We start from the raw sequence: 60,948 nt of genomic DNA, 5'->3' as shown, positions 1-60,948 counted from the left end.
CTCACAGTGCCAGAGACCTGGGTTCGATTCCAGCCTTGGGCAACTGACTGTGTGGAGTTTGCACATTCTCCCTGTGTCTGCATGGATTTCCTCCAGGTTCTCCGGTTTCCTCCCCAAAGATTCCAAAGATGTGCACTTTACATGAATTGGTCATGCTAAATTGCTAATAGTGTTCAGGGATGTGTCGGTTAAGTACGTTAGTTAGCGATAAATGTAGAATAATGGGGCATGGGCTTGGATGGGATACTGTTCAGAGAGTTGGTGTGGAAGGGTCTACATAGAACATAGAACAATACAGCACAGAACAGGCCCTTCGGCCCACGATGTTGTGCCGAACATTTGTCCTAGCTTAAGCACCCATCCATGTACCTATCCAATTGCCGCTTAAAGGTCACCAAAGATTCTGACTCTACCACTCCCACAGGCAGTGCATTCCATGCCCCCACCACTCTCTGGGTAAAGAACCCACCCCTGATATCTCCCCTATACCTTCCACCCTTCACCTTAAATTTATGTCCCCTTGTAACACTCTGTTGTACCCGGGGAAAAAGTTTCTGATTGTCTACTCTATCTATTCCTCTGATCATCTTATAAACCTCTATCAAGTCACCCCTCATCCTTCGCCGTTCCAATGAGAAAAGGCCTAGCACTCTCAACCTATCCGCGTACGACCTGTTCTCCATTCCAGGCAACATCCTGGTAAATCTTCTCTGCACCCTCTCCAAAGCTTCCACATCTTTCCTAAAGTGAGGCAACCAGAACTGCACACAGTACTCCAAATGTGGCCTAACCAAAGTCCTGTACAGTTGCAACATCACTTCACGACTCTTGAATTCAATCCCTCTGCTAATGAACACTAATACACCATAGGCCTTCTTACAAGCTCTATCCACCTGAGTGGCAACTTTCAAAGACCTATGAACATAGACCCCAAGATCCCTCTGTTCCTCCACCTCACTAAGAACCCTACTGTTAACCCTGTATTCCGCATTCTTATTTGTCTTTCCAAAATGGACAACCTCACACTTGGCAGGGTTGAACTCCATCTGCCACTCCTCAGCCCAGCTCTGCATCATATCCAAGTCCCTTTGCAGCTGACAAGAGCCCTCCTCACTATCCACAACTCCACCAATCTTCGTATCATCTGCAAATTTACTGACCCACCCTTCGACTCCCTCATCCAAGTCATTAATAAAAATTACGAACAGCAGAGGACCCAGAACTGATCCCTGCAGAACTCCACTTGTAACTGGGCTCCAGGCTGAATATTTACCATCTACCACCACTCTCTGACTTCGACCGGTAAGCCAGTTTTCTATCCAATTGGCCAAATTTCCCACTATCCCATGCCTCCTGACTTTCCGCATAAGCCTACCATGGGGAACCTTATCAAATGCCTTACTAAAGTCCATGTATACTACATCCACTGCTCTACCCTCATCCACATGCTTGGTCACCTCCTCAAAGAATTCAATCAGACTTGTAAGGCAAGACCTACCCTTCACAAATCCGTGCTGGCTGTCCCTAATCAAGCAGTGCCTTTCCAGATACTCATAAATCCTATCCCTCAGTACCCTTTCCATTACTTTACCTACCACCGAAGTAAGACTAACTGGCCTGTAATTCCCGGGGTTATCTCTATTCCCTTTTTTGAACAGGGGCACAACATTCGCCACTCTCCAGTCCCCTGGTACCACCCCCGTTGACAGTGAAGATGAAAAGATCATTGCCAACGGTACTGCAAATTCCTCTCTTGCTTCCCACGTAATCCTAGGATATATCCCATCAGGCCCGGGGGACTTGTCTATCCTCAAGTTGTTCAAAATGTCCAACACATCTTCCTTCCTAACATGTATCTCCTCTAGCTTACCAGTCCGTTTCACACTCTCCTCTTCAACAATACGGTTCCTCTCCTTCGTAAATACTGAAGAAAAGTACTCATTCAAGACCTCTCCTATCTCTTCCGACTCAATACACAGTCTCCCACTACTGTCCTTGATTGGACCTACCCTCGTTCTCGTCATTCTCATGTTTCTCACATACGCATAAAATGCCTTTGGGTTATCCTTGATCCTATCCGGCAGAGATTTTTCATGCCCTCTCTTGGCTCTCCTAATTCCTTTCTTCAGGTCCCTTCTGGCTATCCTGTATCCCTCCACTGCTCTGTCTGAACCCTATTTCCTCAATCTTATGTACGCCTCCTTCTTCCTCTTTACAAGACATTCAACCTCCCTCGTCAACCAAGGTTCCCTCACACGACCATTTCTTTCCTGCCTGACCGGTACATACATATCAAGGACACGTCATATCTGTTCCTTGAAAAAGTTCCACATTTCCACGACATCCTTCCCCGACAGCCTATGCTCCCAACTTATGCTCCTCAGATCCTGTCTTACAGCATCATAATTACCCTTCCCCCAATTGTAAAACCTACCCTGTTGCACGCACCTATCTCTCTCCATAACCAAGGTGAAAGTCACAGAATTGTGGTCACCATCACCAAAATGTTCACCCACTAACAAGCCCATCACTTGTCCCGGTTCATTACCGAGTACCAAATCCAAAATGGCCTCCCCTCTGGTCGGACAATCTACATACTGTGTTAGAAAAGCTTCCTGGACACACTGCACAAACACCGCCCCATCCAATCTACTTGATCTAAAGAGCTTCCAATCAATATTTGGGAAGTTTCCACACTGTTGGGATTCTATATAAATAAAATTATTGATGGGGCATAACCTTACTGATAAAAAGGACAATCATTAATTTACATTGGGAACTAACAGATTTGACTAGGCAACTAGAGATTAGTATTATTATTCCTCTTGTTGAGATATGGAATGGTACAGAAGTTCAACTGCCTTTCTGTGGATCTTGGTTCTTATTGGTTCCTTAAACCTTGACTTACAACGTACTGAAGCTGGCCTCTTGACTCATGATATGCAATGATATTTTAACTTAGTCAACTCAATTCTAATATATATGTAAAACTCCTTTGCACCCTTAAGACTTCAACTATGATTTTGCAATATACCTTAACGCTTGTAAATGCAGCTAATTCATGAAAGATTTTTTCTCTCAATCAATTGCTGAAGTACTTTCTAACAGCAGCTTCCTAACATAGATGTTTTACTTTCATTTTCTCTTAACATCTATTAATCTAATACCTATACTTAAATTTCTTATAGCAAGTCCTTAAACTAGTCCTGAATTTCTTACAGCAATTCCTTTAGGTTTCCTGCGGCAAATCATAGAATTCTTACAGTGGAAAAAGGAACCATTTGGCCTTTTCTACAGCAAACCTATGAAGAGCAACTTAAACAGATCCCACTCCCACCCTATCCCTATAACCTCACATTTACCATGTTTGATATATCTGTACGTCCCTGGACACAATGGGCCAATTAGCATGGCCAACCCACCTAACCTGCACATCATTGGATTGTGGGAGGAAATATGAACACCCAGAAGAAACCACACAGACACAGGGAGAACGTACAAATTCAACACAGACAGTCACCCAAGGTTAGAATCAAACCAGAGTCACTGGTGCTGTGACGCAGCAGTGCTAACTACTTACTTCTTTAACCTTTGCCAATAACATTTAAATTGGTAATATTCCTGGCCAGTATTAACCTAATTTTCTCTCTTGACATAAACTCCCTACAGCAAGTGTCCTCTTCTGAAGTGCTTCTCTCTGGCTATGCAAAGAGCCCTTAGGATTCTCTTAGTTTTATACCCTTTTCACTGAGAGCTTTCAATGTGCAAGCTGTTTTTGGACAGAAAGGAAAATATCTCCTTTTGGGGGAGTCTTCTATCCCATCTGAGGCACTATTCCTAGATCTAACCCCCTACCATTCTCTAAAACCTGGCCCTTCAGTCCCTTTGACCCCTTCACTGGTATTTCCTAGAAATGGTTATCTGAGACTGGGCTACATCACTTCTTCTTGGGACTGCCTTTAATGCAGCAATGGTAACAGTTTGATTCTGGCACTACTGGGATGACAAAACTGCCAGCTAATCAGAGTAGTTAATTACAGAGGACGGGGTGCAGCAAACGTTTTATTAATTGGCACCTGTAGGACCAAGGGTGTGTTGATTGATCAAATATTTTGGTTAATTAAAAGGTCTACATAATAAATGTAAAGCCACACACTAAGTAAATAGAAGCATAATGCAGGAGGTATACACATCACTATTTTACTTTATTTACAGCATAACGCACTTAAATAATGAAGCAACTTTGCCTTAAATAAAACTTACCAGCAGAGAATCTTCTCACTCACACCCTCAACTGACTATTTGGACATTGCAGAGATCATGATAATACAATAAACTTCCATTATTTTATGTGTACGATATTTACTGGTTTATCAAGTGTTCATAAGGTGCTTATAAAAACAAAGTTTGCTGTAGTTGTGGAGTTCCTTCATCCTGTTTGTTTTTATAGATGACCACCACCATTCATAACTGAATGCAATAGAACCTCACAGCTTTGATTTGATCCATTTGTTGTGAGATTGCTTGGCTCCCCTTGGTCTTTTACCGCTTCTGCTGTTTAGTGTAAAAGTTATTCTATGGTGTTGTTTCACCACATTAGCGCTTCATTTTTAGGCATGTCTGGTGCTCTCCTGTACTTTTCATTGCAACAAGTTTCATCACGGCTTAATGTTGATGGTAGAGTAAGGGACATGCCAACCCATGAGATTATAGATTGTAGTTAATTACAATTCTGCTGCTGTTCATGGCCAGCGGAGTCTCATGAGTGCACAGTTTTTCATCACCAGATCTATTTTGAATCTATCCCAGTTAGTTTGGTAGTAGTATCCCAAAATGCACTGAACCATATTATGGGTATGAAGTCAGGATTTTATCTTCACAAAGGCTGTGTGGCACTAATTTCTACGAATGTTGTCATGGATAGGTCCATCTGCAACAGATAAATTAATGAAGACAAAGGTAGGTTTTGTCCACTTTCCGATTTCCTCACCACCTACCTCAGGCCCAGTCAGGCCTGGAGCCAGCCACTTTGGTCACTAGTGGTGCTACCAAGCCTGGTGATAGACATTGATGCCTCCCACAGTGTACATTCTGTGCCTTTGCTATCCTCACTATTAGTTCCAAGTGATGTTCTATGTGGGGGAATACGGAGTTATCAGCTGAGAGAGGACATCATTGGTTATCAGCAGGAGCTTTTCTTACCCATTTTTGTCATGATGCCATGACACCTGGTCGTGTCAAGAGTTAATACTGAGCATTCTCAGGGCATCTCCCTCCTGACTTTCTCCCACAGTACCACTATCTCTATGTGGCGAAAACAAGAACTGCAGATGCTGGAGATTAGAGTCAAGATTAGAGTAGTGCTGGAAAAGCACAGCAGGTCAGGCAGCATCCAAGGAACAGGAAAATTACTTTTCCAGCACGAGTCTAATCTTGAACGCCACTATGTGTTGATTCTGCTGGTGTGATGGGACTATCACACGGAATGATAATTGTGGTGTTTGAGACATTGGTGAGCATGACTGTCAGTCTGTTGCTAGAGTAGTCTGTGGAACAGTTCTCCCAACTTTGGTACAAGTCCTCAGATATTAGTATAAAAGACTTTGCAGAGTCATTAGAATCTGTTGTTGTTTATGTTGATAACATAAGGTTTTACTTTTTGACTTTTCTAACACAGTCTGAAATAACTGAATAGCTTTTTAGGCTATTTCAAAGGGTATTTAAGAGTCCATCACATTGCAATGGATTTGGAGTCACTTGTAGGCCAGACCAGGTAAGAACAGCCTTCCTGAAGGATATTAGTGAACCAGATTATTTTGTTAGGCCAATCAATGATAGTTTCATGATCATTATTACTGAGGCTAGCTTTCAACTTCAGAATTTAGTGTTAAGACTCATTGCAATGGAGTGCAGGAGATTAAGCTCCACTGTTTCCCGAGTCGCCAAAAATATGAAAACTTGATTAAATTGCCCAATTCTACCTAACTGTCCAGTTGAGATTGAAATGATATGCACACTACGTTTTCATTACTAGTAAAATAACTTTATTGTGATCAAATTGTTTTTAACCAATGATGAGAAAGAAATATGAATTGTTAACCTGTTATTCTTAACTTGAAATCTGTTTTAAAATCTTCCCAAACATACAAACACAAAAAGACAGACAAGACACAATATCAGGAGTGGGCAAGGGAAGAAACAAAGTCAAATGAAGCATAGCTCTGGTACCTGTCCAAATTACAAATGTTGATTTGTTGTTATCATTTTGGTTTCTTTTGACTCGCTCTGACTCTGATGAGGATAGATAGTTGTGAGCACACCAATTCTCAACTGGTAATTCAATGGTTAACTTTTACAGTGAAGATAATTATTTTCCTTTTCCCTGTAACAAAGAAAGAGTAGTTTACAGGAAAATGGTGAGTGAGAACAGCTACTAGAATACTTTCTCTTACTTGTTCACACAGGAGGGGGAAAGAGAGTTTGAGATGTTTTCTCTTTGCAGGCTCAATGTTTCCGCTCAGATTGTCCACATACAAGGCTGTAACCACTTGCCCAGGAGCCAATCATGTAGTTGTTAGCATGCAGAGGTCTCCTGAGCCCACAACAACTAATGCATTGAAAAACCAATCATTACTATACATCATGGGAAGTCTACTTTCCTGGCAAAATCTCATGTATAATTTGTTCTCAATGATTACAGAATGCAATGAACTTACTGCCCTAGTATGAAAAGCTTTTTTTCAACTCTCTGTTGCAGTAGAGAATTGGGAGATATTAGACAAGCTACCTGCTTCAACCGGGAAGGAGAGACCAAATGTGAAAAAAATTAGGATCACAAATACTTAAAGCTCTGTCCTTGCCCCAATTCTGAGATTGCAGGTCTGTTTCCAAAGGATGGGAAGGTTATGTAAGCATGTTATTTGTAAAGCACGGATAATCCATATACTGCTCCTAGCTTTGACGGAGATAAATTCTTTTAAGAAGCTTCCTCTCCCTCCCCTTTCTCCTCCCTTTACGAGCACACAATTTCCTGTGTCTCTTACTTGCTACCTCAGTTCAATATCATTCTCATATTGCAACCATGGTGCCAATGGCTAGGCACTGGTGTGTCCAGAGCCCTTGCAGTTACAACTGTGTTTTCAACACGCAAAGGATCAGTCCCTGCAGACTTTGGAAACTGCAACCAATGACTCAAAACATCAGCAATTCCATGTTGAAACAGTGTCTGTAGAAAGTAATTAACAATGAACTAATCAAGTAGTTGATGATTCTTTAAATAGCACCATTAGGGATTGTCCCTGCTACTGACAGCATGCTCAATGCGTAAGGTTAAGTGGGGGCGGTAACTGGAGTAGCAAGGTAAGAAGGCACAGCCATGGGATCAGTGTTACTTTCAGACATGAACTGTCGACTCTGCATACTTCAAGCCATTGGTCCTTAAACCTGTACCAACATCCTTTTCACTGCATTGATAGCATTCAACATAAGCTGCATTGGAAAAGTGCACCATGGCATAGATACCACTTCAGTTATAAAACATCATTCAAGGTGCCAAACTCAAAGTTTTCAAGGCCAATTTTGACACCATTATCTTTATCTCATTACTGTTGGTGAAATATTGTTCAACACATATTGGCTAATGTATTCCATACTTTAGGACAGTGACTAGTACTTATTTGACTGTAAAGCACTCACGCATTCTGAGGACATAAAAGGGACCATCTAAATGTAATTTCTTTCTTTTTTTCATGTCCATAAGCACTAATAATTTTTTTAAATGTCTTGGCCAATCGAGTTTGATGCAAAAGAATGTTCCTTTAATGTGCCCTTTGTAGCTAGTGGTCCTTGCTAATGCGGACAGTGATGACAAAGGGAGGTGCAGATTACACATGAATTACAGCTGGATTACATAAACTCAACCCACCAATAGCACTTAATCCCTGAAGGATTTGTAACTGTACCTATCAAATTGTATGTTGCAGCAACCTACAGAGATAGTTGTTAAATCTAGATGCTTCCTGTGCAATAATGGCTTTGCATTATTTTAGATTTATTTTTCGATGGTAAAACTGAATTATTACAGTGGATATACTGAGGATTGTTATACAACAAAACATCTCATTGGAATGCTGAAATTTCCTTGCAGACAGAACAAAAATCACTGTCTGGGAACATGATGATGAACAAAGGGATTTACTGAAAATCCATTCCTCATACTGTCATTGATAATACCCTCTAATCAGATTTGTATATGTGTCTTAGATGTAAAAGCCCTATAAGCTAACACCATGACTCTAAAATCTGAAATACTGAGGCAAGACTTTGTTTCCAAAGCTGTTAGAAGGTGAGAAGAAGCTCCCCTCTTCAGTAAAACACAAATAACTGCTATCATCCATTGCTGCTGCTACTACCCGATACTTTCACATGTCGTGCCTTTAGTTACCCTTCTATTTTCTCTACACACCTTTCCTCTTGTATGTTGCCAAACTACCTTTTTGACAAAGGACTCTAATGTGTTATTGTTTTGCTGTGTCAAATTTGATTTGGTAAAGTTCCTTTGAAATAACTTGGGACATCATATTACATTAAAGATACTCTGTTTAATATATTAAACCTTCCATCAACTGTCCTTTTACTGATTGTTCCTTGACTGACTGTTCTTTGACTGGTTGGTTCTTAACTTAATATAATTTACTTCTTCCACTTTTTGAAGAAGACTGATGTCAAGAGTCAGAATACTTGATTGTGAAGTATGTAGACATTACTTACAACTTTGACATCACCAATATTAGAGACTTTCTTGTAGCACATCTTTAATCTTAAGTGCTATGCTTCCTAGGTCATGTAATTACACTGTTGTTAGCTACAGACAGTGTTTTCTTAACCATAGCTCACGAGCCGATAATATAGTGACTCTTGCCGCAGTGTCAAACTTCAAATTTGTGAGATGACCATTGACAGAAATATCAGCTTGCCAAAATGTAAGGTGTAGATCATCTTCTTCCCTTTAAAGCACTTTATGTTTTTCTTCAGTTTTATTAGTTCTGAGATTGAAACAATGATTAAAGGCCTTTGGTGCTACTTCAACAGTACTGTTGTTTATTTCACCCCTTGGTTAGCAAAAGCTATAATAAAAGCTACACTTCCAACTGTGTGTAGAAATATATTTATTTGTTCAGTCTCATAGCATTTTTATGGTTAAAATGGATGATTCATGCCTTCACAGGGCTTTTATGAAGATGCTCCAACCTTTTCTGCAGCTTGAATTAAATCTCCCAAACTTGCTTTCTCCATTAGACCAGGTCTGCTAAGGATTTTAATCTGCCCAACATTATCACTTTAATTAGTGGTTTTGTGATGTCCCCAATCCCGTGCCCTTGGATTACTATTTTATTTTGTGGCTCTTTACTTACATTTCTCTAGCCGTGCTTCATGATGTCCTTTTGTTATGGCAGTGAATCTTAATCTCAACTGCAAATAATTTTTTAACTTGTTGCTTTTCCAAACAGGTTTACTCTGTCTTTTAAGCTTTATTTGCAAGTTCACTCAGTTCTTAATTCCAATTTGGGACATCTCCCACAGAGCACCGCCTCCGATGCTGCCTGTATCTGCCTTGGACTTACTAATTCTCCTTCTCCAGAGTTTCTATCTCTCCAGTTGCAATGCATCTCTCACTCAGTCTGAAATGTTTTCTTTAAACAGGTCACTGAAGAATTCTTCCTTGTTGAGGATTGTCACAGACGTTTCTTTTGCAGGTTTTCTTCTTCTTGAGCAGATAACCTAAAGCTGCACCTGAAGATCTCATACCATTGCTCGCTATGCATTACACTATACTCACTCTCTCTCTTTCTCTCTCTCTCTCTCATACACACACGCACGCACACATTCTTACATACTGACACACTCACGCAAACCCTCTCTCATACATATGCTCTCTCTGATACACACACCTCCATCACACTCACACACACTTTACCAAGCATACACACACGCAAACACACACTCTGTCACATGCACTCACATTAACACACACTCATATGTGCACACTCAGTCTATCTCTCATGCGCGGCCACACATAGAAGTCTATGGGGTGAATTTGCACTTGCAGATACATTCTAGTTTGCTCAAAAAGCACTCAATCTGCTGGCAAACAATGCAAGCAGTCAATTCACATAATATTTTATAAATTTGTACTTTGGAAATAAAACCAGTCTGACTCAAGACTGGGATATAGACAGACTCTAACCCCACACCTTTAATGCATTGTTTGAGCTGAGATGTCACCTTTTTTTATAAAACCTTAAGTTATCTCGATAATGTGATTTTAAAGAAGTTCTGAGATTTACATATTAATGAACTAAAACCTAGAACCCATTATAAAAGATTAAAGACTTAACAACAATCTAGGTTTGTTCAATATGTTAATTCAGTTGTATGACACTGTAATCTTTTGCTATAAATCCTATGTCTTATGATCCTGCTTCACAGCTACCTGATGAAGGAGCAGCGCTCCGAAAGCTAGTCCTTCCAAATAAACCTGTTGGACTATAACCTGGTGTTGTGTGATTTTTAACTTTAGCATTGTATGAACAGACAAATTAAATTCACACTTTTGGCTACCATGTTGTATGGGCATGCCAGCTCACTGCACTAAATGAGCTTCTGCTCGTGATAAAGATTGCTGTCACCATCCCCTTTAAGTGCAGGAAATTACAGAGCCTTTTTGGTCTAATGTGTTCGAGGAAAAGCACTATAATAAAAGCAGAAAGTGCTGGAGAAGCTCAGCAGATCTGGCAGCATTGGTGGAAACACACTCAGAATCTAAAATGTCTTCTTTGGAAACTTTAAACAGAAATCCCATTGGAGAGAAGAGCACAACTTCTTCAAGGTGGGCATACTTGGATAAGAAGTGGCAGCGAATGAATTGCTCAAATAAAAGCCGAGAACTGTTTTCCTGAGCTCCAATGAAAAATCTATCAACTTAAAACATCTCTGTCCACAGATGCTGTCAGACATGCTCAATTTCTCTAGTATTTTCTGTTTTCATTTTAGATTTCCAGTATCTACAGCATTTGACTTTTATTGGAGATAAACCAATTTTCAGTCTAACTAGAAAATTCTCTTGTAGTTAACAAGATATAATTTATTATATATTAACAACTAGTTGCTAGTTGATATGTAAATGTTGTTGCAGAGACTTTGAAGGTGACCAGATATTGGGTCTTACTTCTTCAAGAAGTATAGTTGCTCTGCCCACAAGCCTACATGACATCTGTGAAAGGCAAGCCACCAAACTGACTTCTTCTATTTCTTAACAGAAAACCCTCTTGTTAAGTTCAGGGTGAAACCTATTTGTTCTTTTGAATGACTGATTGAAAGAGCATCTCGAGACTATTTCCTAAGCAAACTATATCTAAAAGATGCTGAAAATGTGTTGCTGGAAAAGCGCAGCAGGTCAGGCAGCATCCATCCTGTTCCCTGGATGCTGCCTGACCTGTTGCGCTCTTCCAGCAACACATTTTCAGCTCTGATCTCTAGCATCTGCAGACCTCATTTCTCCTCCTATATTTAAAAGATGTCAGATATAACTCCAATGACTTGACAAGATTATCAGAGTAGCAGACTTTGGAATGTCCTACATCTTTTACCTTCAAGATTAATGTAATGACCAAAGTGTTTCTTTCATCTTACTATATGTATGTGTGTGTGTGTGTGTGTGTGAGAGAGAGAGGGAACAAGTTTAGTTTTGATAATGAATGAATAATTGTGTATATTCAGAAAGCTGGTTCTTAAATTTTGTTGTTTAAAACCTAATGTAGATAACAGATTTAATTGGTCATCTTGATAATTGGAAAAAGTATTTTTATTTTATGTTGTGCCTCATGGAGTAGTGGGACTTGAACCACAATGCACTCCTCCAGGCTCAGTCATAACAATTCAACATAGTGATTAGTGCTTATGGCATTCTTCAGTATTCAACATTTCAAAGCCATACGCCACCTGCCCTTTAGAATTACACAGTACTTATTTGAAAATGATCAGGGAAGTTTTCACAGTATCATGATCAATGCATATTCCTCAACCAATAATATTGAAACAGACTAACTGGTTGCCGTTTCTGGCACCTTGATGTGTGCATATTAACTTCTGGGTTTTCATCATCACACCAGCAACTGCATTTCTAAAGTACTTCATTGACTGGAACTTGCTTTGATGTATCCTGAGGTTACGAAAAGTGATATGCCAGAAGTATTTCTTTGTATTAAAGGAATGCATGCATGCAATTATTCTCTGTTGACGAGATTAAGAGATAAATTAAGAGATGAATGGAAATAAATGAAAGAAGAAATGTATGTAGTACAGAACTAGCCATTAATGAAAGTGGCAAGTATAAAATAGCTGATACAGCCATTGTTTCTTGAAACAGGAATAGGCTAAGCTCCACCACAGTGAACTTGTTTTCCAGGTCAGGTAATCTGTTTTTGATTCATAAAGTAGTGATAATAAATTCTGTTGAATTAAACTGCCAGTGTCTGAAATTAATGACCACACTAACAAGACCTATATAGTCGGTGATAGTTTAATTATAACATCAGAAATGCTGAAAAGTTTCCTCTTCCTGATTCCCAAGCTTTGTGAAGTCAGAAGAGACAAAACCCTCCCACTCTAGAAGTGGGAATCATTTTAACTTCTGGTGATAGTCTGATTTGGGCAGACTATTACATATCCTGTCAAACTCCCCTTTACATAATGATCCATTATTGGCTGTAAAACACTGTATCAAAATCAAATTCTGACCCTTTGTCTTCAGATTATTACCATAGCAGTCTGAGCATCATGAGGAGAATTACTCACCAATAGTGTCTTAAAGATAGTCTGTTCCTTTTTGAATGTTATAGATTGGTATTGTCAGGGAGTGTGACCACATTTTCTGAGAGTTCATTCGGTTTGGTCCACAGCCCTCTCATCTCTGGATCAGAAGATTGTAAGAATAACCTTACCATGTTGTAGACTGAAAATGCAGTTGTTGCACTGAAGGAATATGATATCACAAAGGATGTTGCCTTTAGGTTAAATGTTAAAACAACATTCCCCCATCTGCTTGCTCTGAAAAAGGATCCTGTACTATCATTCCAAATGTGTTCCATGTCCTGGCTAACGAGAGAAATCGTATCTCGCTCATTTTCTTACACTCACCTTGCATTGGTGGAATGCAGGTGTGTACACTCAGTCCCAACGTCTTCATGGGCAGAAGGGATTCTTTTCCATTCACTGTTATTGAGTGAAAATCCTGGAGTGTTGGAAGGGAAATGGGCTTAATTAGAAAAGATTATCTTTGAAATCCTGGTACCCATCTGTTTAGTTTTCCTGCCCCTTCATAGAATTCTGGAACTTGAATTCTTGACTGCTAGCAAGTTAATCACATGCATTAAGTATAAATGAATGAAATGTTCTCATGATTTCTTCATATTATGTGAGCAGGTCAGCTGGTCCAGTAATTGGCAATCCCTAATTGTCTTTGAGAAAACCTTCTGGAACCAGGCTGTCCATGGGAAAAAGTTACACCCACAAAGGAGTTCCAAGATTTGAGTAGGACTCAAACCTGGAGTTTCTGGCTCAGAGGGACAGATGCTATGAGTGCAATTGAGAGTCTTGCTACACATTCTATTCCTGGCTGGATTTCCCAATGCACAGAACAATATTGATGCAACTCATAGCCCTACAGGCACAATGCTGATAATGTTCACTTTAGAACGAAAAGCTTGCAGTCCATCAATGTGCAACTCGGCTGAGATTATGAATGTTGTTGCTTACTATTCTAAAACATTTACTTAAAAGCCTGAATAGATAGTGACCAAGACCATTCATTTGAATAATGGCTAATGATCAGTTAGATTAAACTAGGGGGGAGAGATGAATTACTCACAGATTAGATGGATTAGGAATTCTGGTGACATATATTCATGACTTACACATTATTACAAGGCAATAACAAATAATAATAATAAAAAATGGCCCCTTCCTCCCAACCACATTCTGCTCAGAAATTGGAGGAGGGAAGTCCTATTGTGCACAATCCTCTTTGTGCACAATAGGACAATTAAAAGATTATTTAAAGAAGGTTTATAATGTGGCGTTGTAACCTTGGGCAGGATTTGCTGTTCGTATATTGTCTCCTTATCACAACCACTAATCCGCTCAGATAGTGACACACATGACTACAAATTTGTACAATTGCTGACCTGCACTATTCAGTATTTCGGTTGCCCCATTTTAAGACAAAGGCTCTCTCTCCCTCTCTGACTAACACACCTGAAGAAAGAAAGGAATTGTCAAGAGATTCTTCTATCAAAGCACTGGTCCTTCTTTCAATTTCTGGCAGAGGTTGGATGTTTAAAGTATTCTATTATCTGTTCTGTGTTAAGTCAGGCTGATTGGTAAACTGGAAGATGAATATTTCTATATTGCACAGGATTGAGTGATCTTTCTGAGTCTGTATCAGCTGCTTATCTCATAGCAAGAAAGCAGAATAATTATTTTTAAAATGATGAAATAAGATCTAATCTTTTAAATTTGAATGATTATCAACTATTGCGTCCATACTATCTTATTCCAGTGATTTTTGTGTGAAAAGTGCAGAAAATGCAATTTTACCATAATTTATATTCCAAAGTTAATCAAATCAGAAAAGAGATCTAACCAACATTTTCAAAATTATTAAAGGAATTAACAAACTTGATTTAGGAAAATTGTTCCCAGGAGCAAGGGGTTGAGATTCTAGAAAAAGTGAAGTTCAGATTATGCAGAAGATTCAAAGAAACATCATCACCCAAAAGGGTAATTGAATTATGAAATAAGTTTCCAGGGAAGAATATCAAAATAATTAGGTGGGATCAAAAGAGATATATTTGCATTCCTTTAGAGAGAGAAGACTGTATAAGTAGGTAAGAAGGTGAACTGGTGAGGACTTCATAAACTGCAGAGAATGTAGGATTGATGGACCTGGTGCAGTAGTAGGCTGAGGGTTGCAAAAATAATGGCATGGTGGCTCAGTGGTTAGCACTGCTGCCTCACAGCACCAGGGACCTGGGTTCAATTCCAGCCTTGGGTGACTGTCTCTGCAGAGTTTGTACATTCTCCCTGTGTCTATGTGGATTTCCTCCCACTGTCCAAGGATGAGCAGGCTAGTTGGTTTAGCCATGGTAAATGTGGGCTAAAGGGTAGGAAGGTGAGTCTGAGTGAAATGTTCTTCGGAGACTTCATGTAGACTCGACGGGCTGAATGACCTGTTTCTACACTGTAGGGGTTCAAATGCATTCTAGCAGTAAGGTTGGTTAATTAGATGACCTATTTAAAAAATTGGTTTGCTAGATGCAATAAACTTACTCTTAAAATATCCCGTGCTGTACAATGCTGTGCCATTTTTAGAATGCTTTGATTTGTAGTGTTGAATGTTATGCTACCTTCTCGAACTTTGTACCATGTTCTAGAGTGTTGTGATTCTGTGAATGAAGAGGTTTTAGAGAGTTATGAACATCACAGGATTTGCCAGTCAGTCTGAGAAAGTGATTGGTGTAACTTCAGCTACTATATCGATATCTAAAAAAGATCCTGTTCAACATTAATATTATAATCATATTCTTGTGTAGGTGCAGCACCACATCATAACACTGCTACAACAGCATAATAATACCCCACCGTGAACACTAACACACTTTATTGAATCATTTTCCTATATCCTTTGAAATTCAAAACTGTGATAAAGGAATCAGAAGATGTCTTATGTAGTTGAATGTCTTATGTGGTTGTGGTTGTTGAAGGTCAGTCATCTCAGCCCAGGACATCTCTGCAGGAGTTCCTCAGGGTTGTGTACTAGGCCCAACAATCTTCAGCTGCTTCATCAGTGACCCTTTCTCCATCATAAAGTCAGAAGTGGGGACATTTGTTAATTATTATAAATGTTCAGCACTACAAACACCTCTTCAGATACTGAAGCAGTCCATGTTCAAATGTAACAGTATCCATGTTTGGGCTGACAAATGGCAAGTAATATCCATGCCACAGAAATGCCAGGCAATGGCCATCTCCAATAACAGACAATCTAACAACAACCCCATGACCTTCAACAGCATTATCATCTATGAAATCCAACACCCTCCCATCAACATCCTGGGGGTTACTGCTGGACCAGAAATTAAAGTGGATTCACCATATAAATATAACAGTTACAAAGGCAAGTCAGAGGCTGGGAGTATTGCAACAGTTAAATCAACTCTTGACTTCCCAAAGCCTGTCCACCAGCTACAAGGCACAAGTCAGGAAGGGAGTGAAATACTCCCCACTTCCCTGGATGGATGCAGCACTAACAACACTCAAGAAGCTTGACACCATCCAGCCCTCTTGACAGGTACTACATTCACAAGCATCTATTCCCTCCACTACTGACATTCAGTAACAGCAATGTGTATTATCAACAAGATGAATTGCAAACATTGGCAATTATCCGTAGCCAGAACCTTCTAAACACATGACCACTTCCATCTAGAAGGAGAAAGCTAGCAGAAACACGGGGGCAAGTTTCCATCCAAGACAGTCACCATCTGCACAGTGGCTCAGTGGTTAGCACTGCTGCCTCACAGCATCAGGGTGCCAGGTTCAATTCCAGTCTCAGGTGACTGTCTGTGTGGAGTTTGCACATTCTCCCTGTGTCTGCTTGGGTTTCCTCCCACAGTCCAAAGATGTGCAGGGCAGGTGAATTGGCCATGCTAAATTGTCCATAGTGTTAGGTGCATCAGTCAGAAGGGAATGGGTCTGGGTGGGTTACTCTTTGGAGGGTCAGTGTGGACTTGTTGGGGTGAAGGCCCTGTTTCCGCACTGTAGGGAATCTAATCTAATCTACTTCAGTCACACCTTGGTCAAGAATGCAGGGTGAAACATTTACAGGAGGATCTCAGTTCATTGTGAAATCCCCAAGGGTTAAAATTCCTGGAGATAATCACTGACTACAATAACAATAGCTTTTATTCTATAGTCTGAGGTGCCTCACAAGAACATTACCAAACAAAATTTGACACTAACCTACAAAAGGCAATATTAGGTTAGGACTAAAATCTTGTTCGGAGAGGTAGGTTTTAAGGAATGCCTTAAAGAGAAACAGAGGTATTTATTCCCAGCACTTTGTCAGACTGACTGAAGAATCCTATAGTGCTTTACAAGAAAGCCTTCTAAATTTGAAAATGATACCAAATTAGTGATTGGGAAGTCAGTGCTGGAAAGGACTGCAACAATTTGCAAGAAAATATGAATAAACTTGCATAATTGAAGTGTATTTGGCAAACGAATTTCAACACAGATGACTGTAAGGTATTACATCTTGGCAAATAGTACATCACACAGAGTTTAGAAAATAGGGATGTCATTGGATAGCGTGGCAGAGGGATCTGGGAGTGTGAAGGCATAAGCCTTTTAAAGGAGTGGCACTGGCTCGGTCATTAAAAAAAGTAAATCAGGAACTAGGATCTATAACTAAAGGGATAGAATTGGAAAATAGAGTAGTTAAGTGAAACATTTATTGAATAGATAACACTTGGAATATTGTGTTCAGTCTGGTCACCATATCAGAAAGATGGTTGCACTGGAGTGAGTGTAAAAAAGATTTGTAAGCAAGAGACAACAAATAGATTGCATCTTCTCTTTCTTAAAAAGAGAAGGCTGATTAATCACCTAATGGAGAGCTTTTGCAATATTTAAGAGGTAGAATAGAACCAGACAGAATGTTTTACACCAATGGACGCAATGGGCACTGTTATGACTGAAGCCAAACTTCAACCAGGGCAGTGATGGAGGCCAGAGAAGTAGGTTGGTGAGACAAGCTAATTGGGTCAGTCAGCAAACCCAGCAATCAGGACACTGTCAGGTTAACTAAATCAGGCAAGTCCTTTCCATTGGGGAATGGGTTCTTCCATGGGGTGCAGAGTGTCTGACCAAGAGAAACATTTCCCTCTGGCTGCCAGGGTTTCCCACTGGTAGAGTACAAGTGGTGGCACAAGGAGGCCTTTCATTACCATTAACTGGCCACTTAAAAATCTCCAACCAACTTCAGTCATTTACCAAATTACTTCTCCATCATTTCAGCAGCAGTTATATTTTGATGTGGGAATTAGCATTGCTACTAGCTCACCTTTAATCTATTTAACAGGATTATATTATGTTGAGAAGATGCCGCTATTTAATTACATTTACTTACTTGTTTGTTTCTCAGCCTCATTGCATTATCACACACCTGAGAAGATGAGTGCTCCCCAGATTCAGAAGACCCCTGCTCCCAGCGTCGTTGTTGCCAAGATGAACCCACCACCACCAGCTCCCAAAAACATTGTCTTCAAAAAGACAACTTCTGATAAATCGGTATGTGAACCCCGCCTCCACTCAGCTTTCATGCTTCCTCTCTTACTTTCCCTGATTTCCAGCCTCCGATGTTTCACCGAAGACTCCAATGCCACAGTAACAACTTCGAGATGTGGTGGCAATTCAGGCTGTGTGAGCAGTTTGATGTTAGGGAAAGGACACAGCCAGGAAAATGAAACCGTAGTCCTAACATTTAACCAACTGTGCAGATGTATTTAATTAATTAATCAATAATTTAGTTAAAATACAGCAGAAACAAAAATCATTCTAGTGTAACACCAATTCCTAAGTGTGGTATGAGATGCATGTAAATCATGATGCTGTAATTGATCATGTCTCGAACATCAATAGGAGAGAAGACTCCAGTCTAATGTGAGCTTATGAAGACCTTAGACCATCCACCAGAATTCTGCATTTGATATTTGTTGTACAAATGTGAATAAAAGGGTGGTGGTATGATGGCTCAATGGTTAGCACTGCTCCCTCTCAGAGTCAGAGACCCCTGTTCAATTCCAGCCTCGGCGACTGTCTGTGTGGAGTTTGCACATTCTCCCCGTGTCTGTGTAGGTTTCCTCCCACATTCCAAAGACGTGCAGGTTCGGTGAATTGGCCATGCTAAATTGCCCATAGTGCTCAGGGCTGTGTAGGTTAGGTGCATTGGTTAGGGGAAATGTACAGTATTGAGGGTAGAGGAATGAGTCTGGGTGGGATACTGTTTGGAGGGTCGGTGTGGACTTGTTGGGCCAACTGGCCTGTTTCCATACTGTAGGGATTCTATGATAAATCTCACGAAAGGAATTAAGCACATAGTCCAAATGGTCTCTTAAATGTAAAGCACTTTGGTCATGAATGAATTATGCAATGTTAGATGTCTAGATTTGCAGATTAAAATTTTAAAATTATTCTTTTCAACTTTTTGAAGATGTAAAATATTTCATGATATCATTCAAAGAAGAGGAAAAGTGAGTTCTCCTAGCCAATGTCTTCCTCTTAATCAATGAGAAGTTAGCAATTTTGCTTTAGTGGAACTTTATTTTGGTGAAAATTGGTTGTCATTAAAACCATTTTTTAAAAAAAAACTTCATTGGCCGTGAAATACTTTGTGATATCTTGAAATTGTGTAAGCATTGTTTTTTTATATATAATATATTTTTATTAAGAAAAAATAGATTTTTAAATATTACAACAAATACAAAACAATGCAATTCAAAACAGTACAAAAATAACCAAATAATAAAAAAAATTCTCCAACCCACCCTCCTATACGAATGTTTGAACATATATAGAGAAATGTAAAATTAAAAAAAACCTAAACGAGCTATTTAACTAAATAAATAAATACCTAACAACAAACAAATAAATTGTAATAACTCAACCCAGCCAAACAAAACACTTGTACATTCACAGTTCCTCCTCCCTGTATATTGGACTCATGAAACACAATCGTTACGGCTGTATAAAAGCCCTTGTTAGTGTGGCAGATAAATCTGTGTCCAAGTATTTCAAAAAGGGTTGCCATGTCTTGTAAAAATTCTCAGTTTTGTGGTGTGCCATATTTGTGAGAAAATCCATGGGAATATGCTCCATAACCATCTTTCACCAACCCGACAGGCCTGGGGGGTTTTCGGATATCCAACCAAGCAAGATATACTTCCTTGCACAGAACGTAAGAATATTGAAAAGTTTTTTCTTATGCGCGTCTGCAGGAAATACAATGAGTAGGCCCAAAAGGAGAGAAATAGGATCCTTCTCCGCCCCTACACCTAAAATCCTCTCCATTGCACCCACTACAGCGCTCCAATATGTTTGAAGCCTGTCAGAAGACCAAAGACTATGGGTATGAGTGCCTGTGCAGAACTTGCACTTGGGACATGCCGAAGATACCCCTGGTTTAAATTTTGACAAACGGTCTGGGGCTAAGTGGACCCTGTGGAGAATCTTCAACTGTAAAGCATGGGTCCTATTGCAAATTGATATCTTCCTTGCATTCTCCCAAATATCCTCCCATGCCTCTGAAGAAACTTCAACACCCAGCTCTCTTTCCCACATCATGCAGAGTCGATCAGACTCATCTAAGGTGGCACCCCCCAATTGGTGATATAGAGTACTGACAGAAAGTGTACTCTTAGCCCTTAGTACCCTTCTTTCTATGTCAGGTTTGTAGGGATCAGTCAAAAGTGTGGTCTTTTTTGAATAAAATCCCTAACTTGAAAAAAACAAAAGAGGTCTCTATTAGGTAACTCGTACTTCCGTACTAACTGATCGAAGGACATCATTACATCTCCCTCAAATAAATCACTCATGCAAGATACACCCCTAGCTGCCCAATGTTTAAATCCTGAATCTATCATACCCAGTTGAAAACCCGGCATACCCACTAAAGATGTAAACAAAGATGTTTTGCCAATATTACCTTCCCTCTGCCGAATTGCCCTCCATGCTTTAACAGTATTGATGACTATTGGGTTATGGCAATATTCCCTAACTGTCCTCACCTTGTCCAAAATCAGCAAACTGGTAAGGGGGCACTTTGCCTGGGAGACTTCGATATCTAGCCATATTGAAAGAGGGTCCCCACAAACCCAATCACTTACATAGGTCAAAAGCAAGCTTATTGGTAATTTTTAATGTCTGGAAGGTCTACTCCCCCCAATCAGTGAGGCAACTGCAGTTTGGCTAATTTAATGAGGGGCCATTTACAGTGCCAGATAAAGGAGCTGAACCAACCGTATAGTCTCCTGACTGTTTGTTTATTGAAAATCAGGGGGAGCATCCATATAGGGTAAAGCAAACGAGGGAGAATATTCATCTTAATAAGCGCTATCTGACCTAACCATGAGACTGGAAGTGCCTACCATCTTTGGAGATCTTGTTTAATTTTTTCAAATAATTGAGTAAAATTGGCTTTGAACAGCCAATCCAGAACTGGAGTAATGAATATGCCCAAATACACAAAACCCCCCTGTGACTACCTAAAAGGGAATCTATAGTCACTCTCAAGAGCCAACTCTTTCGTAAGACCACCCATAGGCATAGCCTCTGATTTAGCAAAATTAATCTTATACCTTGAAAAAGTGCCAAATGCGTGAATGCATTGTATCAGGCAAGGCACTGAGACTGCTAGATTTGTCAAGAAAATTAGAACATCGTCTGCATACAACAAGATCTTATGTAATTTTTACCCCACTTCTGGAGCTGATATATTGAGATCCCCACGAATGGCCTCTGCCAACAGTTCGATCACCAACGTAAAAAGTAATGGTGAAAGGGGACAGTCCTGCCGGCTGCCCCTAGAAATATTAAAATTGATTGATCGTACCCCGTTGGTAATGACCGCAGCGAGAGGTACACTGTAGAGAACCTTTACCCATCTTATGAAAACTTCACCCAGTCCAAACCGGTCTAGAGTATAGAAAAGGTACGGCCACTCAACTCGGTCAAATGCCTTCTCTGCATCTAAAGAAATCACCAATCCCTGTATTGACTGCTGTTGGCATGCTTGAATTACGTTAAGCAGCCTCCTAACATTATTGGAGGATCTGCGATCCTTTATGAAGCCCGTCTGATCCTCTTTAATAATAGAGGGTAACACAGTCTCCAGCCTTAACACAAGAGCCTTAGAGAGGATGTTAAAGTCCGCATTTAAGAGCGAGATGGACCTGTGTGAAGCACAGTCTTCGGATCCTTCCCTTTTTTAAGGATAAGTGAAATATTGGCCTCTCTCAGAGATGGTGGGAGACAATCAAGACTGTATGAATCATTAAACATATTCAGCATCGGGCCTGATAGTATACTTATAAATTCCTTATAGAATTCACTGGGAAGTCCGTCAGGACCGGGCGCCTTTCCACTCTGAAGCTGCCTCACAGCTTCCTGCACTTCTTGCTCTGATAATGAGGCATTGAGAAAGGACTGTTGTTCGGGAGTCACACCCAGGAGCTTCAGATCTCTAGAAGAGGATTCCATTTTGGCCTGCCGCTCCTCACAATTCTCAGACTGATATAACTTAGAGTAGAATCTCTGGAATACCACATTAATCTTTTTAGGATCACATGTTAGGTTCCCAGACCCTTCCCTAATCACTGTAATGGTTTGTGGGGCACTTCCCTTTCTGGCAAGGTATGCTAAGTATTTGTTTGGCTTGTCACCATGCTCGTATAACCTTTGCTTTGCAAAAGCCAGCTCCTTCTTTGCAAAAGCCAGCCACCAATGACATAGGTAGGAAGAGAGGTGGGGAGGTCATTCAAGAGCTCAGGGAGTTAGGCTGGAAGCTGAAAGCTAGGACAGACAGAGTCGTCATCTCTGGGTTGTTGCCGGTGCCACGTGACAGTGAGGCAAGGAATAGGGAGAGAGTGCAGTTGAACACGTGGCTGCAAGGATGGTGTAGGAGGGAGGGCTTCAGGTATTTGGACAATTGGACTGCATTCTGGGGAAGGTGGGACCTGTACAAGCAGGACGGGTTGCACCTGAACCAGAAGGGCACCAATATCCTGGGGGGTAGGTTTGCTCGCTATCTTCGGGGGGGTTTAAACTAATTTGGCAGGGGGATGGGATCCGGACTTGTAGTCCAGCAAGTAGGCTAGCTGTTTGTCAGGATGTCCAAGTGTGTGGGGAGGCTGTGAAGAAGGTAGCACTGACAGGTAATACTTGCGGACACAGAGATGGGTTCAAGTGCGTATACTTCAACGCAAGGAGTATCAGAAATAAGGTCGGTGAACTTAAGGCGTGGATAGGTACCTGGGACTACGATGTTGTGGCCATCACGGAAACATGGATAGAAGAGGGACAGGAATGGTTGTTGGAGGTCCCTGGTTACAGATGTTTCAGTAGGATTAGGGAGGGTGGTAAAAAAGGAGGGGGGGGGGGGGGGTGGCGTTGCTAATTAGAAATGGTATAACGGCTGCAGAAAGGCAGTTCGAGGGGGATCTGCCTTTTTAGAGGTAGTATGGGCTGAAGTCAGAAATAGGAAAGGTGCAGTCACCTTGTTGGGTGTTTACTATAGGCCCCCCAATAGCAGCAGAGATGTGGAGAAACAGATTGGGAAACAGATTTTGGAAAGGTGCAGAAGCCACAGGGTAATAGTCATGGGCGATTTCAACTTCCCAAATATTGATTGGAAGCTCTTTAGATCAAGTAGATTGGATGGGGCGGTGTTTGCGCAGTGTGTCCAGGAAGCTTTTCGAACACAGTATGTAGATTGTCCGACCAGAGGGGAGGCCATTTTGGATTTGGTACTCAGTAATGAACCGGGACAAGTGATGGGCTTGTTAGTGGGTGAACCTTTTGGTGATGGTGACCACAATTCTGTGACTTTCACCTTGGTTATGGAGAGAGATAGGTGCGTGCAACAGGGTAGGTTTTACAATTGGGGGAAGGGTAATTACGATGCTGTAAGTCAGGATCTGAGGAGCATAAGTTGGGAGCATAGGCTTTCGGGGAAGGATGTCGTGGAAATGTGGAACTTTGTCAAGGAACAGATACGACGTGTCCTTGATATGTATGTACCTGACAGGCAGGAAAGAAATGGTCGTGTGAGGGAACCTTGGTTGACAAGGGAGGTTGAATGTCTTGTAAAGAGGAAGAAGGAGGCTTACATAAGGTTGAGGAAACAAAGTTCAGACAGAGCAATGGAGGGATACAGGATAGCCAGAAGGGACCTGAAGAAAGGGATTAGGAGAGCCAAGAGAGGACATGAAAAATCTCTGGCAGATAGGATCAAGGATAACCCAAAGGCATTTTATGCGTATGTGAGAAACATGAGAATGACGAGAACGAGGGTAGGTCCAATCAAGGACAGTAGTGGGAGACTGTGTATTGAGTCGGAAGAGATAGGAGAGGTCTTGAATGAGTACTTTTCTTCAGTATTTACGAATGAGAGGAACCGTATTGTTGAAGAGGAGAGTGTGAAACAGACTGGTAAGCTAGAGGAGATACTTGTTAGGAAAGAAGATGTGTTGGACATTTTGAACAACTTGAGGATAGACAAGTCCCCCGGGCCTGATGGGATATATCCTAGGATTATGTGGGAAGCAAGAGAGGAAATTGCAGTACCGTTGGCAATGATCTTTTCATCTTCACTGTCAACGGGGGTGGTACCAGGGGACTGAAGAGTGGCGAATGTTGTGCCCCTGTTCAAAAAAGGGAATAGGGATAACCCCAGGAATTACAGGCCAGTTAGTCTTACTTCGGTGGTAGGTAAAGTAATGGAAAGGGTACTGAGGGATAGGATTTATGAGTATCTGGAAAGGCACTGCTTGATTAGGGACAGCCAGCACGGATTTGTGAGGGGTAGGTCTTGCCTTACAAGTCTGATTGAATTCTTTGAGGAGGTGACCAAGCATGTGGATGAGAGTAGAGCAGTGGATGTAGTATACATGGACTTTAGTAAGGCATTTGATAAGGTTCCCCATGGTAGGCTTATGTGGAAAGTCAGGAGGCATGGGATAGAGGGAAATTTGGCCAATTGGATAGAAAACTGGCTAACCGGCCGAAGTCAGAGAGTGGTGGTAGATGGTAAACATTCAGCCTGGAGCCCAGTTACAAGTGGAGTTCCGCAGGGATCAGTTCTGGGTCCTCTGCTGTTCGTAATTTTTATTAATGACTTGGATGAGGGAGTCGAAGGGTGGGTCAGTAAATTTGCAGATGATACGAAGTTTGGTGGAGTTGTGGATAGTGAGGAGGGCTCTTGTCGGCTGCAAAGGGACTTGGATATGATGCAGAGCTGGGCTGAGGAGTGGCAGATGGAGTTCAACCCTGCCAAGTGTGAGGTTGTCCATTTTGGAAAGACAAATAAGAATGCGGAATACAGGGTTAACAGTAGGGTTCTTAGTGAGGTGGAGGAACAGAGGGATCTTGGGGTCTATGTTCATAGGTCTTTGAAAGTTGCCACTCAGGTGGATAGAGCTTGTAAGAAGGCCTATGGTGTATTAGCGTTCATTAGCAGAGGGATTGAATTCAAGAGTCGTGAAGTGATGTTGCAACTGTACAGGACTTTGGTTAGGCCACATTTGGAGTACTGTGTGCAGTTCTGGTTGCCTCACTTTAGGAAAGATGTGGAAGCTTTGGAGAGGGTGCAGAGAAGATTTACCAGGATGTTGCCTGGAATGGAGAACAGGTCGTACGAGGATAGGTTGAGAGTGCTAGGCCTTTTCTCATTGGAACGGCGAAGGATGAGGGGTGACTTGATAGAAGTTTATAAGATGATCAGAGGAATAGATAGAGTAGACAGTCAGAAACTTTTTCCCCGGGTACAACAGAGTGTTACAAGGGGACATAAATTTAAGGTGAAGGGTGGAAGGTATAGGGGAGATGTCAGGGGTGGGTTCTTTACCTAGAGAGTGGTGGGGGCATGGAATGCGCTGCCTGTGGGAGTGGCAGAGTCAGAATCTTTGGTGACCTTTAAGCGGCAATTGGATAGGTACATGGATGGGTGCTTAAGCTAGGACAAATGTTCGGCACAACATCGTGCTTCAAGGAGATGTTGCTGCTCACCCTTCTGCCGCTTCCCACTGGTGAAATATGAAATAACTAACCCCTTGGCATAAGCTTTGGCAGTTTCCAAGAGAACAGATGAGCTATCAACCGAGCCTATGTTGATGTCTAGGAATGCCTGAAATTCCCTTGAGAAATACTCCACAAACTTACTGTCCATGAGAATAAAGGGGTCCATTCGCCAGTACTTTGAATCCACTGTAACATCCTTAATTTTAACCATGAGGTACACTGGAGCATGATCCGAGATGGCAATATTACCAATCGTACAGGATGCCACCAGATTCAGAGTTACCGCAGGGGTCAGAAAAAAATTAGGTTAGTTTGTCCATAAAGTCTCTTGCCTTCTCCGATGTGTCAAAGAGATGCATGGATCCATCTAAGGTGATCTGAAGCACTGCCGGATATCTCAGGGAGTACTGAATCCCAAGCTCCTTCAGTCTTCTCTTGACACCATCATATGATTTTCGTTTCTTGATCACCGCCGCTGAAAAGTCCTGAAAAAACATGATCTTAGACCCCTCGTAAATTAGGGCCTTTGGATCCTTCCCCTGGAGTCTGGAAGCCTCTATGACTCTCTCCTTATCCCGGTAATGATGGAACCGCACCAGGAAAGGACGAAGGCGTTGACCCAGACCTGACCTCCATGCTGCGACCTGGTGAGCCCCCTTTATCTTCAATCCTCTCATGCCAGTCTCCAAGTCAAGGAATTTCGGAAAACAATCTTCAACAAATTCCGTTAGCCACTCATCTTCCTTACCCTCAGGCAGACCGATGATCCGAATGTTTTTTCTCCTGCCCCTGTTTTCAAGATCATCCACTTGGTCACGCAAATTATGAACCTGCGTCTTCAGGGCTTGGATCTCTTCCTTGAATGAACTGGCATCAGCTTCCACCACTGTGACCCTGTGCTCCACCTCATCCGTCCTCTTCTCCAGGTCTCCCAGCTGCTGCTCGTGCTTCTGCAGCATGAAAGAGACTGGAGCCAGCTTCTCTTCAATCTATTTCCCCAACATCTCACGAGATTTCGAGAGCTGGTTCACCAGGTCCTGGAGAGTAATCGGCTCCGAGGCTGCTGCAGGCTGAGCTGCAGGCCCAGCCTCAGATGCTCCTCCTCCCTTTTTAGGCATTTCTGGACAGCTTAAAATACAGATAAGTCAATTTTTAAATGTTTCTTGGGGCTCCACAATCTTTCCAATGCCCCAAAAAATCCTGATGACCTGGGTTGGGCGGGTTAAAGGACCGTCCTGCTCCTGCTGCGAGGCGAAGCTCTGCAGTGTGATCTTCTCAGATCACCGCCATCTTAGATCCCCCGTGTAAACATTGTTTAATTGTTTTCTCTTTCTCTCTTCCTTTCGCTGTTCTTTCTTTCCCTTTTTATAAATTGCAAGGACATTATTCTCAAACGAAGCCTGTTTTAACCTTAAGTCATGAATAACCAACTAAAGCAAAGTTATGTTACATGGAAGCAGAGGTTATTGTTGTGATAGGCAGAGGATGTAATTTGTAATGACCGTCTCAGTCTCAGATTGACCTAACACTGTTTTATCACTACTTTCACAGATTGCTGTCTACTTGGGCAAGAGAGATTTTGTGGATCATGTCACCCACACTGATCCTGTTGGTAAGTATATGTTCTGAAAGAAAACTTGTTTTGCAATACCAAGAGATTCTACACTTTGTATCCATTAAAATCACAATTCTTTGTGCCACTGTAAAAAAAATTGACCGGGTGCTTTTAGGTAGCAAGTATGCACTATCCCATAATGACTATGTTCCTTAATGTTAACAGATAATTTATTCACATAAAATTGACAGGCATGCATCGTAGTTTTCCAGTTAAGTGTTTGTTAGCTGGCATTAGAAAGAACTTACGCCAACTTCTTCCATCTTGATCATTAAAGAAAACACTGTATGTAGCGATATTTAGAAATGTCACTATAGCCATGAGAGGAAAAGCTGATAGGATCAACATAGAGTGGACAGCAAAATGCAGAAAACCATGGACTGTTCAGAGTACAAACAGGGTATCTGGAGCGTCAGTCAAATCAACATTGCTGTCAACTTCATCAGTTTTATTATGGAGATTCTACAGTGAAACAAAAGTTTGGGGGCAGAGCCACGAAGTGCTGCTGAGCCATGAGATTTGCATTGTGAATGATTATGAGCTGAATGTTACAAACAGAGCATTTACATCTGCTAAAAAAATCAACCTGATGTTTCCACTAAAATAACAGACTTTCCTAAATGGACGCTGAGAAAACAAAACTGTTGTGCAGTACACCTTCTGAACAAAGCTCAGGAAAAAGCTGCTGCTATTGACAGTTCAGCAATGCAACTTTATAAAAACAATGTACAACAACAGTAAATTCCAAATACAATATAATTCAATATATTTCGCATTATTACCGTTCCTCAACATAATCCCCCACAATATTATTCTTCCTTAATACAGTACATTCTTCCTTAATACAATATAACCCCTTGCAGACTCTTTAATATAGCCTGAGAGTCTTCCCAAGCCTAGTCACACATGAGGCGCACAAATATATCCCCAGTAACTCTCTCCACAGCTAGATTTTCCTGGAACAGTCTGCTAGCCTATTGCCAGAAGCTTTCGCTTGAAGCAACCAGTCCAAATCAAGCATGGCTGACCTGAATAATCCCCTACTCTTATTACTTGCTATGGGGGTATCAGGAGGATTTTGGTCATACAAAGAACAAAGAGCAAAGAAAATTACAGCACAGAAACAAGCCCTTTGGCCCTCCAAACCTGTGCTGATCCAGATCCTCTATCTAAACCCATTACCTATTTTCCAAGGATCTATATCCCTCTGCTCCCTGCCCATTCATGAATCTGTCTCAATACATCTTAAATGACTCCCGCCTCTATCACCTCCGCTGACACCGCATTCCAGGCACCCACCCCCCTCTGCACGAAGAACCTTCCACACATACTTCCCTTAAACTTTTCTCCGCTCACCTTGGACTCATGACCCTTAGTAATTGAGTCCCCTACTCTGGGAAAAGGCTTCTTATTATCCACCCTATCTATAATCTCTCATGATTTTATAAACCTCAATTAGGACCCCTTCAACCTCTGTCTTTCTAATGGATGTTATGAATGTACCTTCTCTGAGCTCAAACCTGGAGCTCCTGGCTCTGAGCTGTGATACTACCCATTGTGCCACAAGACTTCCCTCCCAATAAAACCCAACCTAAAAATATCAAAATACCATAATTCTAACACAATAGATCTATATATTGCAACCAATATCATATGGTTCCTTTAGAATCCAATCTCAATGCAATTCAACTCCAAAGAAACCTATCCCCAATGTAATCAACGCACATTACAGATCTTTATTGCTATATTTTCCACATCTCCCAAATAAGAAATCTATAAAATTAATCAGGGGAGAAACCTGTTTATTTAGCCCTACTTTTACCAATACTCCGTGAACTTTGTTAATTCCTGATGGGTGTATGCCACCAACTGTGACCTCTGCCACCCATACTGGATTCTTCATTGATTTGATCAAGGAAACCTGAACAGGCTACTTAGGTAACTGCCTGTGCCTCAGCAAATCAATGAAGTCTTTACACTGCTGCCAGAAGCAACACTGCGTGGACATCACACTCCCTAAAATACAAAACTTCTCTTATTTAATCCACCCCAAAAAAATCCATCTCATGTAATCCAACTCCAATAATAGTGTACCTCCGATACCACACAACAACCAGGACAGTTTGTTGGCAGTATTGGCAGTTAGTACCATAACACATAACATTTCAAGATTGGTTAATGGGAAGGTTGGTGCTGATTCTACCCAGAATCATAGAGCTAAAGAGAAGCCCCAGGGCTGATGCAGAATGATCTACAGAGTATCTCTGATAGGTTATCTTGTACTGAACTGGATGAATCACAGTGTCCTGAGCTGGTTCATGGGAAAGCTGTTTTTGGAAGAACCAAACAGCATGATCAAGTCTGGTTGCAGTAACTGATCTTATCTGATTTATTTGCAGATGGTGTGCTTGTATTGGACACTGGTTACATTAAGGATAGAAAAGGTGAGAAATCCCACTGTAATGTTGAAAAAAAAATGATTGTCTTGACCATTTGCTCAGACTCTTGCTTTTCTGTAAAGGTTTTGTGTCCTGAGAAATAAGATCAACGGATGTTTATTACTTGAGGGTTAACATAATATTTTTGATCAAAAATAAAACACCTTGCACTTTCAAGTACAGATTATGCTTCATAAACACAGAACCTCTCAGACACAAAACTTCACAAACGCTCAGAGTCCTGACACCAAAACCAAACTTTACTCAGAGAGTAGTAAGGGCGTGGAATGCCCTACCTGCTAATGTAGTCAACTCAGCCACATTAGGGAGATTTAAACAATCCTTAGATAAGCACATGGATGATTTTGGGATAGTGTAGGGGGACGAGCTGAGAATAGTTCACAGGTCGGTGCAACGTCGAGGGCCGAAGAGCCTGTTCTGCGCTATATTGTTCTATGTTCTATTTTCTAAACCCTTATTACATTCACTGAAACCTGTACAAATTGGTCCTTATGTATACAGAATGCTCACACACACACTGACACTCACACACACACTGACACTCACACGCACTGAACTTCACACACACTGTAATCTGACATTCACTAAATCCTCAAACCCTGTACTTTTATTGGTCGATTAAACATGATCAAGCTGTGTTTAAAATAAATTGCTGAAGAACTCTAGCTCATTTCATTTGACTTCCAATAACACATTGATAGCCTTTTGTAACCTGCTCAGATGTACACATAATGACCCATGCATGTGCATTTAAAGACCATATCTCCTGCATGTGCGAGTGAAAATGGACAACATTGAATTGAATAAAACGAAGAACTACAGATGTTGAAGATCTGAAACAAAAACTGGAGAAACTCTGAAGAAGGGTCACTGGACATGAAATGTTAACGGTTTTTTACCCACAGATGTTCTGTTGAATTTCTCTAGCAATTTCTCTTTTTGTTTAACACCATTGAAGTGTTGGGACAGACACTAGTGGCTACATTGTGCAGTCATTTCAAGGTTTCAAAACAAGTACCAACCATACCAATTTTTCTATGGAACATTCTGCACCCTACTCTCACAATTATTCTTAACACTGATAAATTCCTGAGGTCTATTTTTTACAAACCAGGATGGATATTTTGAACAAGTTGAAGACTCCTGGAAAATATGAACTCAGAGCCTGTTAAAGAAGACATTGCAGAAAGCAGAATGGATGGACATTTCAGCAACTTGTAATACGTCAATTTTTAAAAAGTCATTCAGTGGAATTAGGAGGACCATGACACTTCCTAATCATATTTGCAATCATACACTGTTCTATATAGTTTATTCTAAGCTTCTCCTGTGTTTCACTGGGGACCACTGCTTGTGTGGTGGTCATTCTGCTATAATGCAACAGTTGTGTTCCTCTGAAACCTCAAGCTATAGAAAGTCACGCTCTGGAAAACCAGACTGTAGATGATCGCTATACCCGTTCATTAGAAAGTTTGCGTTATCCAAGCGGCATCCACAATTTGTCAATCACATTATAGCTAATTCACATTGACAAAACGCACATTATACTAGAACAACCTGTAATTGTCTGCAAATTTCCATTTCTCATCAGATGAACTATCTGTCACAGTGAATGACTGGCCCACTCTAGGTGTGTACATGAAGCCTTGGCCAGGTTGTACTGGTCCTTTGGGTCTCTTCAATTAGGTGTGCACCGGCTAGGCCCGATCACAGAGCTGGTTAAGTTTAGACCCCTTGGGAATCTTCAGGCTTGGGCCAGCGTAGTTCTGATCAACTGAAGGCAGGTGTCCTGCATTCCAATCCACCAGCTCAACTGTTTGGCTGACAGTTTTTTTAAGCTTTTATCTGAGGCAAATCTCGTTCCATCCATAGCTGCAACCAGATAACTGACCATTTCCATTTCCAAAAGCTGCACATTCAAGCCACATCTGCTAAAGCCTTCACTGAACACATCCCCAGTAGGAGTGGATGAAGGGATAACCATACTATCATGACTCTTTTTTATTACTCCTTTACAGGATGTGGGTATTTCTGGCAGGGGCCAACATTTACTGCCCATCTCTAATTGCCCTGAGAAGATGGCTGCGAGCTGCCTTCTTCAACCAATGTAGACTTTGGGGTGTAGGGTTAACTACTAGGAAGGAAGTTCTAGGATTCTGAGCCAACGATAATGAAGGAATGCTGATATAGTTCCAAGTCAGGATGGTGTATAGCTTGGAGGGGAACTTACAGGTTGTGATGACCTCATGTATCTTCTTCCTGGCAGTGGTCATGGAATTAAAATTGCTACCTAAAGTGCGCTGGTGAATTTTAAAAAATGCATCTTATAGATGTTACATACTGCTGCTTCTGAGCAGCAGTGGTGAGGAGAATGACTGTTTAAAGTGTTGGTTGGGGTACTGATCAAAAGACTGCTTTGTTCTAATGGTGTCAAGCGTCTGGAGCATTATAGGAGCTAACCCTTTCGAGACTAATAGGGAGTATTCAATCACACTCCTGACTTGTGCCTTGTAGATGGTGTAAAGATGTTGTGGAGACAGGGAGTGAGCTGGTCACTGTAGAATTTCTAACCTCTAACCTGCTCTTGTAGCCACTGTATTTAAATAGTCAGCTGAGTTCAATTTCTGTCCAGTAATGGCCCCCAGATGGTAGATAGTGAGGATTTAGTGATGGTAATGCCAAAGGCTATCAAAGGCAATGGTTAGGGTTAGCTGTCTCTGTTGGAGATGGCACTGCCTGGCACCTGTGGGCATGAATGTTATTTGCTACTTAACCGCCCAACCCTGGATATTGTCCAGCTGTTCCTATATATGGACAAAGGCTGCTTCAGTATTTGAGGAGTGACAAATGGTGCTGGACATTGTGCAAACATCCCCACTTTGATCTTTTGATGGAGGGAAGGTGAAAATGTTTGAACTTAGGACACTCCCGTGAGGACTGTCCGTAGTAATGTTCTGGGGCTGAGAAATTGGCCTTCAACAACCACAACCATCTTCCTTTATGCTAGGAATAACTCCAACGGGTGAAGAGGTTTCCTGTTGATTCTCATTGACCCATTTGCTGGGGCTTCTTGATGCCATACTTTGTTATATGTGGACACATACTGTAATGAGGTCAGGAGCTGAATGATCCTGTCAAAACACAAACTGGGCATCAGTGAGCAAGTTATTGTTGAGTAAGTACTGCTGAATAACACTGTTAATGATCATTTCCATCACTTTACTTAGGATCGAGAGTAGACTGATAGGGCTGTAATCGGCCAGGTTGGTTTGGGCAATTTACGACATGGTTGGGTATATGCCAGTTATAGCTGTACCAGGGTCACAAGTCTTCAGTACTATTGCTTGAAAGTTGTCAGGTCCCATAGTTTTTGCAATGTACAGTGCTTCCAACTGTTTCTTGATATCACTTGAAGTGACTCAAATTGGCAGAATCATAACAATTCCATAATGGTGGGGACCTTTAGAGGAGGCCGAGATGGAGCATTCACTCGGCACTTCTAGCTGAAGGTGGGTGAAAATACTTCAGCCTTATGTTTTGCATGATGTTCTGTGCTCCCCCATCATTGAGGATGGGGTTTTTTTGGAGTCTCATCTGACGGTGAGTTTTCAATTGTCCATCACCATTCACAATTGAATGAGGCAGGACTGCAGCTCTTTAATCACTGTAGGATCGCTTAGCTCTGTCTACTATGTGCTGCTGTGCTGCTTTGCACACAAGTAGTCCTGTGTGACATATTCTCTAGGTTGACACCTCATTTTTAGGTTTTCCTGATGCTGCTTGTAGCATGCCTACCTGAGCTCCCTATTGAAGAAGGCCTGATCTCCCACCATAATGGTAATGGTAGACAGAGGGGGATGCAGTGCACTACAATTCTGCTGCTGATGGCCTATAGTGCCTCACTGATGTCCAGCTTTACCTTGCTAGATCGATGCCAGGAATCTTCGAAAGATGTACAAGATGTTGATCCTCAAGCAGAAAGAATTAATGGGAGTGCTGAAATGAAGAAGAGGAAGCAGTAGGTCTGAAACCTTGATCTGTCTGCCATGAGCCAAATAACAAATAGTAACTAATTGAGCTGAATACATGTCTCCTGTGAGAAATCCTTCCATAGAGGAGGATTAATGAAATGTCATGTAAAACAAGTTGCAGAACTATATGGAACATTATTCACTGCTGACATTTAGTGACAATTATTTCATACAAACGTATGAATTAGGAGCAGTGTAGGATATCTGGCCCTTTGGCTGTTCTGCCACTCAATAAGATTGTGACTGATCTGATTATTCCTCATTCCTGCCTACTCCCAATACCCTTTAGTTCCACTTGCTTATTAAAGAAAACTGATATTTTCTGCCTTAAAAATATTCAGAGCCTGTTCCTACCACAATTGAGGAAGAGAGTGCAAAAGATTCAAAACTCTCTGTGAGAAAAAGTTTCTCCTCATCTCTGTCTTAAATGGGTAACCACTTAATGTGAAACAGTGATTCCTAGTTCTAGATTTTCCCAGTAGATAAAATACCCTTTCTATATTCAACTTATCAAGATGCCTAGATCTTTTTCTCAATCAAATCCCTCCTACACTTCTAAGCTCCAGCTAACTTGTATCTGTCCTCTCAGACAGTCCACCTAATTCATTCATATATAAAAGCTCTCTGAACTGCTTCCAATTCATTTACATTCTTCCTTCAATAGGAAACTTAATATTTTACACAGTACTCCAGATGTAGTCTCTACAATGCCCTGTATATTTCATTCTCCCTACAATAAAATAACAATGGTGTATTGGATTTCCAGCTTACTTGTTGCACTTGCATACTTATCTTTTGTGATTCATGTACTAGGGCACTCAGATCACTCTGCACCTTAAGGCTCTGCAATCTCTCACCCTTTAGATAATATGCTTCATTTTTATCCATCAAGTCAAAATGAATCATTTCACTTTTTCCAACATTATGCTCCATTTGCCAACTTTGCCCATTCAGTTGACCTATTTATGTTACTTTGTAATTCCCAAGTTCTTAAAATAACTTTACGATCTCTGTGTCATTTCTGGACTATTCAGTGTTTTGCAGACTACTCTGTGCATTCCGCTATGGGCGTGAGGATATAGATGTTTGTGGGTTAAAGTTCAGAAGAGATTTATATGAGTCCACTGTGCAAGTCTATCCACCTCCATCAGGAGAAAAAGCTAAAGCCCAAACCAAGTTGCAGGAGCGTTTGGAAAGGAAGTTTGGAGATAAAGCTTATCCATTCTACTTTCAGGTACTTACATTGAACCACTGCTGTACTTGTAACCGGGGAGGAGCTAGCAAGCTATCTGATTATTTGTGAAGCTTGTAATAATCTGACATCACTACTTTTCAATTACACAATCTTCAATGGCTCCTATTGTCATTCAAAGTTGTGATTTTGTGAAAATGAATGGAGCTGTTGCTGGAGCCATATGCAACTCCTGCCTGTCAATAAACTGGCGATATGGTGAGAGAATTATTTTGTTACTGGACTGGCAATCCAGTGGCTTGATGTACGGTTAGAGACGATTCAGTCCGAAAATGTGCAGGTTAGGTAGATTAGCCATAGGAAATGCAGGGTTACAGGGATAGAGTAGGGGGTGGGTCTATGTAGGATGCTGTATGGAGGGTTGGTGTGGACTCAATGGGCTAAATAACCCGCTTCCACTACTTTCACTACAAGTTGAAATCATGACAACTGGGGAACTTATATTCAAGTGAACAAAATCTCTGGAATAAATTGTTACCATCTGCAATGGTAACTATGACACAACCGCAGTGTGATATAAATCTGTTTGATTCAGTAATTCCTTCAGGAAATAAAGACTTTACACAGCCTGTGCTACACGTGACCTCCAATCCCTGGACTATGGTTTACTGTTGTACTCTGCTATGGCACAGACACAGTGTGCTGAATGGCCTTCTTCACCCTGCAAAATCTTGTTATATAAATCTTTCCACATTTAAAGAATTGCCGCTATGCACTGAAGGAAAATTAGCTAGTGTGATTACAGCATACCACTCACTTGAAGCAGGGCTATATCGACAGCAAGCATACATGTGTAAGACGATAGTAGTGGAAATGTTTCTTTACAGAGAGACTTTTGTATTTGAATCACCCATTTCATTGTCAGTTACAATCAACAGGAGATATAGGATTAATAATGGGGCTACCCTAGGCAATGTAAGATATTGAGATACACCCTGAATTGTAAAGTAAGCACCAGACTTGTCCAGTGTGATCATGTGATCATTTATAATCCATGGGAGAGTTAAATTGGAGTGATATCCCCTTTTTCTTTGTTATCCACGGAAAATCTGTGCCCCTATCCACTAAGGATAATGAGCAGTCGGTGTATTGCAGCTTATTTTTCTTAGGTTTGTGTTGCATCAAAATGAGGTCTCAACCCAAAAGTGTTCATGCTTTCTATTTCTCCTTTGACAGTTCCCGGACTATCTCCCCTGTTCCGTAACCTTGCAGCTGGGTGCCAATGAAATTGACAAGGTGAGAGCTTTCAGGTGCTGCGTGGGCTCAAGGGGTGTCTGACAAGAATGGATGTCTTCAGGATCTGGAACACTGGCTCAGTACAGAAACCATGGGCAGTGTATTAAGGCCAAGCCCAAATGTTGCTACCCTCTGCCCATAAGACTAACCTAGAAGGTGTTGAAAAAGTTTAAGGTTTTCAGACAGTGACAAATGACCACTTTGGCAGAACCTAAACCTATGTTTGCAGTCAAACTCAGCAACACTATTTTGGTAAGACAGTAAGTAAAATTGTAAAGTCTCCCTCAAAAAGAGCCATGAGAGGGTATACAGTAGTCAGATCAGGAGTCACCTTGAACTGCTTACCAGTGGGTGTTATGGGCTGGTGTCAGGGCAGCACTTTTTTTAGTAGAGGTTCTTCTGCTCCTCAGAAAAGCTCATTGCCAAACCTCAGAATTTTCTTAAATAGTATTTATTAAAAACATTTGGCATGTGTCCAGTGATATGATCAGCACCCAAGTAAGGGGATCTAATTTGTTACGGTACTGCATGGAATACCCCAAATCATTAAGTTCCTGCATGAGGAAGGTGAGAACTGGCTCCCCTTGCTTATTCACCCACTTCCCTAGTTAGTCACAACAATGTTCATTTAATAAGGATCCTTTCAATTCAGAATCACTTTCTCCCTGACCCAAGTGAATTTTAGGTTCAAAAGGAGCCAATTTAACCAGGTTTTCTTAAATTAACAAAAAGACAGTTCATTAATTCCCAATTTATTTTATTCACTCATGGGCATTACTATCTGGCCAGTATTTATTGCCTGTTCTGAGTTGCCCTTGAGAAGATGGTGGTCAGCTGCCTACTTGAACCATTGTAGCTCATGTGCTGTGGACCCATATTGTCATTTAGGGTGGAAAATCCAGAATTTTGACTCAGCGACAGCAATGGAATACTGATATATTTCAGGGTCAGGATGGGAGTTGGGTGGAGAGGTTTGAGGTTGTAATTTTCCCTATATCTGCTGCCTTTGTCCTTCTTGATGGAAGTGATTGTAGGTTTGTAAGGTGCTGTCTAAGGTGTTTTGGTGAATTTCTGCAGCGCATCTTGTCAATGATACACATTGATGCTACTGAGCGTCAGTGGTGTTGAGATACAGGCAGAGAAAATAGCATTTCACACAAATAGTACATGAACTTTGTATATGCACAATGTCTTCTAATATATATAACATGTACTGTTTGTCCACAGTTTAAGTGAGACCTCTATTGAAGTTAACCTTACTCCATGAAACTCACACACCACTGATTGCTAAATCCTCATATTTATCCAATTGACTGACATCCAATTAACTCTGAATTAATATATCCCATCATTTGTTTCCTGATTTTATTTGGCCGCAGGCATTCCTTCAGATCATGTTAGATTCTAATGATACACCCAGAGTATAAATAAAAGGTGAGGCTAAAATGATAAAATATGTATATTTGGCTCAGTTTCTGAATTGTTCATGAAGAGCAAAAAGAAGTTGTGGTCATTATTGAATGGTGCTGGTAGGGTGATGTTGGCATTTGATTTGTTAGTTTCGACATTCTTAGTTTTGCAGTTCTGACTCCTATTGACAGTGATAGAATTGCAGCACTCAGAATGTCCTTTCTTTTACCTGCAACACAGGGTGTTTAAAATAGTTACTCTTAAAGCTATGGCCCTAACAACATTTCAGTCCGCATACTGGAATATGTAGCTAAAGCTTACACACAGAAGTTAGGCTTTCAGTCAGTTTTTAACAAGTTTTGTATATTCCTGGAGGGGAATGAGGTGACTAACTGCTGAGCGGGGGAGTAGTCAGTCCCTTGTTATCTACTCTTATTAAACCTCTCCCTATTTGAAGCTTCTCTGATTGTTTTACAGGTGCAACGTTTCATGAGCTTCATAAAGGATTTTGTCAGTCTGTCAACGAATTTATATCCACAGATTGGCTCTCTTTTTTATAACTGTCCTCTTTTTAAAAATACCCCTTTTTGGAAATAAAAGTTAAAAATGTCTATAAATACTTTGTGTTCTAATATAGGATCATAACACTAGAGTTGCACTGGTTTCAACCTTCTAGCCTATGTCTGCTGAGGTCATAGTGCATTTCCAGAGATGATTCTGCATATCATTAGACCCCTATCTCCACAGCACTGACAAAGCTTGGAAGGAGGCTATGTTAATCCATGCTGCACTGTTGATGCATTGGGTCAGAAGCAGCCCATGTGCTATTCAGCTATCAGCATGTAATCATAACATTGAAAAAAGATTGGATGGTGCTAACTTATGAACAGCTTTGTATCTGAAACAGCTCCACCCCAACATGACACTGAATATTCAAAACCAACTAAAGTGACTCACAACATCTCATAAGGCAATCTCACTTTGCACCTCAATTCTACACAATATAGAAATATTGTTGAATGTGTCTGTGCTGACTCAAGTGATTAATTGACAAACTAAACGCTGTTGATCTCAAGATAATGAATCCTGGCAGTTTAGGACACTGATTTTCCCCAGTGATGTCATGAGAAAGAAGCACCACATAGAGTAAAACTAATCAGGGCAGGCAAAGATTAACCCCAGATCTATGCTAGGATACCACTTGGGCTGTTGCAATTGGTCTCAATTTTAGAAGAAAGGAATAGATTGTCTAGCTCCCTTCCTCGGCAGTGACTTTGATGGAACGTTCATTTTTGTGTTTACTGATGAGAAACTTTGCATAGTAACTCTCCCAGTTTGCACAGAGGAGTAGCACTTGGTTAAAGTACTAAACAGAAGCTAGCAAGCCTCATTGTTTTATTTTTTAAAAAAATAATGGCTTTAAAAATAAAAGTGGGATGAAATCGAAATTAATGGTAAATGGGTAAAGACTCTGATACAATTTCTTCAGTTGAAAGTTCTTTGTTTTATGCTCAGGATTTTGTCACATCATATAATGTGGTCATCAGTATAAATGTATTTGTCTGTTGGCAACAAAAAGAAAGTTTATGGCTACATTTAGGGGCCCAATTTCCTTCTTTGCTAATGGGACTCCTATTGTTTTCAGGTAGAGGGTAAAGGTGATTGGAATTGGTGGTTGAGGAAGGTGGTGAATGTAAGACGTGTTACATCGGGGATTCCTCCCTTTTTGTAGCACATGGAGAATTGAGGGTAAGTGATTAGACTATTTAAGTCTAAAAAGATGGCACTAGTGTTGATAAAACATGGCACTAAAGAAAGCATGGTGGAGGGTGTGTTGCTGGAAAAGCACAGCAGGTCAGGCAGCATCCGAGGAGCAGGAGAATCGACCAGAGCTCTTCATCAGGAAGCCTTTCATCATCCGGGCTCTGGCCCGAAACATCGATCCTTCGGCTCTTTGGATACTGCCTGACCTGCTGTGCTTTTCCAGCAACACACTCTCAACTCTGATCTCCAGCATCTGCAGACCTCCCTTTCTCCCACTAGAGAAAGCACAGCAGGTCAGGCAGCATCCGAGGATCAACAAAGTCGATGTTTCGGGCAGTACCCTTCTTCAGGACTGAAGACCAAAAAGTCAATTCTCTTACTCCTCAGATGTTGCCTAACCTGCTGTGCCTTCTCTAGTGCCATGCTTTACAACTCTGACTCTACAACATTTACAGTCTTACTTTCACCTAAAAGATCGCACAACTAAATAGTGTAACTGGTCCCCTCTTTAAGTGCAGGACAGTTTGATTTGGCTTAATCTCCAACAGAAGTAGGTTGGAGCATTAGGCTATTATGCTCCATTCTCAGGTTTGTTCAGGAAATGAAAGTGTAGTCAGCCCTGGTCCAATACTGTGTATGCAGTACATGTTTAAAGGTCAGAACATTACCATCAATTGTTTGAATTTGCTCTAGCCACATGTAGGTGGAAATTACAGTTAGCTTGCCCTTGATTCTCCTCCACCCACCATCTTTTTCCTTGTTCTTGGAGACTCATCTGTGTTGGGGAAACAAACAAGTCCTGCTTATACTCATTGGTTGAATTCAGTACCATTGCTTGGCTTCAGAATGAGTAGGTTTTGTTTTTGGAAGTTTTAACAGTAGAATGTTACCTTTCAATCCTATTATATATGTGACTTGGGAGAGTTTCTCTACTCTTTCCACAGTGTTGTGGGGTGGACTTTCAAATATTGGCATTCTGTGCAAAGACTCTCAGCATCGATGAGAAAATCTCTAAAAGGTAAGTGCACATTTGTCTGAACCTGGAAAGTAATTAATATTGCTGCCTTTCTTGACACATAATCAGGTGGAAAGTAAGTGAGCTGGGATCACTCACACAGCCCTGTAATGTAACAGTGTGTGATGTGGCTTCTTGGGTCAAACACCACTGTCAGTATGATATGGTCTGAATGCTGCCTTGCATGTTAACTGATGTAACATCTACCAAAAACACTGGATTCTTGGTGATTCAGATGTCTTGAAGTTAATGAGCAACAGGAACTGTTTAAACTGCCACAAAATCTGAGACTTACACCTAGTCTGGCTTGTGTACTTACTAATGTTACTGTACATTACATGAAAGCAACGCTGACACGGCTGACAGACTAACTGCAGACTGTACTGACTCTATTGCACTGTAATTAATGAAGGTGAAATGAGAATCTTTATCCTGGAGCATCACATGTTGTGATGTCATCTAGCTGGCTTGAAGGTGGACTGTTTTTCTGGAATCTATAATACGACAGTGTGCACCCAGTCAGTTTGCTAATGCACACAGTCTGCTAATCCACTTGAACAGACAAGTAAGGGATAAGCACATGTGTGGGCACAATAAATCTCTACATTAGATCCATTTGCAAATGTATGCCATCTCATCCACTCATAGGGGTACTTCATTGGCTGATATCTGCATAACATGTTGCTTTAAAAGAACAACAGAGGATTGCATTCCAGTTCAAATACAATTACATTGCTAAAATATCTACCTGATCACAATTATTCATATCCTCAATGTTTTTCTTCCCCCAGGAGTTCCGTGTCAATGGTTATCCGTAAAGTACAGTATGCTCCTGATAAACCAATTTTTCAGCCAGTGGCTAAAACGACCCGACAATTCCTCATGTCAGATAAACCTCTCCACCTGGAAGCATCACTGAACAAAGAGGTGAGTGTTTGGCAAACCATGTTCTACCCTCAGAAATGCAGATGGCCAACAGAGATCTATAAATGAATGAGAGGACCTGCTTGTCTAAATGACCAGCAGGTTTGGAGATAGGCTTCATCTTCCTGCTCACGTAGATGCAAGAGATCACATGATAGTATTCAAAGGAGAACAGAGGGGGATTTTGGTATTCTGAGCCATACTTCTCTCTCAGCTGATTCTGCTGTTTGTGGAAGCCTGCTGTGTGTAATTTGATTACCTCATTTGTGCACATAACACCAATTGAAAAGTAATGGCTTTCAAATTGCTTTGGAATGAATACAGACATGTTAGGTGATAGATATAGAGTCATACAGCATGGAAACGGACCCTTCAGCCCAACTCACACAGGCCGATCAAATTACCCAAACTTAACTAGTCCCACTTGCCAGCGTTCAATCCATATCCCTCTAAACCTTTCCCATTCACGTACCTTTCCAAACGTTGTAACTGCATCTGCATCAACCACTTCGTCCATCTATGAATATGAAAAAGTTTCCCCTCAGGGCTCTTTTAACTCTTTCTCCTCTCACCTTAAAAATACACCCCCTCATTTTGAACTCCCCCATCCAAGGGAAAAGACCTTTGCTATTCACCTTATTTATGCCCCACGAGATTTTATAAACTTCTACAAGGTTACCCCTCAACATTCTACACTTCAGTGAATAAAGTCTCAGCCTATCCAGCTTCTCCTTATAACTCAAACCCTTCAGTCCCTGCAATGTATTTGCTCACTTTTTAAGCCGATAGGGTCAGATCTATTTCTGAAATGAAATCCATGGCGTCTGCAAAATATTCAAGTTAGCAAGGACTTTATAAAATATTTGAAAGACTAGCTATTTGTTTTAGGTATAGTCAGTTCCTCTGCTTTAACTGCTCAGAAGTAGTTTATAGATCTGATAATGAACAGGGACAGGATGCCAACAATACTGACTGAATCTAAAACATTTGGCTTAGCTCTCTGAAGCAGTCACCGTGCTTGGGAGCTGCCTGTTAGGGCTCATTCAGTGCTGTTGTTACTAAGATAATGTCCTATCACAAAAATGGTCACACCACCATCTGACATAATCAACTCCAAGTTCCCTGACAATTGAACATACAATGATTGTTGATCATTAAAATCACATCCCAGTCCCTAACTCCTCAAAATGAAGGACTGAGTAACACAGTCACTTTCCATGCTTCAACATTGAAAGAAGCAGAGGATGAAGCAAAGGAAATGAAAGGCTAATAAGACACCATTTAAAGAAATGGTGAAGTTAATCCTGAGTTTGTTACTGAAAGTTAACTCATGATTGTAGTAGAAAAACATGCAAAAGTGAGGACTGAAGATGCTGGAGATTAGAGTCGAGAGTGTGGTGCTGGAAAAGCACAACAGGTCAAGCAGCATCCGAGGAGCAGGAGAAGAGCTTTTTCCCAAACCATCATCTCTCCTGATGTGCTTTTCCAGCACCACGCTCTCAGCAGAAAAACGTGCAGCTACAAGCTGGTAATATGTACAATCAGGATGGATGTCAAGTTCTTCATAGGGAGAAGGATCAGTGGCTGGAATGCACCCTTTCTGAAATAGTGGGAACAACATTCTAGCATTATTCATTCTTAATGAAGGCAGGATTGCATATTGTGATGGAAGGATAAATTAAATGATCCAAAATATAGTCTTTGAAAAATATTGTCTTCACTTGAAATGCACTGTCTTATAGATCTATTACCATGGTGAACCAGTTGAAGTCACTGTTGAGGTGATCAACCATTCCACCAAAACTGTGAAGAAGGTGAAAATAACAGGTACGAAGATAGGACCAAAGGGTTTCTTTTTAGGTCTTTCATGGGACATAGACATTGCTGGTAAATCAACGATTTAAGAGAAGGTGATAGCGAGCCAACGTTTTGAACCAATGTAGTCCGTGCAGCAAAGTTACACCTAAAGTGCTACTAGGGCTTTGACCAAGTGGCAATGTAAGAATGGTGATATGATTATGAGTTGGGATGGTGTGGGACTTGGATGGAAGCTTCCAAGTGCTGCTACCTTTATACTTTTAGAAGGTAGAAGTTGAGGGTTCAGGAACTGCTGCTGGAGAAGCATTGACAAGTTGCTGGAGTGCATCTTTTAGATGGTGCACACTATTGTTCATTCTTTCTTCATTGTGTGAAATGTTTTTGTTCCTGAACAGCATGCTGTATCTTTGAATCATTCAGAGATTTCTAACTGTACTGTCTTTGCCTTCAGCTGATCAGGTTGCATCAGTGGTTCTGTACTCACATGACAAATACAGCCAGGCGGTGGCTGCTAAGGAAGTGGAGTAAGTCAGACATCCTGTTCATTTTGGAGCCCTGTTCTATTATAGTTTCCTAGCAACCAGTACCAGCAAGATAAGCTTCAATTGCTCAGTATGTGACGTCACATTTCTTAAATAAAAGTAACTGGTGAAGATCCCAGTCCAGTTCCCAGCAGTTTAACTGACCGAACACAAAAATAAACGCTCACATTACCAAAAGTGACAGAGTTACATTTTGATGAAATCTGCAGGTTTCTGGCCATCAACCGGTGAAGGGTGTTCGGTATAATTCTTATCCTTAGTAATGACAGACTTGAAGATCTGGAGACAATAATATGTCTGCCCATTAACTTCAATTATTCATGTTTCAAAAGTTCATATTAAGACCACATTCTGAGTTGAATACACGATGCTACTTTATTGTAGTTGAGTTTTAGCTTTGTCAGATGCTTTATGACATTTAGTTGTTGGACATATAATTGTGTTCTCATCAAAATCCTCTTCCTATGACATCTCAGTAATATTTGTCTTAGTGCAACTTTTCTCATGCTTCTGCCTCTGGAGTCATTGTGATCAGAAAGTGAAAACCTGGAGTTTCCACTGGGGATGCTATTAGGAAAGCATAAATGGATTATTCTGGACATTATACCAGAGTGCGGAGGTGAAGTAATACCTATGTTTTCACTCCAAATTATTTGCATAAACCCTAAGCTAAAATCTCTTCAAATCAGTGCAATTGGACAGCCTTATCGGTCGTAGAGGAAGTTGAGGATTCAAGATTACAAAATTAGACTAATTTAACTGATAATTGCGTCAAGTAATTGCTGCAACAGACCTGTTTGTGATTTCAATTAACTGTTGATCACAAATTAATCCAAATTAAATGTGACATTGGTATAAAAAACAGACCTAGTTATTGAGTCATACAGCACAGAAACAGGCCCTTCAGCCTCCAATGTCTATGCTTATCAACAAACATCAAACTACACTAATCCTATTTGATTGTTCTTTGTCCATAGCCCACAATGTCCAACCATTTTAAGCGCTCATCGATATCCTTCTTACATATTGTGAGAATATCTGCCTCAGCCACCCTCCCTCAGGCAGCATATTCCATATTTTTACCACTCTCTGGGTGAAAACAATTTTCTCAGATTTCCATTTACTCCCGACCTTAACCTTATGCCCAAAAGTTTTGGACATGTTCTGCCATGGGGAAGAGATTCTCACAATCTACTCTCTCTATTCCTCTAACAATTTTGTATGTCTCAAACAGATCCTCCTTCACCTTCCTCTGCTCCAGTAAAAACAAACCCAGTCTATATAATCTCTCTTCATAACTGAGACTTGCGTGCAATTCTGGTCTCCTCAGAAAAATGTTGTGAAACTTGAAAAGGTTCAGAAAAGATTTACAAGGATGATGTCAGGGCCGGAGGATTTGAGCTACAGGGAGAGGCTGAACAGGCTGGTGCTGTTTTCCCTGGAGTGTCGGGGACTGAGGGGTGACCTTATAGAGGTTTACAAAATTATGAGGGGCATGGATAGGATAAATAGACAAAGTCTTTTCCCTGGGGTCAGGGAGTCCAGAACTACAGGGCATAGGTTTAGTTTGAGAGAGGAAAGGTATGAAAGAGACCTAAGGGGCAACTTTTTCACGCAGAAGGTGGTACGTGTATGGAATGAGCTGCAGAGGAAGTGGTGGAGGCTGGTACAATTGCAACATTTAAGAGGCATTTGGATGGGTGTATGAATAGGAAGGGTTTGGAGGGAAATGGGCCAGGTGCTGGCAGGTGGGACGAGATTGGGTTGGGATATCTGGTCGTCACGGACAGGTTGGACCGAAGGGTCTGTTTCCGTGCTGTACATCTCTATGATTCTATGATTCTATGATAACATCCTGGTGAATCTCCTCTGCACCTCTCCAGTGCAATCACGTCCTTCTGATAGTGTGCCAACCAGAACTGCACACAGTATTCCATCTGTCACCTAACCAATGTTTTATCAAGTTGTAACAAGACTTCCTTACTCCTATATGCTCTGCCCCAGCTGCTGAAGGCAAGCAATCCATATGCCTCCTTCACCATCTTGTCTACCTGTGCTGACACCTTCAGGGATTTGTGGACTGGTACACCAAAGTCCTTTTGTTTCTCAGTATTCCCTTGGGATCTACCATTCATTGTGTATGTCCCTTTCTTATTAGACATCCCAAAATGTATCACCTTACACTGATCAGGCTTAAATTCAATCATACAAAGTGCTGCCCAATTTACCAGCTGATCAATATCAGACTGTAGCCAGAGACCACCCTCCTCACTACAACAATACCATCATTTCTTGTGACATTTGAAAACTTATCACTTATACCTTCTACATTTACATCCAATTTGTTAATGTGCATAACAAACAGCAAGGATCCCAGCACCGATCCCTGTGGTACACCACTGGTCACAGGCTTCCAATCAAAAAATCAACCTTTCAAATCACTCTCTGCCTCCTATTTGTAAGCTAAGTTTGAACTGAGTTTGCCAACTTGCCTTGCATCTTTTGGACCAGCCTTCCATGTGGGACAAGGTCCCACAGTCAAAGGCCTTGCATGTCGACGTCATCAACTGCACAACCTTCATCAGCTAAATTAGTCATCTGATCAAAAAACTCAGTTAAATTAGTCAGATAGGATCTTCTTCGAACAAGTCTGTGCTGACTAGTCCTGCCTTTCCAAATGTTGATAATCCTGTCCCTCAGAATTTTTTCCAATAACTTCCCCGTGACTGACATCAAGCTAATTGGTCTGTAATGACTTGGCCTATCCCGGCTGCCCTTCTTGAACAAAGAAACCACATTAACTAACCTCCGGTCATTTGGTACTTCACCCTTGGGCAGCGAAGTATTAAAAAGCTCCACCAGGGCCTCAGAAAGTTCCTCCCTTGACTCCTTAATTGAGGTTTCAATTGATTGCTTTAATAAAAGCAAAATACTGTAGATGCTTGAGATCTAAATTAAAGTAGAAACGTGTTGGAGAAACTCAGCCAATCTTTCAGTATCTAGGGAGAGACACAGAGGGTTAATGTTTACAATCTAATATGTTTCTTCCCTGGGTGATGTTGCTGAGTTTCTCTAGTATATTCTGTTTTTGTTTGCATGAACGGCTGGTCACTGCAATTGTAGGTTAGCAACTCTAGATCAAAGTATCCGTGCATCTGGAATACTGTTGGCAATATGGGAAACTGCTGAATGAGAACTATCAGCTGAAACAAACCATACCAACCTGAGCCATGGCCAGTTATGAGATTACTTTGAATTGACTTTTGAACCACTATAGATATTTTTCAAAACCTTTAAGGACTGATTTAAATTAAGCTTGAAATTTCTCAAGATGTTCCACCCTGATTGGAAGCTCCAGATTGGAATGTTTCACTGTTATTTGCTGACGTACTGCCTGGACTTGAGGTGCATCTGTGTCATATTCCATATGTGTTCATGTGTGTATTGACGATGGGGTTATATTTAGACTGTTCACTGAATACATACTGGAGTGCTGATAGATTATATTTCGTTTGTGCCATGGGGTAGTGTACAGTGGATGGTAGCTCTAAGATTTGGTTGGGGAGGGATTCGGAAGTATATGCTCATTTGTATTTCACTTTTGTTGATAAGTGTATTCTTACTCAGTGAACAGGTCACTCCTGGTTCCACTCTAAAGAAAATCTACGTTCTCTATCCTGTCATTGATAATAACCGTGAGAAACACGGTGTGGTGCTGGACGGAAAACTCAGACACGAGGACACCAACTTGGCTTCGACCACAATGTAAGACAGGGCAACTCACGTGTTGGATAACTCAAGGGGTGAATGTTTTATAACATTTTCTTTTGAAGACCAATCTTTTACATGTGAAACATGTGTTAGGTTTCAGGCAGTGCACATCATAATTATTTTCCTATTTTAAAAATCAATGAAAGCAGTTAGCATAAAGAGGCCTTTTCCTGTTGCTGGAAATATTTGGTCTACCATCTGTCTTTCGCAATGTGATTAACATTTCTATTCTGTGTTTTCAGCTTAAAAGAAGGAATCGATCGAGAAGTTTGGGGAATTCTTGTTTCGTACAAAGTAAGGGTGAAGTTGATTGTGTCTGGGTAAGTATCACACACAGAATAAGCTCTCTTCTCCAATGACTGACCATTGCGGCTTTGGGAAATCCAGTCAGCCGAATAATACAATTGCACTAACACTCAAATGTAGCTAAAAAGGGATTGAAATGTATACTAAGCTATGAATTCAAGTCAACTGTGTTGGATGGAGCACTGAATGATGGCTTAGAATCACATGCTAGCATCATAAAAGGACTTTTATAAAGAATAACTCTGTCTCAGAGCCTCACTGGGTAAATGCAAAATGTTCTGAAGAAGAATCACCAGACTCAAAACGTTAACTTTGCTTTCTCTCTGCTGATGCTGCCAGACCTGTTGTGCTTCTCCAATAATTTCTGTTTCTATTCCAGATTTCCAGCATCTGAAGTACTCTGTTTTACTTTTATATGATTGATATGAAGTTTGAAATACTTACCTTAATGCATAATTTATGAAGATCAGAGTCACCAGCAAATCCAACGTTTGTTGCCCAATGTTTATTAACCTTGAACTGATGATTTGCTTGGCCATTTCAGAGGGCAGTTAGGAATCAACCATATTCCTGTGATTCTGGATTCGCATGTAGATCAGACCAGGGAATGGATGGTTGATTTCATCTCCTCAAGGACATTAGTGAACCAAACAGTTTCTAAGGACGATTATTCATCATTACTGAGAGCAGCTGTCAGTGCTACATTGGCTTTTTCAAAATTAATTGAACTGGAATTTCACCAGCTGCTGTGATAGGATTTGAATACATGGCCCTGGAGGATTAGCTTGGGCCTGTGGGTTAGTACATTGCTGTCTCTCCCATTATTAAGGAGATGTTTTATCACAATGCTTATGTCGGGTTTGACTTCAAGCCCCTGAGATCAACCACTTGTCACTTTTAATTGTATATTTAGAAGTACAGTTATTGCCTTTTTTTTTGTTGGTCAAATTGTCTCTTTATTTTCCTTTCAGTATGCTGGGAGATGTTTTGTTCAGGTAAGCTGTTACGTTGACTCATCCAAATATGAGGTTGATCAATTCCTTCGATGCAGGATTTCTAAAGATTAGACTCATCAGAGTTTGATTCACGGTTGTCCACTGGAGTGTAATGCTGCTCATTATCGCGACAGTCCTGTGGAACTAGAAGCACAACTCAGCGAAGCTGGGTCCAAATCATACAGACTAAATGGTTTGTGATCTGCGCTGAATTCACACAGCCCTCAGATTCCTCACTGATGACCAAAGCAAAGTGACTCCTGCTCATAACAGCATGTGTAGAAGTCGGAGTGAACTTTGTTACAATGTACTCAATCCACAGCTAAATAGCCTGTTGATATTCGTACAAAGTTACTGGGGTGCTTTCACTGAATGTGAGGCAATATCTGAAGGTGAATCATGGAGAATCTTCAGCTTTCATGATGGATTTTTGGGAAAGAAAAAGAAAATTATGCTTCCAGTGCACCATATTAGAACTGCACTGTAGAGCAATACTACTGTCCTGCCAGTGCCCAGATTGACCCACACTGGCACAGCGTTGGAAAATATAACCTGAGGTTTGAATGTACAGATGGCCCATAGAAGCAAGGATTCTTTATTCCACTGACATCAGGTCATTACAAACCTGAAAAGAACTTAAGGTTAAACATGGGAGACACACTATTTAAATGGCATTAAGCCAGTGGTTTATATCTGGTTGAGGAAATCCTTTGTCTGTCTGATTCTTTTTCCCTTGGAACCTCTTTTCCCCAAAGACATCCTTCTCTAAATCCCAGTGCCTAGTATCTTCCCTCATCATCATCACCTGCTGCTGGATGTGCCACTGCCACTCTGAGCCACACGGGCTCATGCTATTGGGTAGCACCAGTGTCCTACAGTGCCCAGAGACACTGTGCACCAACACAGTGTCCCTGACAGAGTGCACACTGAGCATGCTGACAAAATATTGAGGAGCAATATTGGCAAGAACTGCCTCACGTTACCAACCATCATTGCATCTTAACAGGAAAGACAGGTTTCAGTGTGTTCAGGGGTTGACAGGAGGGGGTCATGCAGACCTGTGCCCAGTATACTATTACCAGCCATTACAACATCAAACTCTGTCAGTCCTCAGTATACCCCTGCTCCATTCTGACCAATGAGTGTAGTTCGCTACTTGGATATAAGGGCTATTCCTGCATCACCTGGCTCATTACACCCACACCAGCTTCTGACAAAATAAATGGTCTCTTTAGTGCTTCAAATGGCCTAGGAATGAGAAAGTGAACTATGAACCCACCCCAACACTGATCCCCCAGCAATGACCTGTGAACCAGTGGTTAGCACTGTGATTTGATGGTTAGCACTGCTGCCTCCCAGCACCAGGAACCCGGGTTCGATTCCAGCCTCAGGCAACTGTCTGTTTCGAGTTTGCACATTCTCCCTGTGTCTGCGTTGGTTTCCTCCAGATACATCGGTTTCCTCCTACAATCCAAAGATGTGCAGGTTGGGTGAATTGATTATGCTAAATTGCCCATAGTGTTCAGGGATGTGTGGCTTAGGCATATTAGTCAGCGGTAAATGTAGAGTAATAAGGTAGGAGAGTGGGCCTGGGTGGGTTACTCTTCGGAGGATCAGTGTGGACTTGTGGGGATTAGTGGCCTGTTTCCACAATATAGGGATTATACGATCTATGAATCCATCCTTACTCTGTTCCCCGAGCAAACGCCTGTGAAACCATCTCTAAACTGTTCCCCAGTCAATGGTCTGTGTACCTATTCCCACCCTGTTTCCTGACCAATGGCCTGTATACCCTTTCCCATTCTGTTCCTGAAGCAACAACCCATGAATCCACCTTCATACTTTTCTCTTGCAATAGCCTACCAACACATCCCCATTCTGTTCTCCTCGCAATAGCCTGTGACTTAGTTGAGGGAGCTGGGAAAGCAAAATGCTCTCACACCAAACCCCGTGCTCCATCAATAGTTATCCAAGCCATCCAGCCCAACCCAAGGTGGCAAAAATATTCTCACCCTTCTTAAGGTTCACCTCAACCCATTCTCACTGGTTGGTGTTGGGCACATCCCTTTCATATAGGATCAGCGGTGTAGCTCTTCAGTACAAAGTAAAGTTGGGCAGTGTATTGGAGGTCTAGTGTAACCACTGTAGCTCACACAACAAGGGAAAAGGTCCGAGAGGAACTGAAAGATGAACTGAAGAAAATTGAAATGGCTCCATTCAAGCTTTGAGCTGACACATTACAAGCACTTGTCAGTTTCTTGTTTTTCTCTTCCTTTGCAGTGACGTTGCTGTGGAGTTACCGTTCTTGCTCATGCACCCCAAACCCCAAACTGGTGAGTTCCAAATGCACTGTAAACTCTAGTGAAAAACATCTGCAAATGGGATTGAGTGGGAAAATGGTTCTTCATTTAAATCCTATGTAATAGCTGCAGACTGGGAAGAGACTGGTCCACAGGAATCTTATGTAATGGTAGAGAATGGAAAGGAACTTGGTCATTAGAATTGTCTCTGATGGAAGTAAATAACAAAATGCATTGCTCCATTGTAATCCCATATAATGGGACTAAGTAGGAAGTAATGTGATGCAATCACATTCAAATGAATAGGAGAGAGTAAAAAGAGTGGAGTTAAATATGATTTTAGATTGATTTTCATTGAACCTACATGTGCCTATGTATGTTAGTGTTTTATAATTAACTTTCAATGTTGAGTAGATACACCTTCAAATTTTTCTCTATTTCTTTTCCCTCAAATCCACAATTCACAGGAAGCCTGTAAGTACTTGTTTTATTTCTTGCACATTCATCTGGTACATAGTCCTGAAATCCAGAGCTTTCCAGCAATTATTTTATTCCAGCTAATTATTCTCCCCACAGTTCAGGCTTAACCTTAGAAGATTTCTTGGGTCTAGTTTCACGTGAGGCAGACAAAACATATGCTCACTTCTATTTCCCTCAGCTTTTCTTTCTGGGAGACAGATTGCTGGCCTGAATCCAGATGTTGCATCTTGATGGATGACACTCTGCAGCAAGTGTGACTGACCAGAAGCCTCTCCCCTATCTATTGACTACCATAAGTGTTTTGGAAGGATTTCCATGCTGATAATCAAGCTAATGGATCGTGTTATGAATGCGCATTCCTTGGCCATCAAGTCCTGGGATGGGACTTGAACCAGGAACATCTGGCAGTAAAAACTGCACCACAATTCCTAGCACTGTTCAGGGTCCAATGAGTGAAAATTTGCAACCTATGCAGCTGTCAGATTGGATGGACACAGTAATGTCCCTTCAGTATTGGATCATTACACAAAGTCACTTCCCTGATTACATAGCATAGGGTAAGTCCCCAAATTCCACTCCTTTCACTGGTTCAGCATTTACTGCAGTAGGAGATCGAATGCATTTGTCATCATTTAGACCGACCTTTGCAAACTAAGGATCTTAAAGCTCTTGGCTGAAAAGTGACATTCAGTGATACCATAATTGTGAGGTCAAGAGTGATCCGAGCTTGCAACCATGTATTTCATTAATCAAATAGGCCTAATGATTAAAAGATAAACAGTAAAAGGACTGGGATGTAAATATAAATGACTGAGGGAATTCAAAGTTAATCAAGCAGCAAATAAGAAATAGCAATAAAGAAAGATTCAATAAGGAAGAAAGCAAAAATTAAGGACAGAAATGAAACTTGTAAATACATCTTTGAAACTTCAACCACCAAACCTGAAGGAGTGAGTTTCCATAATAGTTTATTTTCAGTGCCAGAAGTATTGATTGTCAGCAATTGACATTGTTAAAGGAGTACTTAGATTAGAAAGGCAAAGTTTATTTTACTGTGGTGTGTATAGTTTATATTGGTGCACGTGCCCAATCATTTGCATGTGCACCATTTGATCCATTTCAATAAGACAGTGAGTTGCTGTATTCATGAAATGCAAGACAGTGAATGATACAACTTTGACGTCAACTTTTTGACATTCACACTTATTTATGAAACTCATAATGGGGACCACCATTAGCCCCACTATTATTTTGGCAGCAAACTCCAACCCATTTATAAGGTACTCCCATATGTACAACTCATACTATTTTGTGGATTACCTCATTCAGTAACCAGTTATCCAGGTAATTATTAGATGACTGTCTATGATTTTGCATGTGCAGGCTGGAAGAGACTATGCTTTTGACAGACATTTCCTCCTCTTTGTTCTCAGTGTTGATCAAGATGACATTGAGTTTGAAGACTTTGATCGGGGTGGTCCTATGGCAGTGACAGAAGATCTCAAGGAAGGTGCTGAGACTGTCTACAGAACTTAGAACATAGAACATAGAACATAGAACAATACAGCACAGAACAGGCCCTTCGGCCCACGATGTTGTGCCGAACTTCTAACCTAGATTAAGTACCCATCCATGTACCTATCCAAATGCCGCTTAAAGGTCGCCAATGATTCCGACTCTACCACTCCCACGGGCAGCGCATTCCATGCCCCCACCACTCTCTGGGTAAAGAACCCACCCCTGACATCTCCCCTATACCTTCCACCCTTCACCTTAAATTTATGTCCCCTTGTAACACTCTGTTGTACCCGGGGAAAAAGTTTCTGACTGTCTACTCTATCTATTCCTCTGATCATCTTATAAACCTCTATCAAGTCACCCCTCATCCTTCGCCGTTCCAACGAGAAAAGGCCGAGAACTCTCAACCTATCCTCGTACGACTTCCTCTCCATTCCAGGCAACATCCTGGTAAATCTTCTCTGCACCCTCTCCAAAGCTTCCACATCTTTCCTAAAGTGAGGCGACCAGAACTGCACACAGTACTCCAACTGTGGCCTAACCAAAGTCCTGTACAGCAACTTCAGTTGCCTCTTCATAGAATCCAGCTATTTGTGTGTAGAGAATTCAGCAAAAAATATGCATCTTAATTTACTGTGTTTTTTATAGTTCCTGAGCTTTGAAAAGACTCCCAGGTTTGTTACAACATGGGTTTTAAGTTTTTGATTGTGGGATAGAGAGCATTGTCCACATACATCCAAGTTATGCTCAAAAATTGGCCCGAGCAAGATAAAGTTCCGGCATTGAGAGGCCAAGCAATGCAAAGTGGATTCCACTGGCTGGAACCATGTCTGCAACTCCTGCTCTCAAACTGTAGAAATGCACATTAACATAGAGCTGAAACAATTTGTAAAGAATAGTGAGTTTCATAATGGTGAGTGATTAGGAATTGCAGTGAACCAGTGGACCCTAGGTGCCCATATTCGCAAAGCACGACAAAGCTAATGCACATGTACAAAATGCTATCAAAATGGCTAATGCACCTGTTCGTCATTATCTCAAAGAGATTGAATACAAAGATATCATTCATTTGTACAATACCTTGATCAGACACTAGCTGGAGTACTGTGTTCAGTTTGGACACAGGACCTGAAGAAGTAAATATGTTTTTGGGAAAAAAAGTGTGGTGCAGATTGATACAAGGCCTTAATAGAATGATAGTTTAGTTATTTATGAATGAGATACATACAATAAACATAAAACATAATACATAGTGGAAATCCAGATCTCTCTTCACCAAGGATTGTGCATTCTGGGATGGTTTCAAGATTGCTGTCAATAGATTTATGAGGTGAAGATTTCAAAAGATATGGAGCAATAGTAGGGGAGTGGAGTTGAGCTTTACTTCTAACTGAATAACAAAGCAAGTCAGAGAGTTTGAACAATCTATTTCTGTGAATAAGAGAAGCCTTCTTCATTCTAACTAAATGCATTTTTGTCACTTCATTGGCTGTTCAGTTGTCCTTTGGATGGCAAAGATCCCTCTAAATTCATTTCCCTTTCTTGATCCTGATTTTGCTTATTTGCAGGCTCTGTCCCTGGAGATTTGACTCCTTCTCCACAGAGTTACATTAACCTGTAATCTTATTTGCTAATTCCCTTCACAATCGTTGCAACTTCATCATTTCAACTCAAAGTGTCTTTTCCAAATTTGTCCCCTTTCTCCCCATAGTAAAAGCTTTGATATCGTAAGCGCTTTGTGATGGAGCTAAGTTTTTTTTTATTGATTGCGTTCACTAAATTCAGAAATTGTATTGCTTATTGGTTATCCATGTAACGACAATCCTTGCACCCAGTCACTAATTTGGACTTTGTTGGCTGTTCTCTCCTAACCCTTTAATGTAGAAACTGCTGACTCTCACTAACTAACTGAATATGTGCTAACAAAAAAGAGTTGTTGTTTATTTCAGGTTCCTTTGGTAGAGATGTAAATGAAATAAAATTGATCAAATAATTAGCTTGTTCTGTGCAGTAGTTACTGTTTGTTATAATCGAACGTCCAGGCTTTAAAGGAAAGCCCATGAATAAATACAGAGGCTGGAAACTGCATAAAATGACTGTGTGTGCCTCTTTTTAGGGACACCTCAAAGTGATGGAGTGATATTGAATAAGACATCACTGCTATGCAATAGCAGTTCCAGGTACCAGAAATTCATACCATGGAAGGGTAAAGCAGCTTTTGTTTAGAAAGATATCAAGAATAGGAACTCATAATTATAAATAAAAATGCAACAACTTTATTCATTTTTTACTTAGAAGTCTGGGTGGGAATTCATAATAGAATCAAAAAACAAAATTCTGAATGGTTTTTGAAAGGCTGGATATGTTTCAAGAGTTGTTGAACAGATAGAGCAGGAGTTTTCTAAAGAGATTTGTTTAAACGTTAGTTTTAAAATTTTTGAAACAAGTCCTTGCAACGCGCCAATTAGATTTTAATGTTAAAATTGTTCAAAAGTTCTTCAAGTCATTTAGACTCTCTTCCACAAAAAGTGGAAGTCTGGATCTCTCCTCACCAAAGATTTTGAATGCTGGGTAGATTGACAGTTTCAAGATTGAGGTCAATAGATTTGTGTTTAGTGAGGATATCAGAAGAAATGCACATGGAGGAAGGTCGAGTCGAACTACAGGTCAGCCATGATCCAACTGAATAATGGAGAAAGCCAAAGGATTTGAACAACCTCTTTCTGTGAATCAGGAAAAGCCTTTTTCATTCCAACTAAACATATGTCTTAGTAAATTGTAACTTTGTGAAAAAAAAACCAATGATCAATGAAGAAGGTGCAAAGTTTTGACTGCACACTATTTTGTTCTGGGATGTTTTGATCAGTTTCAGGAGAAGGGACCAACGTTTAACTGGGCAATTGACACTCAGTTGCTCTTCGGTGTTTTTGTCCATCTTAACCTCAGCAAAACCTTTGCAACACAAATTAGACTCACTGTGTTTGGCATCTACAGAGAATTGGGCATGTTCATTTAAAATTGATTATAAAAATCTAATCCCAACAGTGCAAACAAATCTTAGAATGTATAATAATCCATTTAAACTGACTGTCTACAGTAAAGTGTTCACTTCAGTTTTAGGGGAACCGCACATAAGCCAGGCTGCACTACTGATTTATATGTTCATAGAATCCCTACAGTATGAAAAGAGGCGTTTTGGCCCACTGAGTCTTGCACCAACCCTCTGAAGGGTATCCCATCCAGACCCTACCCTAGCCCCATAACACCAGATTTACTACGGTTAACCCACCTAGCCTACATATGGGATGGCTTATCAAGAGTGTGGTGCTGGAAAAGCACAGCAGGTCAGGTAACATCCGACGAACAGGAGAATCAATATTTCGGACAAAAGCCCTTCACCTGGGGTGGCACGGTGGCTCAATGGCTAGCACTACTGCTTCACAGCTCCAGGGACCCAGGTTCAATTCCAGCCTCGGGCAGCTGTCTGTGTGGAGTTTGCACATTCTCCCTGTGTTTGCATGGGTTTCTTCCAGGTGCTCCGGTTTCCTCCCACAGTTCAAAGAAGTGCAAGGTCAGGTGAATTGGCCATGCTAAATTGCCCATAGTGTTAGGTGCATTAGTCAGAGGGAAATGGGTCTGGGTGGGTTACTCTTCAGAGGGTCAGTGTAGACTTGTTGGGCTGAAGGGCCTGGTTCCACACTGTAGGGAATCTAATCAGGAAATAGGCTTAGCATGGTCAGTCCACCTAACCTGCACATCTTTGGATTGTGTGAGGAAATAGGAGCACCCAGAGGAAACCCATGCAGACATTGGGATATTTGGATTCTGAGGATGAAATCAAAACCAGGTCCCTGGCACTGTGATGTAGCAGTGCAACTATTGTCCCACTGTGCTGCCCTTTGACAGACAATAATTACTGAAATCTAAATTTACAGATGAACATAGATAAATTATTCATAAATGATTGGATTTAAATGACTTATGAAAATGTTACCAATTTTCACATCCCAGCAGTACATACATACTTTAGTTGTAAATTCACAAGAATAGTGAATGAATTTATCTGGAAACTGCACGTATTGAAAAAGTAAAGTGAATTATAAAATGCTTAAAGAGGTTTAGAGTTTGCAGCTGCTTAATAATAGATACTGATTGTCTTAGTTCAGATGGACATTTGTTTTTCAAACTGCTGTCTGCCCCACCCAGTGAATTCTCAAAGCTTGGTTTTGGTACTGGGACTTATCTATTTTTTAAAAATTGCATTGGCCTTGCAGTTTATCAGGTCCTACGCTGGTCCTCTAAATGTTATTCTCCAACTCCACACATCCCAATGTGTTTTAGGGTGTACTTTCCAAATGGCAGTTGTTGCAACTGTTAGCAGTCACTTTTCATACAGCGACATCCAGTAAATAACCAATATGATCACCACAATGTCACATCATTGCTACAGTGTAGAAGGAGGCCATTGGGATGATTGTGGCCATGCCATCTCTCCAAAATGAGCAACTTATCGAGAGCTATTCCCTTGCCTTCTCCCTGTAACTCAACACCCTTTTCCTTCTCAGATAAAAGGCTAACTCCCTTCTGAATGTTTCAACTGAATCTGTTCGCACCACAAACTCAGGCAGTGCAATCCAGACCCTAACCACTCCCTGTGTGAAAAAGATTTCTTTGTGTTCCTTTTGCTTCTTTTATCAATTACTTTAAACCTGTGCCCTCTCATTCTCGATCCCTTCGCAAGTGGGAACAATTTCTCCCTTCTACTCTGTATGTGCCCTGCATGATTTTGAATATCTGTATACCTCTCAGTCTTTACATTCTTTACAAGGAAAACTCTTAACATCTCCAATCTATCTTCATAACTGAATTCTTCATCACTGGATCTATTCTTGTAATTTTTTTCTGAAATCTCTCCAATGCTTTCATATCCTTCTCATAGTGTGGTCCAGAACTGGACACAGTGCTCTATCTGAGGCCAAACTAGTGTCCTATACAAATTTAATAAAACTTTCTTGCTCTATGCCCCTTGATCTGAACTTGTCTTTCAATGTTCAATTACTTATTTACATACAGCAACCAGCCCAGTGCTCCTGTGAAGAATGCCTTCAGAATTGTACCCTTGTGTTTTATATTGTCTATTTATTTTCTTACTACCAAAACAAATCATTTCACATTTCTCCACACTGTACTTCATCTAATCCCTATCAATGACCAACTACCCTGTTTTCCCCAAGTTTAGTCAAGGGATAGATATTTACCAGGACATCAGGGAGTTGCGGCTGTACAGGACATTGGTTAGGCCACTGTTGGAATATTGCGTGCAATTCTGGTCTCCTTCCTATCAGAAAGGTGTTGTCAAACTTGAAAGGGTTCAGAAAAGATTTACAAGGATGTTGCCGGGGTTGGAGGATTTGAGCTACAGGGAGAGGCTGAACAGGCTGGGGCTGTTTTCCCTGGAGTGTCGGAGGCTGAGGGGTGACCTTATAGAGGTTTACAAAATTATGAGGGGCGTGGATAGGGTAAATAGGCAAAGTCTTTTCCCTGGGGTCGGGGAGTCCAGAAATATAGGACATAGGTTTAGGATGAGAGGGAAAGATATAAAAGAGACCTACGGGACAACTTTTTCACACAGAGGGTGGTACAGGTATGGAATGAGCTGCCAGAGGAAGTGGTGGAGGCTGGTACAATTGCAATATTTAAGAGGCATTTGGATAGGGGTATGAATAGGAAGGGTTTGGAGGGATATGGGCCGGGTGCTGGCAGGTGGGACTAGATTGGGTTGGGATATCTAGTTGGCATGGACGGGTTGGACCGAAGGGTCTGTTTCCATGCTGTACATCTCTATGACTCTATGACTTACACAACTGAACTTTGAAGTGATGTCATGGCATTGGTGTCCCTTTAAGATATGTCATCCAGAAAGCAGCCCCTGTAATAGCATAGCACAGCCTTCATACTCTACTAGAGTATTAGCATTCCATACTTAGGTCTCAGTCTGAAGTAGGACTTGAACACACAAATAGCCCACCTAGAGGCAATACTACTGCTTTAGAACAACAAGCATCGACATACTACTAGAGATCACAAAGGCAGAAAATAGCAATCACATGGAATGGGAGCCTACATAGAACTAGAAACAGATTTCAAGTGGCGACTGTTATGTGAGAGCTTCAGGACCCTGAAGCAACATTGTGCTGATGTCACTGTGCTGCACGTCACTGAGTATAAATACCACAGTGTGGGTGGAGTTAGAACATTCTAAAATGAGAGACTTGAGAACATTTGGACATGAGCACATGAAGAATATAGCTTCACCCTTACCTAATGTAACCATAAGTCAGTACGTAGTATTACCATGCATAGTTGTGTTTAATATTAATATAATAATTAATGTTACTTTGACGTACAATCCCTCAGTCCCTTTACTGCGCTTCTGCCCTTCCTCTCCCTTCCAGAACAATGATAGCGTTCCCTTTGGCCTCATTTTCCATGCTGCCAGCCTCTGCATTCAAAGAACCATTCTTCAGCTTTCCTGCTACATCCACCAGATGTCATCACCAAAGACATATTTCCTTGCCCTCTTCTGTCAGCTTTCTACTGTGACGCTCTGATCTGCTTCTTCATTATTCCCAGCAACTCTTAACTTCCCATTGGAACCTTCCAACTTTCTCCCTCTTTGTTGGCCAAGGCACCAAAAATAATTCTGAAGTGAAGCAGTAATTTACTTATCCTTCTGTCAATCTAGTCTGCTGTATTGACTGCTTACAATGCAGTCACCTCTACATTAGCAAGATAAAATGCAGACTGGGTAACCAGTTTCGCAGAACACCTCCACTCTGACTGCAAGAATGGCCCCCAACCTACTGGTTGCTTGCCAGTTTAATAGCCTCTCTTCTTCCCATGCTCACATTTCTGTTCTAGAACTGCGAAAATTTTCCAGGCAACATCAAAGGAAGCTGGAGCATTTCATTTTCCACTCAGGCACTTTGCAGCCTTCAGGGCACAACATCGAGCTCAATAACATTAGAGCATGAACTATGTACAACATATTTATTGTCTCCAGTCCCCTCATACACTCTCTTCCAGTGCTTTGTGTGTATAGGTTAGCTCCTAATGGAGCTGACCCATTTTCTGTTATTAGCACTTACCATTAACACATTTAAATCAGTCCTCTATGACCATTTGACGTCCCTTTGCCTGTTCACTCCAAGCTGCTTTTGTCGTCTGCTCCATTTGCTCCTCCTACCCCGGTTTCTACAGCACTTTTTCATCATGTTTCCAGCTCCCCTTAAGCTCCAAAGACTGATAATGGACTCGAATCATTAATTTGGAGGTGCCAGTGTTGGACTGGGGTGTACAAAGTTAAAGGTCACACAACACCAGGTCATAGTCCAACAGGTTTATTTGGAAGCACTAACTTTTGGAGCACTGCTCCTTCATCAGGTGGTTGTGGAGTATAAGATCGTAGGACACAGAATCTATAGCAACAGGTTATAGTGTGAAGTAACTGAAATTATATATTGAAAAAGACCTGGATTGTTTGTTAAGTCTCTCATCTTTTAGAATGGGCATCTTGGTTTCAGTTCTTAAATTCCAGAACT

At 41.1% G+C, this 60,948-nt stretch overlaps 1 protein-coding gene across 2 annotated transcripts; it reads left to right on the top strand.

Annotated features, from left to right (window-relative positions):
- Positions 1-14,232: 14,232 nt before the first annotated feature.
- On the top strand, positions 14,233-55,440 carry LOC122555759 (arrestin red cell-like). Of its 2 annotated transcripts, XM_087993782.1 has the most exons (14): positions 14,233-14,385; positions 18,263-18,408; positions 27,463-27,523; positions 29,926-29,970; positions 35,051-35,250; positions 36,445-36,504; positions 40,623-40,696; positions 41,485-41,620; positions 43,360-43,444; positions 43,887-43,959; positions 47,605-47,742; positions 47,991-48,068; positions 49,026-49,049; positions 51,330-55,440. In XM_087993782.1, the coding sequence occupies exons 2-14, from the start codon at positions 18,292-18,294 to the stop codon at positions 51,409-51,411; spliced, it is 1,173 nt and encodes a 390-aa protein (XP_087849908.1). In that variant the 5' UTR covers positions 14,233-14,385; positions 18,263-18,291; the 3' UTR covers positions 51,412-55,440. The 2 variants fall into 2 exon arrangements, with proteins under 2 accessions (XP_087849908.1, XP_087849909.1); XM_087993783.1 differs by lacking the exons at positions 49,026-49,049; positions 51,330-55,440 and having other exon boundaries at positions 47,991-48,072.
- The last annotated feature ends 5,508 nt before the right edge of the window (positions 55,441-60,948 follow it).

The sequence above is a fragment of the Chiloscyllium plagiosum genome, unplaced genomic scaffold (assembly GCF_037043375.1).
Source record: "Chiloscyllium plagiosum isolate Xiang-an unplaced genomic scaffold, Cpla_swu_hap1 HiC_scaffold_13, whole genome shotgun sequence".
Taxonomy (NCBI): Eukaryota; Metazoa; Chordata; class Chondrichthyes; order Orectolobiformes; family Hemiscylliidae; genus Chiloscyllium; species Chiloscyllium plagiosum.
This window is presented reverse-complemented; position numbering and strand designations above follow the sequence as displayed.

Coding starts and splice junctions, on each gene's coding strand:
- LOC122555759 (XM_087993782.1), top strand. CDS start 18,292: ATGAGTGCTCCCCAGATTCAGAAGACCCCTGCTCCCAGCGTCGTTGTT. Junction 18,409..27,462: donor AGACAACTTCTGATAAATCG/GTATGTGAACCC, acceptor CTACTTTCACAG/ATTGCTGTCTACTTGGGCAA. Junction 36,505..40,622: donor GTGCCAATGAAATTGACAAG/GTGAGAGCTTTC, acceptor CTCTTTCCACAG/TGTTGTGGGGTGGACTTTCA.